Source organism: Pinus tabuliformis, chromosome 5_1, assembly GCF_031772625.1.
Source record: "Pinus tabuliformis cultivar Carrire ecotype Pingquan chromosome 5_1, CPIR1, whole genome shotgun sequence".
NCBI lineage: Eukaryota > Viridiplantae > Streptophyta > Pinopsida > Pinales > Pinaceae > Pinus > Pinus tabuliformis.
In genome coordinates, this window is record NC_142305.1 from 437,494,660 (window position 1) to 437,566,748 (window position 72,089).

The following is a 72,089-nucleotide window of genomic DNA, read 5'->3' on the forward strand; positions in this document are numbered from 1 at the left end:
AGAGAAATTACAATACATGGACTCAATATGAGTTCACCTGAAGCAGATTTTGCTTGGCAGGGTGGTTCTTGGATTCCACAAGGCACTTGGAGTACAAAAACTCTTGTTCTTCCTACCAGCTCTGTGACCCTCGGTCTACAGTGGAAAGAGCCAACTGTGATGCTCAATTCGGATAGATTCCTCTATGGGAAGGCTTGATTCTTCAAGTTTTTTGGTGCTCGATGCTGCCTATGGTCAGCTCGGCCCCCTGTCTCCTCTGCTTGGCTTTACTGCTCTTTATGCTCAGTCCTCCTCTCAGGGTTCACTGTTCACTGTCTCTCTTGGTCGCTTGGACTCTTCGATCTGAATCTCTCTTCTGATCTTCAATCTGAATTCGACTGTCTCCGTTCATGGCTTTAGTCATTCGATCCTCGGCCTGTTCGGTTCCTCTCCCGCCTGCGTCGATTCGCCTGTCGCCTGTGTGCTTGGAATTCCCTGTTCGGCATCAGCATGAACACTCGAGAAGTAGCCACATGTCCTCACTGGAACAGCGCCAGCCTGCTCGTCGATTCGTTCTTTTCTCCACCGTGGCGGTCAACGGATCTCAAATCCCTTAAATCGCGACGTAATTCCCTATCAGTTCCGCTCTGTCTATCGGGCACAATCTCAGCCGTATGATCTGGGCTCCTCCAGATCCAACGTCATTCGCAATTCGAGCGCGATTGACTTGCTCGACTGATAACGTGCAATCGCGGCGGTTTTTCTCTCACCTCCGCTGCCACGCGTCGATTGCTAAGGGTGCTCGCTCCGTTTTCTCCAAAACCGCTTACCATTCAAGGGCACTCCAATCAAACCGCCGATTTCCAGGGTGTGGGTCCCACCTTCGTATGATGGCGCTTTACCTTTTTTCGCCCATGGTCCTCTGGCTCCTAATGTGACCGAGTGCTTAAGCTCTACCATTTCAGCCCTATTTGCTCAGTGATGTGCGTTAGCGCTAACGCGCATCAGAAATCAGCTCCTTTTCCCGATCTGGGGTTCCCAGGGGCTATTTTGACCTCCTGCGCAGTCTCCATGGGCCTCGGTCAGCGCGCTTTGACAAGGTCCTCGTCGTTCCACGCCGGCTGCCATGGCCACTGGTTCAGGGTGTTTTCCACTTCTGGTTTGGATTCTTCAAGGATTTGTTCGACTTGATTTAGCCACCGTTCTATGACAGTCATTTATGGATCCGATTCGGATCAAAGCATTGGCTAGTGTATCGTGGGCATGTGCCTTCTAATGATGAAGGATAATGGGTTTTTATGTGTCTAATTAATTGGTCAAAGAAACACGTGTCTAATTAATGAAGGAAGCCTTGGATTAAATATGCTTTAAAATAATTAAAATTAAATTATATTGAAAAAATAAATTAAAAAATACAATATCGAAATTAACTAAAATGTTATATTGCGTAACATTTTAGTAATCTTTTTAATAAATACAAAAATATTTAAATTCAATGAATTACTTTAATTAATTCTTATTAATCTTAATAAACATTTACTAATTTTGTGTTAGTAAATAATTAATTAGAAGCCTTCTTGATAAAGCAGACTAATTTACTAATTTGATTCGACAATTTATTTTTAATACTATTCAATTTTTTTTGAATTCAATTTGTTTAAATTGTCACGATATCTTATGTCACAATCATTTTAATACCAATGTATGCATTTCACTTTATTTAGAAACATTCACGAGAATTTACGCTTTAAGTCTCAATCTTTCTACCATAGAAGCCCTGGAATTCTCATTTATCATGAGCGTGACAATATTAGTAGAGGAGATGATGATTGGTGGCAAAGTAAGACAAAAACAAATAATTGCGAGCTTTATATCAATGTGGTTTGTACTAGCTTGGTCTTGCATACTATATCTTATAGATAAATAAATTTTACTAGTTTTAAAAATAATTGCTATTTGTTAGGGTAGTAGTCTACGAAGGCAGAGGAATTGTTTGGATGGCCAAAAGCGGTTGGAATTCAGGCAAAATAATTTCAAAAATTCTTGCAGAGGCAGTTTTTGAATCATGTTTTTGATGGTGGAAATGGATTCAACACCATCAAAAACTTCTAGGGCACCTAAAATTATAAAGTTTGACAACTTTTACTTGGATTTACAAAAATCCTACGGATTTTTTCAAAATATGGCCGGAATTTCCATAACTTTCAGGGCAAAAAAGCATAATTGTTAGACTACGACTATGCTAGGTTGCTTGTGCATGCCATATCTTATAGATATGGTAGTAGAAAGTTAAATACTTTTTATTAGCTTTTAAAATAATTGCTATATGTAATATTACGCAATTTTGGATGTACATTTTTGCTATTTATTTTATTATTGTCAATTTTTTTAAAAATTATTATATATTTAAACTAAAGTTTTTTTAATTCTATTGATATTATTATTCTTTTATACGAGGGAGATGTACGTTCATAAATGTGTGTAAATATTTAAATGCCGGTTCAATATGAGAGAAATATAGTATCCATAAAATTAAACATTAGATGAAATAATAATAATAATAATTCGATTCAATTCAATTTGTTATATTGTAATTTTTTTTTTTGTCGGTTGGAAAAACTCTATTAATTCTGCAAAATATTACATTTGATAATCAGAAGGACCCTGACTCTCCTGACCTCAACCTGACCAAATTGGTTGGTCAGGAGAGCAATGCAACATCGAAGGAAAATCTACCATGCTTTGCATAAAGACCATAAACTAACTGACCAAATGGCCCAAAAAATAAACAAAATGAACAGACAACCAACCAACATCACAAAACAAGAAGTACATTTGGTGCTTGACTAGCACCAAGAGCAGTTGAATGATCAAAATCCCGATGTGCGTGAAACTCCACATGGGCTAGGTGCACCTCAAAGTCATCTAGATGGTCGTTTTTGTGCCTATGGCCTAGTCACAAAGAAGCCAAACAATCAAGGATGTCCCATTGATTTTGTTGCAGGTCATTCATAAATGCAATTACTTCATTCCAATCATCATGGCATTGTTGGCACATGTCCTCCAGCATGGCCATATAAGATAAATTTCCGCATCTAGGGATTCCAAAGAAACCAGTTGAATGACATGGCCTAGGGACTGAGCTTGGACATGCTCCAAGTTGTTACCCAAATCAACTCGCCTGACCCCCACAAATTTGTCCACGCCTGCCTGGATGCCCCTTCTCCCTGATGAACCACGAGTTTGCATTCCTTGTTGGGCCCGACCCCTTTGCTGCAACATAACAATCTGAGCACCGGGGCATCCACACTAATGATACTCAATGTTATTTGACCTAGGCTCCACTGCCCAAAGTCCCGATCGAGGGATGACACTGTCTTTTTCAACGCAATGCATAACCACCGCCTTGAACCAACAAAATTTCCCCTGCTCAACAGGGGCACTAGAGCCACACCCAAGCAAAGAATGCCTATTCGAAAGCGGGCCCTCACACTCCTGCAATCCATATAGAGCCGTTTCCCAGCCTCCAAAAACCTAGAGCCAAGATTGTCTTGGCTTGGTGCAAACACAATACCTAGAATTCACCTGAAAACAGATAAATAGAACACAATCAAAATGCACCACCACAGAAAGGGTCGGAAAGAAATAGGTACAAGCAAGGGAGCAAACAATAAAACTTACCAATAACCTTCCAAGCATGACCAAGGGCGTCTAGTTGCTGCTCACCACAGGACATAGGATTGTTTCAAACCCCCTTAGCTCAGAGAACCAACCATCAAGAGAGACTACGAGTGCCTTGTCACCAGGGTCCTAGATGAAGTGGCGAATACCATTGTAGAAGAAACACTAAACTCTCCTACCCCCAACAACAACTACCCAGATTGAGATTCTCAAGCGAGTGAGCATGCACAGGGTGGTAGCTTGTGCATACTCCATGATGTTTGCAATACCCTCCCTATCTCCCATAGTCCGAATGTAAAAACAACAGAAACGGGCAAGGCACCATCCTTTAAAAATCGTTGCAGCCTTCTAGAGGGCTTAGAACCACATTCACCAGCTATCCTAACCTCCTCCCTTGTGTTCACTAATTGTCCTTCCAAAAACATTACTCCTTGCCGGACCGCGCTGCGAAATTCAATGTCATCCACACCCATCGAGGTGTAATTTTGTTTTCTTTAATAAAATTGCAAACAAATTTTTTCCTAAAAAAATTTCATAATATGCATATAAAATTAAAATAAATTAAATAATAATGGATTCATATTCATAACCATAATAATTCAAAAGATATAAAAACTTAATAAATTTAATTGATAAACATATAACAAAAAAATAAAAATAATTCTAAATATAGAAATGTGAAATAAATAGTAGCTATAAATTAAGATCCATTTGCCAATATAATTTAAAATAATGATTTATATTGGTAACTATTATATTTCAAAACTTTATATTTGAATTTAATTAATAGGCATATTAAAATTAATTATATATAATATATATATATATATATATATATATATATATATATATATATCTATTTGTATGTATCATTAATGATATACATATCACATTAAAATGTTAAATTGAAAAATTTATATAACATGTCAAATAAAAATGCCCAATATATATGTACCTATATGTATTATCATGGTTTTAATAATAATAAAAAAAAATATTTTTAATTATATATATATGTATATATGTGTTGATTTATATAAATAAAAATAATATAGCATAGATCCATTTTAATTCGAGATCTATTAAGTGACTAGAGGCATTAAATTTCTCTAGGTTCAAACCTTTCCACAGATTTTGCACTTAAAAAGAGGTTTGCATCTTGAAAGATTTGATCCCTCTCAACACTTGGTGGGACTAGAGTTAAGATGGATCTATGCTGGTGTAACTCTCTCGCCCTTAATTTTATATCTTTGTAGTTCCTATCTTCTAATATTTCTTTAGCTCCATCATGAATAAGTGATGATGTATTTATTTCCCTAATTTTATATCTTTGTAGTTCATATCTTCTAATATTTCTTTAGCTCCATTATGATAAGTGATGATGTATTTATTTCCCCCTTTTTTTTTCCTGATAAATGAAAATATACCAATTTTCATATTTTTATTTCAAAAATTTGTATACGTTAGAAATACATAGATGAACAAAAGAGATACATGAAAACTTTACCATCAACTACTTACAACCCATGGTTAATATATATTTTGTAACACTTTTTCCAAGCAGAGATTGCATGTACATGCTAAATTAACCAAGGTTATCACTCAAGCTAGCTACAATTACCTCTTTTTAATATACATGATAGGCTTATGAAGTTATTGGTTATGGACATGAAGACATGGTCATCTTTCCCTTTCTCCCCTCTTTATTTTGGATATATTTATAGACATATAAAGCATTTATTTTCAGGAAAATAGGGTATTCCATACATAAGGAACACATTTAGTAACCAATTATACAACCAAATCAAAGATCATAACACTAGTATTTTTACATGGTTAAGACCCTCTAAGAGGGAAACAATCCATGGCCTCAACCAACATGACCACTTGAGACAATTTCATTAATGTAAAAGAGAAAGGTTTACATAAGATATTTCTCACGATTAATCATCACTGATGACCCTCCATGCTCTTTAAATAGAGATCATGGAACAATCAAGTGTTAAGAAATAGGTTAATAGCTGTTAGTATCGAGGATAATACGACCCACCAAATCACTTTATGTCTAGAATATATCATGAATATTGGATTACAATGCAAGTAATGCACACTAAAGAAACTCACTTTCACCTAATAGACACATTAGAACAAGTTGAACTTAACTAACTCCTAAGTGTTTAAATATATTAACATCCCTACCTGAAGAACAACTTGGAATAGGATTATGTTAAGTCCTTATAATACTAGTATAACCCCCTTATTGTTATTGTTAGTGTACGCCCCTTACTATGATTGTTGTGCCCATGTAGCCCCTATATTGTTATTGTTGTGCCATGAAAAAACCCACTATTTCATTATTATGTCCTTACATTATTATTGTTATGTAGGCTTTAATTATATTGTGACCCCTTAGAGTCCTATATATACCAAGGAGGCCTTGTCTTTTGTATCATCCAAGAATTTTTCATTTATGTAATGTAAAGGAGTTTTCCCCCTCGAAGAGGCTAATTTTCATGTTGTTAATCTATATTTTTCTTCTTTTTTGTGATATGGTTGCATAACATATGGTGTCAGATCTTTGGATTATAGGGTTTCACTACTTCAAAATGAACATCTTGGAATTTTCGCTATATATGTTTTTCTACGAAGCTTTAAAACTAGAAATTTTGACCAGCTGAAATCTTGAACTTCGTGTAAAAATTTCAGATCTTGTTTCACTATATTTTCTAAGATACGGTCCAAAGAAGTTAGGGTTTTTGCATGCTCTAGAATTCAATCTCAAACATGTGCCATAGGGAAAATTGTCATTAGTTTCTCTACAAGCATCATATTTGAATTTTGTAAAAAGTGATTGAAAGTGCACGGACTGTAATTTGTCATGTATAATTTTTAGAGCCAAAGGTTGAAACAATGACATGTAACATTCCATACAAGTTCACTCTACTAAACAAATCCATAATCAGGTCATTGTGGGAGACTGGGAATAGATTTATCTTGAAGAATCCAATTTCGGTCTGAATTGTGGTGTTGGAAAGAAGACTCAGAGGGCTACCACAAGAAAAAAATTCAAACAAATTACAAAGAGACAATAGTTTCAAGATCAAACACCAAAAAACAAGCAAAATTGTGTGTATATTTTTTTAATTTGCATAACTTTTGTTTGAAAAATTAGTTTAAAGTGATTCAAAGGGCATAGTGAAGCATATATATCATTATTTAGTTCCAATATTCCTTGAAACAAAAAAAATGGACATTCCCAGTAAGCAACCAAAAAGATCTAATATGATGCATGAAGAAGAGGAAGAAATGCAACATGATATATCAAAATTACGAGGCTAAGTGCAACAAATTTCACTCTCAGAAAGAGTAACTAAAAATGAATTGGAAGCGACGATGAATGCTAAGATGGACAATTTAAATTGGAACATGGCTGGTTTAGAATAAAAAATAAAAAGGGAAATGGAAGGTTTGAAGGATGTTTTAAAAGAAGAAATATAAGGTTTTAAGAATGTTTTAAAAGCAGAATGTAAGGTTTAACAAAGTTGCTACAAGAAATGCTTCCTAATGGTGACAAGGTATTTTATGAAACTCATGATGAGAACAAAAAGAATGTGAATAATGATTTTAGAGACTCTAACACTGGGTTGAAGACCAACCACATTCAAAGTATCGATAAGATGAAGTTAGATGGGAAGAATTCGATAACATGGATACTACAGATGGTCCAACAATTCTTTGATCCACATGATGTGCCACACACACAAAAGGTACACATTGCACCTTTATATTTGGAAAAAAATTAGTTTGTTTGGAATATATGACTTTGTTCTCGTAAATCAATTGTCACTTGGACGATTTTTACAAAATAATTGGTAGCACATATGAGGATACAAAGAGAAATACCTTCTTTAGCTAATTGATAAATCTCAAACAAAATGGTTAAATGGCGGAGCACAATGAAGACTTGAAAAGATTGAATATCTGATCTAGGTGGATATTTGTGGCCACCCGCCTATTCCACTTGGACCCCCATCACTCTCTCTTTCAGTTTTTCAGCCTTAATTATAACACAATTTACTATTTTTGGTAGTTTTTCAGTCTTGAACTTCCGGAGCCGTTTTGAGGCCCTAAACGAATTTTTTGGGAAAACCAGGAAAATAAACTTTAAATTGATTTTTTCATTCCAAAAGTTTTATTCCTCGAATAGATCTTTATAACGAGATATTGTGTGTGTAAAACGAAGATCGTATGCCAAAGTTACTACCCTGGAAAGTTTATGTACCAATTTACCCAAGGCCCATATTTTTGGCGCTTCATCTCCCAGGGTTAGGTTTTTGGATGTTTAGGGTTTTCCATTGTTTGTCAATAATAAATAGGCCTTCGAGCCTCATTGTAACATAGTTCAGAGGCATGTAGGTTCCACATCTCTCCTAAGAAATAAGCTACCATTGCTCGAGATAGTTTTATTTCCTTTCTATTTGTAAGCATATTTCAATATTTGACACTAATGAAATGAAATGTCATTTCTGCCTCATATCTGTATTTATGGTTATATCTGTAATTTTTTGCATTCTTGTTTAAGTTCGGATTAGTGGTATTAGATCGATTTTCTCTTTCTCTGTTTTTCTTTGCATGTCCCCAATGAGGTCGGGATATAAGGAGTCAGGGCTCGAATTGGTCGAACCTTTGCAAGACCAGCCTCGCAAATCCTAACGACTTCCCATGACGGAAGAGAATAAAGATGAGGGGGCAAGATATCCTTTCAAAATATTGCTCGAAGAAGCCCTTGAGTGACAAAGGAACATGATGATGGACAACTTTTCCTAGATCCTTCAGGGACTACCCAAAGGCGACGCATCTTCTTCCAGCAGCTACTCTAGAAGTGCCACACCCTTTAAGGTACAATTTAACTTTTAAATCCCCATATTTGAAGGTTAGCCAGATGCAGACACCGTAGATAAATGGTTAAATCTAATAGAAGGATATTTTTTTGTTCATAATTTTTCTAGCCGAGAAAATATTACTTTTGCACTTCTCAAAGCCACCCTCACATCAAGGAATAATGGGAAACCTATTGTGAGAAGAAGGAAGAAAGTACACCCTCACTATTTTCAACACACCCACTTGGAATTCGTTCTGGGACGCCATCAAGGAGTATTACTACCCTATCGGGAGCTATGAGGATAAATACATAAAGTTGACCATGCTACGGCAGGGAAGGGACCAAGATGTGCTAGAGTTTACCAATGTTTTTCATACCCTTCGCATGAAGTTGGGTATCAAGGATTATGAGTGACATTTGGTACTCAAGTACCACGGTTGCCTACATAGGTACATCTAGGACGAGATGAAGTTCTTGGACATCTCCTCGCTCGACACGGTGTACCGATACGTTGTCAAGATTGAGAAGAAGTTTAAAAGGAAGAAGTGATACTTTGGATCTGCAAATCCGAAGCAAGGGAAAGACGCCCCCAAACCGTAGATTAAAGTACAAAGCCAAGGTGGGGTGACCCAGGACAACCCACTGAAGCTGCAAGCAAAGAAAAACACCACAAAGACAAAGAAGGGCATGGGGAAATGATGTAAGTTCCATAAGGGCTCCACTCACAACATGAGTGAGTTTCGGTCCAAGCAGTCATTGATGGCCAAGCTGAAGGCTTTCGAATCAGACATATGTTTTGACTCTAAGTCAAAACCTGACAAGGGGAATGAAAAAAGGAAGTAGATCATTGATGTGGAGCCTAGTGCCACCGTGGCAACCACAAAGATCCAGAATAATGAGCTTGAAGATCCAGAGGAGGGGGGAAGCCTCTTCCACTCATACATGTGGGAGAAGGGTTCTCCGTTGCAGTTCATTGTCGACAATGGGAGCCAAAAGAACCACATTTCAGCAGAGGTCGTGAAGCGACTGGGCCTACTGACTACAACACATCCATAACCATACACCATCAGGTGGCTTCACCAAGGAAGAGATCTCCATGTTAGCCAGTAGTGCCACCTTCCCTATAACATCAAGCCCTTCACAGATGAACTGTGTGATGTTGCCCCTCTTGAAGTTTGTGATGTATTATTAGAACAACCATACTGGTGGAAGTGACATGTTGTATATGAGTCTAGACCTCGCTTTGTGATTATTACTTTGGGCAATAAGTTGTACAGGATATTGGAGGTAGCCTCGCTTATCACCATGTCTTTGATCACTGCAAAGCAATGCCGTAAGATCATTTCACAGACCAAGAAATTTGTTTTCCTTATGATTCACCCTCAGGGAAAGAAGAAGATTGTGGCCATGACTTTTAGACAGGGCTCCTACGCACAACAAAAATAGGCGGACAAGGTCGTGGAGGAGAACAAGGACATTTTGTCCTCACCTATGGGGGTGTCTCTGCATTGTCAGGTCAAGCACTCCATCAATATGACCCCGGGCGCACTGCTACCCCATTAGGGGAATTTTGAGGTCTAAAATGGGCCTCCTAAGAAAAATGTACAACCAAAATAAACTTTATAAGAACCAATAGGATTCAAGATGATGATGTCAACCATGAGGGATGATTCACCATTTTTGGAGTAAAAAAGTTAAAATATTAAAAAATAATAAAATAATAAAATAAAACTACATTTTCAACTTATCTCCCTAAGGTTTTACTCAAATTTTGAGTGGGAGTACTCGTTGGATGAAAAATTTAATTCCTCATCCAAGGAGTACCCATGTTGCATACTTTCGATGGACCCTGCTACACGAAAAATGAGAAATACATGAAAAAACGTGATTGCAATCACGTTTTTCATGCATTTCTAATTTTTCATGTAGTAGGGTCCATCGAAATTATTGAACATGGGTACTCCTTGGATGAGGAATCAAAATTTTCATCCAAAGAGTGTTTCCACTCAAAATTTGAGTAAACCCACAGGGAGATAAGTTGAAAATACGAGTTGAAAAAATAGTTTTTTCTTTTTTTCCCTCTAAAATTTAATGATGTAATATAATCTTGTTTTATTATTTCCACTATTATTTTATAATTTCCTCAGGAGGCCCATTTTAGACCTCAAAATTCCCCGAATGTAATGGAACAATCAATCAACACTTTGTTCTGGAGAATGATGAGATCAAGAGGAAAATTCAGGAGTTGTTGCAAAAAGGGCACATCAGGCCAAGCTCATCACCTTGTGGGAGCCCGATTATATTGGTATAGAAGAAGGATGGGACCTGGAGACTCTGTATTGACTATCGGGCACTGAAAAAGATCACTGTACAAAATAGGTACCCAATCCCAAAAATTGATGACCTTCTGGACCAGTTTAAGGGGGCCAAATATTTCATCAAGATCGATTTGAAGTCCAGATATCACCAGGCGCATATCAAACCCTCCGATGTGTGGAAGATTGCGTTGAAATCCAAGGAGGCCCTTTTTGAATAGTTGTTCATGCCTTTCAGGTTGACGAATGCCCCCACAACCTTCATGAGATTGATGGACGACATCTTGAAACCCTTCACCAATGCATATTATTGGTGGTGTATCTAGATGACATCTTGATATTTAGCTAGAGTTGGGAGGATTACCTCCACCATATTCGATAGGTCCTCCAAACCCTGAGACAGCACAAATTGTGTGCCAATTTGGATAAATGCACTTTTGGCATGACCCAGGTTCAATATCTGGGGTGCATCATTGATGAGCAGGTTGTGCATGTGGACCCAGCCAAGATACAAGTCATTTGGAATTGGCCAACCCCAACCACTCCAACAGAGCTCCGCAATTTTTTGGGTCTTTCCAATTTCTATCGCGGGTTCGTGTTGGGGTTCTCTCATATCACTTGGCCTTTAAGTCAAGTCACCAAGGGCGAAACAAAATAAAATTTATTTTGGTCCGAAACCCAACATAAGGCATCTTCCGAGTTAAAACATCACCTCTGCTTTGTACCAATGCTCACATTACCAGACTTGCAACAACCATTTGAGATTGAGATAGATGCTTCTGACTATGCTATTGGTGTAGTTCTTACTCAACAAGTGTTACACATCATTTTTTTGCATTAGGAAATTGATTATCAAATTGGATCTCTCGCCATCCATACAAGTGTCATGAAGCACTCCCTTGCAAGTCAACAACTTATATACCTTGAATAAAGTGAAAATTCTGGGAAACATGGTCCATAAACCTACTTTTAGTCTCCTGCGCAGTTTTCTAGCCAGTTTCTGCACATGTGCAGTTACTGACATTGATCCCTGCGCATATGTGCGCTTTGTCTGCCACTAAAAAGTGCGCACATGAATCAATAAAAAGTAAAAATAAAAAGTGAGATCTAGAAGCATTGTTGGGCGAATCATTCCCAACAAAAAGCCTCAAACTCATGTTTATTCAAGCCTAACCTCATTTTTGATGGAGCTAATCCCCATTCTTCAAGGATCCCTCATCCCTATTTTAGTGGATCTCATCCTTGGACTAAGGATCTCAAACTACTTCCTTTTGGCCTATTAATCAAGCCATAGGTGGGGGAGTTGAGGGAGGCTGCTGAGAATAAGTTTATGCTGGAGAAATTAGGTTAGAGAGTTTATCATTCTTGGAGAGGATTGGGATTAACGGAAGGAGCTTGACAACACCAAGGAACAGGTTTTGTAGCTCTTTTATGTTTCTGAAATTAATACAAACAAGAATTTCTTCTCACTTCACTGTTTAATGGATTAATTGATGAATTTCATGGATGGCTTATGTTATTTCTATTTGTCCATTGGAATGATGTTTGTTACTAGTCTCCTTGATCACTAGTGTGAATTATTGAATCATTTATGCAGCATATGCCTTTGATCCTTTGTTGCTTCCATGTGTTCAGGTCTGGATTCAAGCATGGAGGAGCTGCACTGAAGCACAAAGGGGGATCTTCATCAAGCATGTCATAATAAGGTATGAATTTATTTTTCTCACCTTATTAGCTTATGATTCAAGAAAAGATAGATTCAAGGAAGGAATTAGCTGGATTGTTTGTTTGTTACTAGGGTTCTTTGAAGTCTATGGAGATTGCTTATGTCCGCACTTGCAATTTGTCCTCATAACAAATTGGCAACTTCACTGGGGACTGTCCTATTCTCTTCCATCTCCTTGTTTTTCGATTCTTAAACCTTTTGATAGCCTTATTTGAGTCTTGACAAGTTAATGATATTTAAGATTTTGTGATTTGTTTGGATATCTTTTTTTCTTTAACTTTTTCAACCTACATGGTTTTTGTTCAGAAACAGAGCACAAATATATGTAGATTACCTTTAGAAACAGTGCTTATATGCAATGTACTATACTTGCTACCTGCGCATACTCTGAGAATTTTTGAAAAAATAGCTTTTCATCGCATTAAAGTCTGAATTTTTATTTTTAAGGTTGCATTACACTTGTATATGCCTGCAGTCAGTCTTCGTGTGTTTGATCGGTTGTTGTGAAGGATTTTTCTTGAAATTTTTTCATTTTCAAGGATTAAAAGGTAGGGTTTCTCAAGAATTAATGTTTTGATGAGATGTGCTTCTTGTGTTTCATTGAAAACAAAAGTTATTTTTATTCTAGTACTGAAGTTTAATCAGGATTACACTTTAAGCGTTGATTTCATAACATTCATTCAAGCATTTTTATTTTAAGGATTTCATTGAGTGTTTTAAATTTGATTTCCTTTGGTCATTGCTCAAAGAGTTGTCTCAATTTCTTAACAATTTTTGCATGTTTTTACTTTGAATTTTGCAAAAAAAAATTTCCCCTTAGTTGCTGCGGGGGGTGTGGGAGGGCTAAATTGTGTCTGAGTGTTAATCGCCTTTGAGTGTCATTATTTTTAATCTTTGGAATTTTCACCCGATTTCCTTTACTTACACATGATTGGTTATTTAGTTGTATTAGTGAAGAGAAATAGTCTTGTTGTTCTTTCACTGCTTTGGAATCATCTTGTGTTTGTTTTGAATTATTCTCTTGCATAGATTACATTTGCATGGTTAGAATTCTCATTTCATGAACGAAAATTGTGCAAGATTACATTTGCATAGTTTTCAAGCAAATTGTCCATAGATTATGTTGACACCTAATCATGGGTATTGGGTGAACACTTGTAAATAATGTAAGTAATAAATAATGGAAAAGGAAGAGTCATCGAGAGGTGAAACCCAAGAGTCACTCCCTCATGTATATAACCATGAAAAATCTTAATGAATAAACACAGTTCATTTGAGGAGTTACCTCCTAGCTTGACATGGTATCAAAGCTAACCCTTTTTTGGCTTCCCTCTCTGCCCCTGTAATTCCTAGTTTGTCATATCTGCCATTATTATATCATCTGTCCTCTGACTGGATTACTAATTTGCCCTTCCATACGTTACACCTGCACCAATGCATTAACTCCTGACTGTTATGTTCCGGTCTTCAAACGCATTGACTCCAATTTGGTTCGGTTCGTATCCCCATAACTTACCACTGCGTGTTACCATCACACCATACCACGTGTTTGAATGCTGCCTGCGGGGTTGACTGTCCTGCAATATCGCCACTCATCCTAGCATTTCTCGACTGTGTAATACCACTACTCCACCCATACGCACAACACTCGGCCTCCATACCACTGTGGTTCCTATATACCAGTGCTCAGCCTCCATACGCACAACACTCAGCCTCCATACTTGTGCAATTTTTGTCTCATTCTTTATTGCTATAGTGCATAGGTTATGGACTCTGTAAGTTTCATAGAATTGAATTTATCTCTATATAACATGGTTATTGAAGTAGGCATTTTGTTGGGTTTGGTTTATGCCTTTTTTGTAGTTATGGGCGATGAATTTTTGATTGGGGTATTGATTTAATGCTTGGAGTGTTCCTTTGGAAGTTAGTATTTTCCAGGGATCAACTGTATGCATTTTTTGTTTGTTTGCACAACTTGCTGTAGATCGTGGATTTTGAAGTGGGTTTAATTAGATTCTGTGATAGCGGTAGAATAGTGCCTTTAGATCTAGTATTTGCCTGTCACGTGAGCCTTTTTCTTCAATAATTATTCCGGATCAATGCCTTGCATCAAATTGTAGGACATGAATTTTGTCTTGGATCTTAACCACACATTAACAATATATAAAATTGGTATATACCTCGCCATACCCTCCTTATATACACCTTCTCTATATACACCCTCCCCCAAATAACACCTCCCTCAAATATACCTCTGCCATATATATATATTAGAATTAGATTTTTACCATCAAGAGTGAAATTTTGCAGCAGAAGTAATTTTTTTTTTTTTTTTACAGTACACAAATTTTACAATGCATTCATTGATATCTATTGTGGGAGTGGTTCTCACCGGGAAGGAGAAATATCCAAAATGGTCACGGAAGATCAAACACACTCTCATTTTTAATGAGCTGTGGAAAGGAGTTTGTGTTGGAGAAGGAGACAATGAACCAACAAAGCCTACCTCAGATAAGGAATTCACCATTTGGGAAAACAAGAACAACAAGGCCTATGCCTTGATTGCAACATTTGTAAATGAAGAGGTGAGTCACCATATTTCACCATTTTCGAATGCTTTTGAAGCCTTACAAAAATTGAAGGAACTCTATGATTCACACTCTGTGCTTGAATTTGTTCAACTCATGATTAAATTGTTCATCCTTGAATTACAAAATGATGATCCTCTTTCTCTTTTTTCCAAAGGAAAAATCATAATCTTTCATTATTTTTGAAAAATTACATATAGTAGATGCTTGGTAGCATATGCCGCATTTGGCCCTTAGCTATTACAGTGTGTACAAGTTAAAAATAAATACATCCATGTCCATTGGACCAATGAATGGTGCTGAGTAATAAGTGTATTCACCACGCAGGGCGAAAGCATAATATATAGTCTGAATATAAAAACATACTGTGATATATATAATGAATAATATTATGACTGGATATGTCCAAAAATATTTAGGGCCCATCTGCCCTATGATATGCCTGATCTATATATGGCTTGTGGTAGTATTGGTACTGGGTAGTACTCCTCTTCTCCTGAATCATCCACTGACTTCTGGGTAGTAGCGTGGCCTCCTTGGAAAGCCTATCAGCAATGTTGTTATGTTCCCTGTACATGTGATGACATGAGATGGAGTTAAACCGAGATTTGAATATGTCCACTTCATCCAAAATATTTCTAAGAGTGTGTGCATGGTAGGAAGTGATGTTATTGAACCAATTTATAATGATTTTTGAGTCTCCATAAATCTGTAGATTGATGCAGTCATGGCCTAGTGAGAAATGCATTAAATGTCGGAGGGTGATTAATTCAGCATAATTGTTTGTCCCTCCTCCAAGTCCCATCTTGACCTTGAAGTGATGATGTTCAGATAGGTACAATAGGAAACCTCCCCCACACCCATGTTCCTGTGCAGCACCATCAAATTATGCCCAGGGGATAGATTTGTCAATGGGATCAGGTGCAATTGGTCGTCGAGGGAGAGGCACTGTGCAGGCAGTTCATGGTAGGCGGAGATGATCTTAGCAAAAATAATTGGCCATATAGCAATAGCTTCCTCAAAAATAATTCTATTTTGGGTCAGCCAGATGGACCAACATATAAGCAAAGGGAGGCAGAGCAGATTTGATCCGTGATGTGCATTATACCAATTTCTCTAGGCTTGATTTATGTTTTCCCCATCCCATCTGCCAGCAAAGTGGATCAATGTAGAGGTGGACTACCAAAGGCTAACCATAGAACCACATATTAGAAAAAGATGTTCAATCGATTCTGAGGCCTTCTTATCGAGGACGCACCAGTGTAGTCCATATATGGTACGATGGGTTAAAGATTCCCCAGTGGGAACTTTTTTACTAAGCACACACCAGAAAAAAAGCCTGGTTCGCAGTGGGGTTTTTAGCTTCCAGATAGCCTGCCACCAATCTTGAGTAACCTTCGGCTGTCTGCTATTAATCAGCCTGAGATAACCAACTTTTGGAGCGTATACTCCATTATCGGCTAGGCACCACATAAGTTCATCAGGTCCCTCCTTAATTCTGATGTGAGATTTAGTCAGTGCAGAAGTGTAATTTTGCCATTTTTGGTGCCATTGGGGTGGGATATTAAGTAAATGATCGGATTTCCATCCCTGTGCAAAGATGGAGGTATTATTCTGATCAGCAATGTGAGCGATAAATTTGATATCTCTTTGATTTAGATGATGGATTACCTCTCTCGGGAGATGGTGTTGGTTGACTCCACCAGTCTAGGGATCCAGGCCGATGCAATCTTTTGATTCATCATTTATCCTCTAGGCCAAATTATTGCGAATGATAGGTAAGGAGTGAAGCAAAGCTTTCTAAATAGAAGATATGCCGATCCTAGATCATCTTGGCAGGCGCACCCAGTCCATGAGCTGTAGAGGCCAAATGCATTTGTGATAAGTAACAGTGGTCCAGAGGTTCTGTCCAGTGAGAAGTGTCCATCCCATTTTAGCAGCAAGAGCTTGAGCAAAAAGATTTAAATCTTTTAATCCCCAACCTTCCCATTTTTGGGCAGAGCAATCTTATTACAACTAACCCAGGCAAAAATCTTCTTATATTGATGACCATTCCATAGATATCTGCTGCATATTTGTTGAAGGTGTTGAAAATGGCAACAAGAAATGCTAAAAATAGAAGTGCTAAAAATAGCACTGCTATAAATAGCAGTTTGGGTACCAGTGTTGGATTAAGCAACAGGGAATGAAAAATGGAAGTGCTAAAAATAGCATTCTATTTTTAGCAATTCAGGATGGATTCCTATTTTAGTCAGTCCCTGGACTAAACATAGGAAGTAAAATTTGAATTTGAACTTAACAGCTGTTTGAAAATAAATTAATTAATTCTCCATGAGTTAATTAGTTGTGAAAAATCAAACATAAAGTCTATGTGAGGACATGCAATAGTTTATCTATTAATTGAGGAATTTATCCATCAGTTAAAGAGATAAGGATGAGTTCTAATTTGAGTAGTAATAAGTTGGCTTATTTAACTGAGTCAAGTCGAGTTATAATTGATTTAAATAGTTTGTTTAAATTAAGTAAGTTCAGTTAGTTAATGCATGCTTGCATATAATTGTTGCACTTCATATAACTGAAGATTCTCTCATGAATAACTCATGCATGTTAGTTTAGATAGAGATCTAGTTGAGATCAGAGAAGGGACAATGTACTATCAGTTGGATGAATATTTTTCCTATAAAGGAAGCTCATCCATGATGAGGATTTATCTCCTTCAGGACTGCGTAGTTGGATCAGAGGTTAGTGAGTGTGTGAAGAGGCCAATTCACACAAGTGGTTGCACTGGACCCCAATCAGAATTGCACAAAGAAATAGGAGGCTTGGAGGGCAGACCATAGGTTAGATAGAGGCCTTTGATTGTCTATGAGCAGTAGAGGTATTGCAGAGAAAGTAGGATAGCTTTTGAGCTGATTCTTTTTGTAATATTGGCTATATTTCCACTTGTATGATAATACAGAGTTGGGGTTTTAGCTGAGGCTTTCCCTGGGTTATATCTTCTGTGTTATGTGTGATTGATTCCTTCTTATTAGTATATGATTTCTTATTGATGTTGCTCTTATTCGATTAAGCTTCCGCTAAATTGTTTGTAGAAGTAGATCAAGTGTTTTGCTTTAGTTACATTGCACTACCAGGTGATCTACAATGGGAATTTCTACAGAAGGCAGACAAGGATGCTTCTAGGTATCCATGCCAAAGCCATCCAGAAAACAAGTGTGGCCTCCAGAACTGATTTGATGAGCACTAGTCTTCCTGCTCTAGATAAGAAACGAGGACACCAATTTGATAGCCTTTTCTCCAACTTAATGACCAACCATGTCCAATCAGCAATTTTTTGACACAGGGGTTTGATCCAGAACCCCAGGTATTTAAAACCCTGATCAAGTGGGAGGATGCAATATGGGAAGTGTTGTTGAGCATATTGAGACTCATGGATGGAAGTGTGGGCTAAAGTAATAGTGGATTTCCCATGGTTAGCCATCATGCCCATAGCTCGAGAGAAAAGGGAGGGTATATTAGCAAAAGAGGCAGAGTCTCGTATGCTACCATCAAGAAAAATGAGGACATCATCAACAAATAGAAGATGAGTGAGGTAACATAGGTCATTTATTTTTAGTCCAAACAGTCGACCATTCCTCTTTGCCTATACAAGGAGCCGACTGAGTCCTTCCATGACAATAAGGAAAATAAGGGGAGATAGGGGGCAACCTTGTTCGAGTCCCCTCTCGGCATGAAAGAAATGTGAAACAGATCCATTGATGAGTACATTGAAGGAGGCAGTGGTGATGCAAGACATGGTCTAGGTGATGAAATCATGGGGGAAGTCCAGGTGAATGGGAAGCATTTTGATGTAAAACCAGCTAACACGGTCAAAGGATTTTGCTAGGTCAATCTTTAAGATGATGCCCTTTAGCTTTTTGGTCCTGATTGTGTGAATGGCCTCCTGAGCAATGCCAATGGCTTCATGAATCTGTCGATTTTCAAGAAAGAAAAAATTTCTCGGATGATATATGTTGAGAGAGGATGGGTCTGATCCTGTTGGCAATAATCTTTGCAATGATTTTGGAGAGACAATTGCAAAGAGAGATGGGGCGGAAGTCGTTGAATGATGATGGAGAATCAGAATTGGGAATAAGGGCAATGAAGATGGAGTTTATGGCATCGTATAATTTTCCAGTGGTCCTACATTCCTCACTACTTTGAGCAAGTATTCTCCTAGGAGTTCATAAAAGGCTAGATAAAATTCAATGGTCCATCCATCCGGCCCTGGAATTTTGTCTTTTTTAAACCATTTCAGGATCCCCTCAAGTTCAGCAGTCGTCATTGGTGAGTTGAGTTCATCCGCCTTATCTTCATCCACAAACCGAGGAAAATGGCTAGCTACTTGAATAATGTATGCTAGATTGGACCCGGGAGGGGTTTTGTAGAGATTCTGAAAATGAGAGGTGCCCTGAAGAGATAGTTTATTTAAGGTTTCTGCTACACCTTCATCAGGTAAGGGAAGATTCCAAATAGTGTTAGACACCTTTCTTCCCTTGGCATAGTTCTGAAAGAATTTAGTGTTATCATCTCTAGCTTGAAGCTAGATGGCCCCGCTCTTGAGTCTCTAGGTTTCCTCTCTCTCCTTCATTATATTATCCTTTTGTTTCTCAAGCTCAATAAGATGGGATTTTTCATTTGCATTTGTAAGCCCCTTGTTTCGATCATACATTAACTCACTCAGTTCTGATTCAATCTGAGATAGGATATGATCATCCCTATGTACTTTCACTTTTACCCAGGTGATAGATAGATGCTTGAGATGAGAAAGATTGTGAAAGAAGCTCTCAGCTAGAGATCTATGTCTCGAAATGGGGTTTGCTTTCCAGTAGTCAGTGACTAGCTTGATGTATCCCGGATCTTGTAGCCACACATGGTTGAATTTAAAGGGGGATTTAGGCTTTGAATGGGAACCAAGGATCTCCAAATATATGGGAGAGTGATCAGATATGCCCCTAGAACCCACCCATTGTCTATATCTATTCAGATGATGTAATAGGGGCACCTTGATCAAGAATCGATCAAGCCTTCTAGCTAGGGTTGCTTCCCCAATCCTTCTGTTCCTCCAAGTAGGAAGGGGATTATTCATGGGGACATCAGTGAGGTTATGTTGCTCCAATAAGTTCATCATATACTCTAATAGGAGATCCACTTGGGCTTGGAAACCCCATGATTCCCCAAATCCCAGTGAGAAATTAAGATCACCCCCAAGGACCAAGTGATCAGATGAAGTTATTGATAGATTCAAGAATCAGTTCTAGAAATCCTCTCGCCGATGATAGGGTCCATATATGTTGATGACCCGAAGATCCATACCAATTTCAGCCGAGAAAATATCCATACCAATAAACCCTAATCCACCCCATCATAATATGACCTTAATGGTTCGAGGGTTGTAACCAATGGCTAACCCCCTAGATCGCCCCATAGCATCAAGAGAATAAAAATGTCAACTAGGTTTTAAGGATGCCAAAGATCTGGTGATCAGATCAGCATCACCAAGGGTTTCCTGCAACATAATGATATCCACAGACTCAACTTCAAATAATCTGTGCAAGGCTATTTTTTTGGAGGCACTAGCCATACCTCTGCAGTTGAAGGAGAGCCACTTCAAGGGGAAAAACGCCCTGGGGTATTCAATGCTCTAAGAACCCTGTCCAAAGTGGATTTTTTGCCCGTAACAACTTCTACCCTAGCCTTTTGTATGGATTTAGAGAGATAGGATTTTCGGCCATGAGACAATTTGGTGAAAGATCCAGGGAGAGTGAGTCCCAGCCCTAAATAGGAGGAAGCATGACCATCAGGGTGTGCGCGAGAGTGCAAATTGTATGAGGCAGTTTAGTCTAGTCCTTTGAGGATGAGGGAGGAATGGACGGTGATGGAGGTATAGATGGAGTGGTGGTAGAAATGATGGGAGGGGGAATGGTAAGAGTGCAGGGTATGGAGGGAGTAATGTTCATATGAGATGAAGTATTATGAAATGCAATGCTAGAATGAGATACAAAGGAGATAGGGTGGGAGGAAAGAGGAGTACTCACTTTTCTCGCAGCCTCAGCAGCAGCCCGGGAGCGCGTCATAGGCGGAGATGGTGTCCTGTGCGAACATTCTGCAGTTGTGGGAGAAGTGACCCGAACAGTGGCCCGGGGGGCTAAAACAAGAGTACAGTTCAGGAGAGAAACTGCTTGACCCTTTGTGGATTTTGGAGCGATAGGAGGATCATGTGATTTTTTAACCAGAGGGCATTCCTTGAAAATATGCCCCACCTTATGACATCTTCTGCATCGAAACAGGACTCCTTCATAGTCCAGAATCTGAACTCGAGTAAAGTGCCTCCACTGTAATGTGATTTTCTCCTCCAAACCCTCGCGAGTATCCAAATGAACCAAAATGTGAGCTAGGGTTCAGTTATTGGATTGAATTTAGGATTTATCATAGTCAAGGTATGTGCCAAGCGTGTTCCCAATCCTAACGAATACATCCTCTGACCAATATTGAAGTGGGAGTCTTGGTAAGCGAACCCAGAGTGGTCCAACCCCAATCTATTCCCTTTCCAAATCGAACAAAGGATTCCAATGCTTAAGGAGGACCGGAGGCATCTCTATATGCTAGTATCGAGCAAGTACCAGATTTGTATATTCCTCCTTTGAAAAATGCAGAGCAAACCACCCGCGAGGGAGGATCTGGACCTCCGGAAGTTCCTTGAGGGTATTGCCCCAAATTTCATGTACCTAGAGGGTCAATCTCTCCGCCGAGTAAGCCCTACCATAGACATACCCAACCAGAATAGAGCTAGCCTTGTTCGAAACTTCACCCATTGATATACCCTCACCGAAATGGATGGCGAAATCCTTTGACGAAGCCTTTATGCACTTAACTTTCCTCTTACCAGTCCAGGGCGTAGATGGATGATCCTGAAGCAGGTAAGAAGAAGTATGTCCATCTTGTTGAAATTGTGATGCCAATTTAACCCTAATCACATGTGTTTCAAAGCATCCAGATGGGGAATTTGCCTTAGAAATTGTCCGGTTGGAGTCGAGATTTGAAGGCCCCCTAGCTATATGATCTGTAGCTTTAGTTCTCGCTTGATCTAGAGGCAGAGGAGAGTTATATAGGTGTAGAAATTCTTTCGGATGGTTTCACTCGAACGAGGGTGAGGGTGGTGTGACCGCGGTGAGAAAGTGGAGCATACCAGGGGAGAGCGGTGGACAATCCAAAGTCGGTGAGTCTATAGAGAGGGTGTCGAAATGAAGAGAGGATGTAGTGAGACCAGGGAGGGTGACCACTGGGGCGGAGCAAGATGGAGCAGATACAGAAAGTGGAGGGGAACCAGAAAACGTCAGGTTAGGGTTAGGGCATCCAAAAATAGACTGTTCAAGAAATGGGTCTGGTGTATAGTCCACCTCCTCGTAGTCCATGTTTTATTCCATGTTCAATAGGGAAAATGACACCGTGACCACTGGCGACAGAAGGCAGCAACGAGGGGAATGGACATAGTCGGATATCCAGCTGGAGGTCTGTGGGGTAAACAACGATCCTGTAGTAAAACTAAGGAGAATTACCCTAAGCCCTTGCTAGGCAGGATAAATGGGAGCTTCGCCATCCCCTCGAGAGATATGTCTCATCCATGATCCTCTTTCTCTTGCGTCAGAAGTAAAATATATTATGCATTATATCAAAGTCACTAATGTTGAACTAGATATTCATCTTATATCTTTTGTTAAGGCACTTTATCCCACTTATTCAAATTATCTTGAGTCATTTCAAGCAAATGGAAACCTCAAAGAAATTACCTTTGAATCCCTTGTGAATAAATTTGCTAAGAGAGAGAAAGATTTTGGGAAAAAGATAACTCCTCAGTCTTATGAAGAATCTGTATGTCTTGCACAAAGAGAGAAGAATCATGCTCAATATTCCTCTAGAGGAAGAGGTGGTCAAAGAGGAAGAGGAAGAAGAAATTTCAGAGGCGGCCGAGGGGGGGGGGGGGGATGGTGGGGTGGGGGGGGCAAACTCTCTCAACGAGAAAAGTCTGATTTGCATTACATACATCGCAATAGAGAGGGATCACATGATGCATCCACATGCAAGTTTCCTTGGGATAGAATTGAGTAGGAAATAAATCAACCCAAAGGTAAAACCAATGACAAAGAGAAAGGTAAAGCACCTGAATCCTCTCACTATGTTGTGGCACATTGTAATATTGGAGTAAATTAAAACTTGTTTAATGCTTCACTTGCTTCTTGGAAAAATGATTGGTTGCTTGATTCAAGAGAAACTTACCACATGACTTTTAGAAGAGATATTTTTGAAGAATTTATAGACAATGTTGATGGAGCAATATACTTTGCAGACAAATCAAACCTCAAGCCATCAGGGCTTGGCACAATCAGGCTCAAATTGTTTGGTCTTCTAGACTTTCTTCTGCATAATGTTTTGTATCTCCCACAACTGAGGAGAAAATTGATGTCCTTGGTCCACATCCACCAGCAAGGACACTCCATTAATATGTTTGATGGAAAGGTTGAGGTGAGAAAAGCATCAAATCACTCACTTGTCATAACGGGGATAGAAGAAGAAAGGCTTCTGAAGTTGCGAGGTACCTCTACTTGTGCACAAAATTTCTCATACAATTCTCATTATGATGAAGATACATTCCCATCAAGTCTATTATGGCATGCTAGATTTGGACACTTGAACTATGAAAAACTTCGATTGTTGAAGAAAAATGGTGCTACTGGTTTGCCTACAATTCTTAGGAAACTTAAGCAATGTGATGCTTACATTCTAGGAAATCATAGCAAACAGTGTTTTCATTATTCACATTCCAGAGCACATAGAAAAATTGAACTCATTCATTCAGATTTATGCGGTCCAATGCCCGTTCCTTCTGCAAATGGAAATAAATATGTGATGACATTTATTGATGACTACACCATAATGTGTTGGGTTTATTTATTGAAGAACAAATATGATGCTTTTCAAACATTCAAGAACTTTCATACATGGATTGAAAATGACGCAAAATCTCATATTGGCTCTATTCGCTCTAATAATGGAAAATAATACACTTCAAATGAATTAGAAAAATATCTTCGCCAACATGGGATCAAACATCAAACAATTGTTCCTTATAATCAGATTCCACATCTTGAACGGGGGATTCCTATACTGGATCAATGTGGAATATTCTTTTGAAGCACTGTCTCCCCCACATGAAAATCCAACCACTAATGAAACTTTGAGTGATGTGATTGATAGAATTGGGAGACTCAATCTTGATTCAGTCCCACCTCAATACACTGAGCAGCCTGGACCATCTCAGAAAGGTCCCCCAAAGTGGTTGACAAAGACACTTGAAAGTGTTCATATCGATGAGGTTGGAAAGATAGGAACAAGAAATTCAACTAGGAAAAATGTAGGTGATGCAGATGATTCTGATTCACCCATTGATATGGATGTTTCTTATGATTGTGAACTGAATTTGTCTACAAATTTTGAACCAACTTCCTTCAAAGAATTCGCTTCTCATGATGAATGGAAAGAAGCAATGCAAAAGGAGTACAATGCATTGATAAAGAATGGCACTTGGAAGCTGGTTGATCCTCCATTGGGAACCAAACCAATTGGCTGCAAGTGGGTCTACAAGAAAAAGTATAAAGCCGATGGCTCACTTGAAAAGCACAAATCTAGGCTTGTGGTAAAAATGTTTTTCACAAAAGGAAGGGGTCGATTATGAGGAGACTTTTGCCCCACATCAAAATGGGCTACCATCCAAACACTCTTTGCCCTAGTAGCTCAGAACGGTTGGAAAGTCCATCAAATGGATGTAAAAACTTCTTTCTTGAATGGAGATCTAAAAGAGAATGTTTTTATGTCCCAGCCTGAAGGATTTGCTATGAAAGGACATGAAAATAAAGTATGCAAACTTGTGAAATCCTTGTATGGCCTCAAGCAAGCACCTTGAGCTTGGTATGAAAAGTTAACTAAGCATCTTATGAAACTCAACTTCAAACATTATGATCTTGATGATGCAACTTTGTTTGTCAACAAAGTTGGAAAAATAGTTGTATATCTTGTGGTATATGTAGATGATATTTTGATGATAGGGAATAATGAAAGCTACATTGCATCCATAAAGAAGGAATTGAGGAAAGGTTTTGAAATGACTGATTTGTGCTATGTTCATTACTATCTTGGTATTGAAGTAACTCAACATCCGAAGTCTATATTCCTTTCTCAAAAGAAGTACATTGGAGATATGTTGAATAGGTTTGACATGGCTGAGTGCAATCCTCTAACTACTCCAATGGAACAAAACTTAAAGCTCACATCCATTGAAGGAAAATAATTTGAGGATGCAACAAAGTATAGACAACTTGTGGGAAGTCTCAACTACCTGACTACTACCAGACCAGACATTTCATTTGCTGTTGGCATCCTCTCTAGGTTTATGCAAAAGCCTTATGAGGGACATTGGTTTGCTGCAAAAGGATCTCTAAAGTACTTGAAGGGAACTCAAGAATTTGGACTCAAGTATACACAGGTGGGTGACTTCGTCTTGATTGGATACTCTGATTCAGACTTCGATGGAGACAAAAAAACTATTGGGTTGTGTTATATTCTTTCCAAGACAAGTCCACGTAGTTAACCGGGGGGTTAGAAGGGGGGCAGAGCCCCCCCTTCGTTGCACTGATTGCGTAGCGGGGGGGGTCACAGGGGGTTTGAGGGGTGAAGGTAACCCCACTCTATGGGGTCCGGGGCAACACCTTAGAAAATTTTGGTTTTGGACCTTATATTAGGTTGGGCGGACCTACCTATGGTTTTGTGCATGTTTTTCACACATGGTTTTGGACGTGATGGTTTTCAGTCCATGGTATTGGATGCTTCGGCATGTATAAATATGTATTGTAACATTGAAAGGAACATAATGAAAAATCAAGCTGGTAGTCCTGGTTTTGGGATCCAGGGGAAAATCTCTGTGTATATGTGTTTTATGTGTTATGCTCTTGCATTGCTTATTTTCTGTGATTTAGAATTCGTATGCAGGTAATTTCTGTATGGGGTTAAAACCTACATTTGGTATCAGAGCTATTATGGCTTCAAGGAGATGCCTTTGCTGTTGAGGGGTTTCGCTCAGGCTTGTGGTAGACCCTGTTCAGTGGGAGATCTGCGGGATCAATTTTGGTGGTGAAAGAAGATGGCGAGCAATGGAAAGATAGAGATCGAGAAATTTAATGGTCAGAGTTTTGAGTTATGGAAACTCAATATGGAGGATCTGTTGGTGGATAAAGATCAGTGGATTGCAGCAGATCTAGGTATTAAACCAACGCGAGTGTCTGATGAAGAATGGAAGAAGTTGGATCGGAAGGCAAAGAGCATAATACATTTGTGTGTCTTAGATTCAATATTGCTGAATGTATCAAGGGAAGCTACAATGAAGTCTTTGTGGGACAAGTTAGGGACTTTATACCAATATAAGTCTCTAGTGAATAAACTGTTCCTACGGAAAAAGCTGTATAACCTAAGGATGAAAGATGGAGACTCAGTGATAGAGCATCTGAACGCAGTTAATACTGTGGTAAGCTAGTTATCATCTGTTGATATTAAAATTTCAGGTGAAGATAAGTGCATCAGTTTGTTGTGTTCTCTACCAGATTCGTGGGATAGTCTGGTTATTGGAATAGGTAGCAATGCAACTGCATTGCAGTTTGATGAAATAGTCTCATCCTTGCTGACGAAGGAAATGAGATGGAAAAATATGGAGAGCCAGAATGGTGATGCCTTGTTTGTACAAGGATGGTCCTAGAACAAAAACAAAAATAAGTCATTGACTGGGAGGTCTAAATCTAGAGGGAGAACTAAATCTCCAGGAAAACCTGTAAAGGTGGTGTGTTGGAAATGCAAAAAGGAAGGGAACTACAAAAGGGACTATAAATATAAAGCTCCTGATAAAGGAAAGGGATCTAATGATGCTCCTTCTGCAGAGGCAAAAACCACCTCAGATGAAGGTGGGGATGTGTAATTGGCTTCTTCAAGAACACATGTAGATCACGAGGCATGGTCGATTGACTCAGGTGCATCCTTTCACTTCACTCCCCATAGACAGTGGTTTTGCGAGTATGAGAAATATGATGGCGGTGATGTCTTCTTGGGGAATGACAGGAAGGCTAGAATCATTGGTCACAGAAAAGTAAAGTTGAAGTTGCAAGGTGGAAGGGTTAGAACACTTTCGAGTGCTCTGCATATTCCTGCATTAGCCAAAAATCTGATTTCTGTAAGCAAGCTAGATGATGTAGGTGTAAAAATAGTGTTGGAGAAAGACACCTGCAAGATGGTTCAGGGGGCACTAGTATTGATGTGGGGAGTTCAGATTGGAACTCTATACAAGCTACAAGTTAGCACTGTTGTTGATGGGTGCAACAGTTTTGTGGTCATTGAAAGTGGAGCAAAAAATCTAGTGGTCTTTGGAGAGAAGACCATGCTGTGGAATCAAAGGCTTGGACATATTGGAGAGAAGGGCCTTTGAATACTGCATAGTAAAGGTATGGTAGAAGGTATGAGTAATAGCTCTCTGGATTTTGATTTCTGTGAAAATTTTGTATATGGGTAGCAGAATCAGGTGAGTTTCCCTTTGGTGGTAAGAGGTCGAAACAGATATTAGAGCTTGTGCACAGTGATGTGTTTGGACCTATGAAGGTTCCATCACTGGGTAAGTCTGTGTACTATGTATCCTTTATAGATGACTTCTCAAAGAATACATGGATATATTTCCTTAAGAAGAAATCTGAAGTCTTTGACAGGTTTAAAGAATTTAAGGCTCTGGTGGAAAACCAAACAGAGAAGAAGATAAAGGTGCTAAGGACAGATAATGGTGGAGAGTTTTGCAGTAAGGAATTTGAAGAAATCTGTAAGAAGTGTGGTATAGCATGGTAGAAGACTACTCCATACACACCTGAGAAAAATGGAGTTGTAGAAAGAATGAACAAGACTGTTGAGTGTTGGAAAGGGTATGTATTTACCATTTATTTCTTTATCTTTTCCTTTGAATCATAACTCCTCTACATTCTAAGATGGTAATATGTTAAAGAATTATGATAGAATTCAAGAGATTTGTGATTGATACAAAATAATTAATTATTGTCTTTTTCTATAAAGAAAGTGAAGGAAATAGAAAATCACTATTCGGGAGGAAAAGACAAAGCAGAAGCAACTACTGTCCCTTTGATAGGAAGCCGTATCCAGATAAGGAGATCAAGATCAGAGCGCATGGACCAGGAAAAGGAAGAGAAAATGTGGCATCAACGGAAGAAGACAAAACGATAAACTGGAGATCAAAGATATAGCGAATCCCTCATGATCCTTTGATCCTGAGGGATCACTACTTCAAGACCTATCTATATTCTTGACACTTCTACCTAGCCATTATAAAAAGGGGCAGCACTGGTAGCCCGGGGGGCGGATATTATTTGTCAATTTGTAGAACTTACTGTTGTAATCTTAACTTTGATCATAGACTCTCTTTGAAGAGCGATAGCTGTAACTTTGCCATTTATGATTAATATATAACTCAGTTGCTATTCCATTATCTGATCCTGGAGTAAACATAGCAGTGCTTCCTTGGTGGCTAAGGGCCCGGCCCTAGTGGATCCACTTGCTTCTTGTATCATTATTTTATAATTACAGTCGTGTGTGGTTTGATTTCCTTTGCATTTCTTTAATTTGCTTTATTCAGTAATCTTCTGTTTCTGAACATTTCACTGAATTTCTTTGTTATATTGAAATCGTAATTGGATAGCAAGATTATTATTCACAACTTAAAATGTCATGTTGTTCATTCTAAAATAATATTGCACTGTCTAATTCGAATTCTGTTGTTCATTTATAGTTGCGATTGCTGTTAATTTAACTACGGTTCACTTACAATTGCAATTGCTGTTCATTTAACTGCCGTTCAATTACAATTGCAATTTCCGTTCCTTTATACCTATAGTTAATGTCCATTATGCTAGGATAATATTACTGAGTCAATTTAGTTTACAGTCGCTGTGTATTTACACTTAATTAGGTTTGCTGTTCCTTTCTTAGTTAAAGATTGATGTTCAATTCCTTTATTAGTTAAAGATTGCTATTCAATTCATTTCGGTTAAGATTGCTGCTTAATTCATTTTTGTAGATCAAGCTTTGTTGTTTTACCTTTTCAATAGATTTAAGTTGTTGTTCCTTTTCTGCTAATCAAATTGTTATTTCCAGTATTTGCTTTAGTGTGGATAGAAAGATCTACAACTATAACGAACATTGACTACTGCTGTCTAAGTTCTCAGATTGGAGATCTTGTCTGTGATTGGTTTTCATTCACATTATTTTACAGGGGAAAGAGTTATCATTACTGCATCCTTGACTGATGATTGTTGTAGTTTCTTGAGTGAATGATTTAGTTACAGAGCATTTAAGTTTCTTGCCATTACAATTAGATTTTGTTTCTAGCATTCATTTACCTTTCTAAGCACTATACTGCAAACATTACTCTTGAACAAGTGACTGCCTTAGACTAAGTACACTCTTGAGATAAAAAATTGTGCCTGGATTGATAATTAATGTAGGGTAAATAGGGGTTAAAAGACACCTTTTTACATTATGGCACCATTTCCAGAGAGAGTGTAGCCATTTGTTTCTTTTTCAAAGAGAGTAGTGTGAGTACCTGCTAGGAGAGAGTTGGGTTTTAAAAACGGAAGGTAAGAACTTGCGTACGAAGCATGTAACAGCCCTGCTCCCCCGCTCGCTTTCCTGCAGATTTGTTGATTATTTTGGGTAGAAATAAGTATTTGATTTGTGTGCATGACTAAGCAGAAAAAGCCTGAAAAGAATCTAAAACCACTACCCAAACCTGATAAAGCTAAGGGATTGGTGACCCTTGGCCGATCGACCTTTATAGACGATATCATTAAAAAAGAAAAATCTTAGCCGTCATTAGGTCCTAGAAAAGTTGCTTCTAGAAAACCTACTAGTTCCCTTCGGGCCACAGAATCACCATCTGTAGCCTTTGTTGAGGTGCACAACCAGACAGAGGAGCAAGATTTTCAAGAAATTGAGAATTCTAGCCCAAAATTGTTACAAGAAGAGAACCTTAGTAATCTTTGCGAAGGTGGAGGAGAAACAGGGGAAACCGAAGAACCAAGATCTCCTCTTGGAATAGTTCATCCACTAAGTAGCCTAGATAAGGGAGGTGCTGTCAAAATCATCCAGAAAAAAGCTGAAGAACTTGAAGAGCTAAGATCCCCCCAGATATTAGTGCAACAAGGAACTCTCATCATCCCAGACAAAGGAAGTGCTGTCAAGGCCATTCCTACTCCTAGCCAGCCTAGGAATACCCCCCTAGAAATCCCAGAAGGATATTGGCACATATTTGACCAAATGGCCCAGAACCAGCAAACACCCCAAACCTCCACACTACAATATCCCATTGTAGATACTGCAGTTAATGCACCTATGAAGGCCATTCCTCTCCAGCATATTCCTACATTCCATGGCCTAACATCGGAAGATCTAGATGCATTTTTGTTTGAATTCGATGTATTATGCCGGGGGTATGACTATACCACCGATCCCCAAAAGCTAAAATTATTTCCCTCCACATTAAAAGGAGCAGCTTTATGATGGTTTATGGGGTTAGGTGGAGGTGTTATAAATGACTAGGATCAGATGAAAGGTGCTTTTCTAAAGAAATATCAGGATTATTGTAGGTCTAGAGAATTAAAGGATGAAATATTTCAGATGGTAGCCAGACCTAATGAGACACTAGAAGAGTATGTTGAACGTTTTCAGTATAATCTTTAGAGATCTCCTTATGCATCATTACCCTTACCTGACAATGTATTAAAAACGACATTAATTAAAGGGATGAAGGAACAATGGGTTGAAACACTAAATATTATGGGAAAAGGTGACATTTATCAAGAAAATTTTGCTGACATTATTGATTTGTGCATCAGGAGTTCACGAGGCAGTACAAGGCTAAAACCAGCGGAACGTGACATGCTCACAAGGGACAACAAGATCTTTGGTGGAGGAGTAACTCGCGCAGAAATCGGGAATTTACTGGAGAATTTCAAAACTGATATATTGGGGACTCTGACAACGCAACTCAATATTATGCAAGCTAAACAGAAACAAGCAGAAACAGAGCAAAACCTGGCAATATTCTGCCCTAGATGTAGAAAGAAACACAACCATAAAGAGTACCCACTGGATGCAGTTCAAGTCTGTGCTATTTGTACAAAAGATCACTCCACATAGAACTGCCCCTCACTTCCGAGTTTGAAAGTAGTTTACAAAGAAGCGAAAGAAGAATCAGAACCAATGTACCTACTCAATCAACGTTGTCAATGGCAGCCACGACAACCAGGTATGTCCTCCAATCCATCTTCTTCTTTCCAACCTCCACAATATCTTGTTCAGCAATATAATACAATGTGGCAAAATCAGCCACCCCTTTCAAACTGGTCACAACAACCATTTCCTTCATCACCATGGGCAAATCAAACAAGCCAAACTAATTGGCCAAATTTTCCCCACTCTCCACCATATTGGAAAAATAATGCATATCGAACACAATCATCCCCTCCCACTTCGTAGAGTCAAGCCTAGCAGTCAAACTGGAAAAGACCGATGAATCAGCCAGCTGGAACCATTCCTCTCCCTCAACCCACATTGCCAACGCCATATACACTACAACAAAATGCCTAGTCCAACATAAGACTGCAACTCTTAGCCCAACCCAACCCAAACCCTGTAGGTTTTAACCCTGTACAGAAATTACCTGCATACGAATCCTAAAACACAGAAAAATAAACAATGCAAGAGCATACCACATAAAACACATATACACAGAGATTTTTCCACTGGATCCCAAAACCAGGTCTACCAGCTTGATTTTTCATTATGTTCCTTTCAATGTTACAATACATATTTATAGATGCCAAAGCATCCAATACCATGGATTGAAAACCATCGCGTCTAATACCATGGATGAAAACCATTGCGTCCAATACCATGGATCGAAAACCATCATGTCCAAAAAACATGTGCGAAAATCATGCACAAAACCATAGGTGGGTCTGCCCAACCTAACATAGGGTCCAAAACCAAAATTTTCTGGGGCGCTGTCCCGGACCCCATAAAGTGGGGTTATTGATGCCCTTCAAACCCCCTGTTAACCACGTGGAAAGAATATAACACAACCCAACATTCTCCCACTTGTTGTTTTCTTTCCACAGGGGGCCACAAGAGAGCTTAGTCATTTTCACAGCCATGAAATGCCTATTGTCTCTCTACACCAAGAGAACTTCTCAGAGCTCACAGATTTTGTCAATGCATTTGCAGTATTCTTCAAAGTGTCCACCTTTACCAGCAACACCTTTTTGTCTTCTATCATATCCCTCACAAAGTGATACTGAACATCAATGTGCTTTGTCTTTGAATGATATGCAGGGTTCTTTGCTAAGAAAATTGCACTTTGGCTGTCACAGTCTATCCTTATAGCTTCCTGTACTAACCCCATACTTGAACACAATCTCTGCAACCAAACTACTTCCTTGCTTGCATGAATGGCTGCCATGTATTCTGCCTCTGTAGTTGATAGTGCCATTACAGATTGTTTCTTACTCATCCAAATGATTGCACCTCCAAATAGGTTAAACACATACCCACTTGTAAATCTTCTCTGATCCAGATCTCTAGCCCAGTCTGCATCAACAAAGCCACGAATATCCAACACTCTGTCCAATCCTGGTCTTCCTTGGTAGCACAAACCATAATCACTAGTGCCACACAAATACCTGAAAACCCGCTTCACTGCTGTCCAATGCTCCTTTCCTGGTTTTGACATAAACGTGCTCAATACTCCCACTGCATGTGCAATGTTTGGTATAGTACAATAGACCATCACATACATCAAGCTACCGACTGCACTTGCATATGGAACACGGGACATATCCTCTTCCTCTTCTTGTGTCTTAGGACACTGTTCAACAGATAACTTTACACCTACAGGAATAGGAACCTTCATCGATTTAATATCCTGCATATTAAACCTATGCAATATTGTCTCAACATACTTCCTCAGGTTTAACCAAAGCTTCCTCTTTGCCCAATCCCTTTTAATTTCCATGCCCAAAATATAGTTTGCAGCACCAAGATATTTCATATTGAATTTGGAGGACAATTGGGTCTTCAAATCTTGGATAATTTCTTTGTCATTTCCAACCAACAACATATCATCCACATACAAGACTAGATACATAACACGGTCACCAATTAATTTAAAATACACACAGTGATCTACTTTGCTTCTGGTGAAGCCAAGTCCTCGTATAAATGTATCAAATTTATGATACCACATCCTTGGTGACTGTTTTAACCCATACAAAGACTTCTTTAACTTGCATACTAGTTCTTTCTTACCCTTCACTGCAAAGCCTTCAAGTTGCTTCATGTAGATTTCCTCTTCTAGATCCTCGTGAAGAAATGTTGTCTTCACATCCATCTGTTCTACCTCAAAATCAAAAGCAGCAACAACAGATAAAAGTAATCTAATAGAAGTTACCTTGGCAACAGGAGAAAAAATATCACCAAAATCAATTCCTGGCACCTAGGAATAACCTTTTGCTACCAACTAAGCTTTGTATTTCTCCATTTTTCCTTATTCATTTGTCTTCTTTTTGAACACCCATTTGCTGCCAATGGGTTTCCTTCCGGTCGGCAACTCCACTAGATCCCAAGCCTCATTTTTGTGCAAAGATGCCATTTCATCAACCATGACCTCTTTCCAGAGTTTTCCATCCTCTGAATCCACTGCTTCCTTCACAGTTCTCGGATCATCATCAGTAACAGAAAAAGAAAAATTGGAACAGAATGCAAATGGACTATACCTTTCTGGCTACCTTCTTTCTCGAACTGATCTTCTCACAGCTGGAGTTTGTGGCTCTTCATCTTCTGATTCCTCCTCTGCTGTAGAGTCTGATTCTTCCTCCTTTAGCTCAAACTCTATCTTCTCAGGTTCCTTTGGTTGGACTTCATGTTTAATAACATCTTTCACCTCTCTGAACACCACATCTCGGCTGTACATAACCTTCCTTGTTACTGGGTTCCAAAGCTTATAACCCTTTAAACCATCCTTATACCCAATAAAGATGCACTTTTCAGATTTAATATCCAACTTTGTTCTTTTCTCCTTTGGAACATGTACATATGCATCACATCCAAATACCCTCAGATGTGAAAGAGAGGGTTTCTTACCAGTCCATACCTCTTGTGGAGTCTTATCCTCCAACGCTGATGAAGGTGACCTGTTGACTAGGTAACATGCAGTATCCACCGCCTCTGCCCAGAATTCCTGTCCTAACCTGGCACCACTGAGCATGCTTCTTTCCCTTTCCATCAACGTCTTGTTCATTCTTTCTACAACTCTAGCTTTCTAAGGTGTATATGGAGTAGTCTTCTGTCGTGCTATACCACACTTCTTACAGAATTCTTCAAATTCCTTACTGCAAAACTCTCCACCGTTATTTGTCCTCAGCGCCTTTATCTTCTTCTCTGTCTGGTTTTCCATGAGAGCCTTAAATTCTTTAAACCTGTCAAAGACTTCAGATTTCTTCTTAAGGAAATATATGTAGAAATTTTGAATAATAAACACTTATTCAACAGAGATTATCCCGATTATACACTATTGTGGAATACATGCATAATACATAACCTCTTCTACGTTGATCATCAATTTAGCAGCATCAAAAACAATGAAACATCAATCGCATGCACACATTAACACAATATGTAACCCGGGGAAAGCTTATAGCTGAAAAGCCCACACTATCTGTATATTAATGATTGAGAACATGTAACAATAAATAGTACAATACTCCTCTCAAGTATCCAACACTATCTCCAACTGTTACACACAAAACTAGATCAGATCCGAACAAGTCACAGGTTCAAATCTCCTCCGCTGCTTTGCCTGCCTCTATTGCACAATACCATGTGAAAATCACTCACACTGAAAATCACGTGAGCACAGGCTATAATACTGGGCATATACTATGCAATCCTCATGGGCATACTCAATACATTGATTGTGCAAGATCTCATGCACAACTATAGTCACAACTGATAGCAATCTCAACCTCTAACACCTGTCTCCATTGAACTTTACATGCACTGAGTTAACTGATGTATTCTTCAGTTGCATTATGAGTTAATAATTAGTGAATTAATTTAATCAATTAATTCACATCACTCATCACTAGTCTATTTGCAGTTAGACTAATTACAACTAGTTTAACCAAGTCAAACTGAACACAACTCCATCAACTCCACATCCAACTCCACAGAACTCACATGCATGAGTTCTAACTGATGTCCTGCATGCAATAGCTCAAATGACTCATAAGAAAAGCGTATTTCCTTCTGACAGCTGCATGTGCCACATCTGTAGCTCAAACTGAAGTTCTCCAAGAGGATAAGATAAAGTTTATAGTCTAAATATTATTATGAGACAATAATATTTGACTTTTCTATTTTTGACTAGCAGTCTAAAAATAGACTCCGATCACTCCTGCTATGATCCAAAAATAGAAGTCCATATATTTTTCCCAACATGACCAATCATCCATAAACAACATACTGCAACTCATAGACCATGATCCATATGTCTAAAAATAGACATAGTCTAAAAATAGACTTTGCGCCATAATTTGCCTGCGGGCCCACTTAGTGAAGGCGACTCCTTTCCACTAAGCTCCATCATCTTGTTGCATTCTCAACAATATATCCATGTGTTCCTTGAGAAGCCATCTATAAATGATAAATAGTACACAGACTTACCCAGTGATGGAACCTTCACAGGTCCAAACACATCACTGTGCACAAGTTCTAATATCTGTTTCTCCTTCTTACTACCAGAGGAGAAACTCACTCGATTCTGCTTCCCATATACACAATTTTCACAGAAATCAAAATCTAGAGAGATATTACTCATACCTTCTACCATACCTTTACCATGAAGTATTTGAAGGCCCTTTTCTCCAGTATGTCCAAGCCTTTGATGCCACAACATGGTCTTCTCTCTAGAGACCACTAGATTTTCTGCTTCACTTTTAGGAACCATAGAACTATTGCACCCATCAATAACAGTGCTACCTTACAGCTTGTACAGAGTTCCAATTCGAACTCCCCACATCAATACTAGTGCTCCCCGAACCATCTTGTAGGTATCCTTCTCGAACACTGTTTTTACACCTACATCATCCAGCTTGCTAACAGAAATCAGATTTCTCACTAATGCAGGAATATGCAGAACAACCGGAAGTGTTCTAACCCTTCCACCCTACAGCTTCAAATTTACTTTTTCACGACCAATGATTCTAGCCTTCCTATCATCCCCTAAGAAGACATCACCACCATCATATTTCTCATACTGACAGAACCACTCTCTATAGGGAGTGAAGTGAAAGGATGCACCTAAGTCAGTCAACCATGCCTCATGATCTACATGTGTACTTGAAGAAACCAAGTACACATCCCCACCTTCATCTGAGGTGGTTTTCGCCTGTGTAGAAAGAGCCTCATCAGATCCCTTTCCTTTGTCAGGAGCTTTAGATTTACAGTCCCTTTTGAAGTGGCCTTCCTTTCCGCATTTCCAGCACACCACATTTACAGGTTTTCCTGGAGATTTAGATCTCCCTCTAGATTTATATCTCCCACTCGATGACATATTTTTGTTTCTGTTCTGGGACCATCCTCGTACAGACAAGGCATCACCATTTTGACTCTCCATATTTTTCTGTCTCATCTCCTTCGTCAACAAGGTTGAGACTATTTCATCAAACTGCAAGGCAGTTCCATTGCTACCTATTGCAATAACCAGACTATCCCATGAATCTGGTAGAGAACACAACAAACTGATGCACTTATCTTCATCTGAAATTTTAATATCAACAGATGTTAACTGACTTACCATAATATTAAATGCGTTCAGATGCTCTGTCACCGAGTCTCCATCTTTCATCCTTAGGTTATACAACTTTTTCCGCAGGAAAAGTTTATTCACCAGAGAGTTAGATTGGTACAAAGTCCCAAACTCGTCCCACAAAGCCTTTGCTGTAGCTTCCCCTGATACATTCAACAATACTGAATCTAAGACACACAATCGTATTGTGCTCTTTGCCTTCCGATCCAACTTCCTCCATTCTTCATTGGACACTCCTGTTGGTTTAGTACCTGGATCTACACGATTCACTGATCTTTATCCACCATCAAATCCTCCATCTTGAGTTTCCACAACTCAAAACTCTGACCATTAAATTTCTCGATCTCTATCTTTCCACTACTCACCATCTTCTTTCACCACTAGAATCGATCTCACAGATCTCCCATTGAACAGGGTCTACCATAGGCCCGAGCGAAACCCCTTAGCAACAAAGGTGTCCCCTTGAATCCAAAACTGCTCTGATACCAAATGTAGGTTTTAACCCTGTACAGAAATTACCTGCATACGAATTCTAAAACACAGAAAAATAAATAATGCGAGAGCATAACACAAAAAACACATATACATAGAGATTTTCCCACTGGATCCCAAAACCGGGACTACCAACTTGATTTTTTCATTATGTTCCTTTCAATGTTAGAATACATATTTATACATGCCGAAGCATCCAATACCATGGACCGAAAACCATCGCCTCCAATACCATGGACAGAAAACCATCGCGTCCAAAAAACATGTGCGAAAATCATGCACAAAACCATAGGTGGGTCCGCCCAACCTAACATAGGGTCCAAAACCAAAATTTTCAGGGGCACTGCCTCGGACCCCATAAAGTGGGGTTACGAGTGCCCTTCAAACCCCTTGTTAACTACGTGGAAAGAATATAACACAACCCAACAAACCATAATAATGGACTGGTTCAATCTGTTCAAATAATCGAAACACCAGAACTAGAAACCAATGTAAGGGAGTGCAACGACCTTCAATTAAGGTCTGGGCGCATAATAGAAACTGAGGGAGATAAAAATGCTTAAGTTCAAAATCAGTTACCCGTAGAACAACCACTACAAGAAAAGGATGTGGTCAGACAACAAACCCACAACCAAGCAACCGCATCTTCTCCCCCATTCCCAGAACGATTAATCATACCACGCCCTATAGAACATCCTGACTTTGATCTTCTGGGAGATCTTAGAAATTTGTGTATAAAAATCCCACTCCTCCAAGCTATCCAAGAAATCCCAATATATGCAAAAACCATCAAAGAGTTATGTATAAGAAAGCCAAAGAGGAGAATAAAAACTAACCCAACTGTCCAAGTAGTTGGCATCCTATTTGATCTGTTATCAGGAAGAGAAGCACTTGTCAAATATGAAGACCCAGGGAATCCTATAGTGATGGTGAAAATCAATGGACAAGACTTTTCAAATGCCCTAGTTGATTTATCAAAAAGACTTTAACCTGTATCTGGCCTCGGAAAATATGACCATCGCAATGGTTTTAGTTCAAGAAGACAATGGAATCGAACATCTTGCCTATTATTTAAGTCGAAACTTAAATGATACAGAAAGAAAGTACTCCTATGTTGAAAAGCTGGCTCTCGCAGCTGTTCAAGCAGTACAGAGATTTCGACACTATATCCTCTTTCGTAAAACTACCATTTTGTCAGATTGCAACCCCATGACTTACATCTTGTCACGACAGTTGCTTGGGGGCAAATATTTGAAATGGATAGCAATTTTGCAAGATTTTGATCTGGAATTCGTAAAATCCAAATCAAATAAATCTCTAGTTTTTGCGGAGTTACTATGCGACTTCCCATCGTGGTCCAACGATTCAACATCCAAAGAAACAATCGTGGATGAATCTTTGTTTCTGATATCTTCAAGCGATTTGTGGTATGGAGATATAATCATTTATCTCCAAACCCAAACATATAGGCCTAATACCTCTCACTCAGAACAACGACGTACTCAATACTAAGCAAAAGACTACATGATTTTCGGTGAAACACTTTACCGTCGTGGTATCGATATAGTTCTGCGAAGGTGCCTCACCCATGAGGAGGCCGAAAAAGGCCTGAACGATTGTCATTCAGGTGCATGTGGGGGGCATCAATCTGGTTATGCCACGGCACAAAAGATCTTACAGGTAGGCTACTTCGGGCAACAATGTCCAAAGATTGCATAACTGCAGTCAGAAGTTGCCATGGTTGTCAAATCTTCAACCGCAAAACCAGAATGCCACCCGCACCTCTACATCCAGTAGTTGCTGTTGGGCCATTCACCAAATGGAGCATATATTTCATGACATGTAACCCCACCTCAGCCAGGGGGCATGGGTATATCACAGTCGCAGCTAACTATTTCACGAAATGGGCCGAGGTGATGCCTACATTCAACAAGAACGACGAAATGGCTGCTCTTTTCTTTTCCAATCATGTAGTCTCCAGATTCAGTGTTCCACAAGTGATAGTCATAGATCACGGATCACATTTCTGCAATCACATGATGGTAGAATTGGCTGCCAAATTAGGACTGTCCCACAATAGCTCTACTCTGTATTATCCGCAAGCTAACGGAAAAGTTGAAGAAATCAAAAAAGTCCTGAAGCGCATGCTGCAAAGGATGATGGGAGTCCATAAACGGAGTTGGCACCTGATCCTGTACTCGGCCCTGTGGGCATACTGAACATCAGTAAGAAATGCAACCGAATTTACACCCTTTCAGCTGGTGTATGGTCTGGAAGCGATATTACCAGTTCAGTGCGAAATTTCATCTCTCAAGCTTGCAGTCGACCTTCTCCCTGGAACTTTAGAGGAAGAGGCTCGTTTCTTGGAATTAATCCAACTGGATGAAACCCGTCGTGACGCCACCTTGGCTAACGAAGTGCATAAGAAACAAGTCAAGGCGCAATTTGACAAAAATGTCAAACCCCGTGTCTTCTAAGAAGGTGACCTGGTATTGCTTTACGATCAGGAATCCAATAAATTGGGAGCATGTAAGTTCTAGTCTTTGTCTATGGGTCCCTATATTGTTAAATGTGTATTAGCAAAAGGATCCTACGAGCTAGTAGATTACGATGGGATTCCACTATCACAACCCCAAAACGGGTTGTACCTTAAGCGTTACTATGCTTGACTAAGTGTAGTAACCGCTTCATATGCTTTTGTTACATTTTGTTTTTGTTAAGAGTGATTGTTTTGGTTAGGTAATCCAATTTTTCATTTGTTGCAGATGTCGAACCTATTGGAATCATTTGTTGGATACGCCGATGGAGCGAGTCGTAGTACGCGGAACCTATCTTCTGCAGCCTGGGCCATCTTTCATCCAAGCGGCGAGTTAGTGAGTTTTAGAGGGGTATGTATTGGTCGGTCAATGAACAACATCGCTGAATACAGTGCATTGATAGAGCTCCTCTCTGATGCCATCGCATATGGCATACACTGACTTGTCGTCAGGCTAGACTCACAGCTCGTCATTCTACAACTTATCGGCATCTATTCCGTTCGGAATCCAGCAATCTATCGTATGTTCCTAAGGGTCAAGATTTTGGAAAGGTAGTTTGATTCTATGCAATATCAACACATTTCCATAAACTTAAACACATTAACTGATTCATTAGCAAATTATGTGTTAGATAGACATTTGCGACATTTATAAAAGAAAAGAATTTCATCAATATTTGCATCATGATCATATAACTTAAACCAAAATGAAGCTCCGAAAATAAAAAATATATATAACTATTTATAGTTTGTACATGGTGTTTTGTGTCCAGGAAAAAATTGGTTATACGACCCAAAAACTCAAAAACGCAAGGGGGCACCCTAGACTAATGGTTCTGGTGATAACAAGTCACAGCCTGTGCAATCATATGTAAGAACCTAGTCCATCGGCTCGACACACTAGTGGTATGGTGCTGTAATATCAGAGGCAACTCGTCGGTCCTCACATCCTCATCGATCCTCACATCCTGAATACCAAGGGTGAGACCCTTGATCTGATCCTGCAATACTGCAAGGGTCTCGGCTACGTCCAGATCGCGAAGGACAACCCTCCCTACACCCTCTCTCACTGGAACGACAGTTGCTACTCTCGAGCACACTGCTGGTCGCACTAGTTCGATATTTGCATGCACATGGGTTTTGATTAGTCTTGATAATATAAAAGGAAAAGCACAAGAACATTATAAAAGCAATAAACAAAGATATGGTCAGATATTTTTACCAATGACACCCCACTGCTCGCCAGCCGGCAGCACAAAATCTAGGTCACCCCAGAAATCCATCTCGGCATATGGATACTTGGCATAAACCATCTGCTGACGGTTGAACCACTCGATGTAGGCATCAGAGAATGAAACTTGTGATTGACCAGCATGCCTGGCCTTAAGGTCAACTCATCTCTGCATCCCTGGCTCAGTCGGTAGTGGTAGGCCAAGGGAAATGTACTGTGGCTGCATCAGTGGGATCTTCTCCAAGGCGAAAGCGGTCAGAATAGAACCATAACCAAAGTTCTTGGATCTTTCGTTATTCACCTTGGTAAGCTATTCTTTTATCACTGGAAGTACTGCATCACACCAGTTGAATACCTTTGGTTCAAGGCATTCTAAGGTGTATTGCATATAGGACCTGTTGGCTAAGTGAAGGGCCGCGCTACCAGCCAATCTAGAAAAGGTGAATAATATAGTCCTCAAGGACCGGTCAGTGACATCTCGGATACTAATCTTACCATCCTTGCTCGGCTGAGATCCATCTCTACAGTATCGGCGAATATAATCCCTCATGGATTCGCCCCCACGGGCGGAACCTGATAGTGAGAGAGGGGCACCACGCCTCGATAAACCGGTCAAAAAGTAGATGTCCTCAACAGTCAAAGGGATGGATTTGCCTCTAATTTGGAACACTTGGTTGGTAGGATCCCATGCATCAAGGAAATATTGCAACAAGTTGATTTGTTGCCTCATGCTAGATATGCGGAAGAACTTGAGCAAGCCACAGTTCCGCAATGCAGTTACTGTACCCGGATCATGTAAGGAAACCATGTCCTCTTCTTCATGCTCACGTTCACACCATGTAATAACCATTTTGCTCCAATGAATCTCTAAAAAACAATCAAGAGAAGAATTAGGATCCTGATTTGGCAAAAAACAAGAAAAATTTACACGAAAAATCAATGCAAAAACTTTCCTCCTTGCGCCCATTGCACCCTAGCTGTGTACTGGGTGGGATGCATACTAACTGGCCAATGGCCAGCCTAGTATGCATCGCACCTTTCGATGTATACTAGGTGCGATGGGGACAAAATGAAATGTTCAAACCCCAGAGGCTCAGAAAAGCAGGAAAACATGCTGAGAATTCAGAAAGGAAAGAAAGCAATTGAAGAGCTCAGGTTTAGCTCCTACCTGGTCCAGACGGCACCGAAAATCATCCGCAGAATCTCCTGGAATCAACTGATGAAAATCGAGGGGGAAAAGCACCTCCAAAGCTCCAACAATCCCAAATTCAAATGAAATGGTAAAATGAAGGGTAAAAACCACTTTTAAGTTACTTTTCACGTAATTCGAGTAAAGTATTAGTTTTTTAACTCATTTTTCAAGCATGTATTCTCATTTCTAATCAGTTTGATGGAGCAATTGAACAGGTAGTACGACTGTCAAGGGAACATAGTGTTAACGGTGAATCGAACGTCTCTGACAATTATCACAAGCAGTTTTACACGAAGTTCAAGCTCACTAAAAATGAACCTAGCAATGAGCATATGTTCCACCAGAGTTTAAGCTCATTAAAAAATGAACCCACCTTCAGTAAATAACCATTGCACTCGATTTTGTTGGTCTGATCAACCCATCATCAAATCAAAAAACATATATTCTAGTTGCAACAGAGTATGTTACCAAATGGGTTGAAGCAGAGGCACTTCCAAAAGCTAAAGAGGACTCTGTGATTCATTTCTTGTTCCAAATATTTGTGCGATATGCCCTCCCAAGGGACATAATCACGGACAGAGGGCCGCAGTTTGTAGGTAATAAAATTGCTCCAACATTAAAAAATTATCACATTCAACACAAAATTACCACTCCATATCACCCACAGGCAAATGGCCAAGTAGAGAGCACGAATAAGGTGATAGAGGAAATATTGACAAAAAGCGTTGCATCACACAGGCGTGATTGGGCTTCAAGATTACTTGAATCCTTGTGGGCATATCGAACAACGTGGAGAAACACCACCGACTATTCACCATATCAGCTAGTATTTGGGAAAGAACCCATCTTTCCAATAGAGTTCGAAATACAAACATTAAGAACAACACAGGAGATCGGTCTGAATTTAAATGAGGCCCATACTAATAGATTACAACAAATTAACAAGCTAGATGAAATTAGGCTCTCGGCTCTTCAACACACTGCATTAATTAAACATTAGAGAGCAAAATGGCACGATGCCTTGATAAAAAAGAAAATCTTCCACGAAGGAGATTGGGCACTCCTATATGACACCAGGTTTCAGGATTTTCAGGGAAAACTTCAGACTCGATGGCTTGGACCGTATGAAATACAGAAAGTGCATGACAATGGCACCATTACTTTGATTACTATTAACGGATCTGGATATACCTTTAAAGAAAATGTCCACCGAGTGCAACTGTACCATAAACCGCTTACTTGGGAATCCTTTTACTAGCAGCTCCGAGAAGATTCTGATATACAGATTCTTGCTGAGGAAAATAATCCTTCCTCGGAATTGGTTCACTAAATAATTCCATTGTTCTTAAATTTTGTACATAAGTTTTTCTTTTCTGCTTGTATAAACTCCTTTCTATACATACTTTTGTGTTTCTGCATTCTTTTTGTTTTTTTTGCTGTTCCTTTTTGAAGGAACAACATTTTCACATTTTGTTGTTCCTTTTGAAGGAACAACATTTTCACATTTTGTTGTTCCTTTTCGAAGGAACAACATTTCCCCATTTTTGCTATTCCTTTCTTAAGGAACAACAATTCCACATTTTTGCTGTTCCTTTCCGAAGGAACAACATTTCCGCATTTTTGCTATTCATTTTCGAAGGAACAACACTTTCGCATTTTGCTACTCCTTTATGAAGGAACAACATTTCCACATTTTTGTTGTTCCTTTCCGAAGGAACAACACTTCTGTTTTTTGATGTTCCTTTCCAAAGGAACAACATTTCTGCATTTTTGTTGTTCCTTTTTGAAGGAACAACACTTTCATTTTTTGCTGTTTCTTTCCGAAGGAACAACATTTATGCATTTTTGCTATTCCTTTCTAAATTAACAACACTTTCACATTTTGTTGTTCCTTTCTAAAGGAACAACATTTCTGCATTTTTGTTGTTCCTTTCCGAAGGAGCAACACTTTCGCATTTTGCAATTCCTTTCCGAAGGAACAACATTTCCGCATTTTTGTTGTTCCTTTCCGAAGGAACAACACTTTCGCATTTTGTTGTTCCTTTCTGAAGGAACAACATTCATGCATTTTTTTTTTTCTGTTCCTTTCCGAAGGAACAACACTTCTGCCAGATTGTTTTGTCGTTCCTTTCCTAAGGAACAACACTTCCGCTAGATTGTTTTGCCGTTCCTTTTAAAGGAACAACCCTCCTTCGTATTTTTTCTTTCTGCTGTTCTTTCCGAAGGAACAACAATTTTGATTTCGGACGATCTTAGGCTGTCCTGCCAAAGGATCGGTATTTTATTTCGCGCTTGCTTTATTTGCTGTTCTGTTTAAGGAACAACTGCCATTCCTCTTAAGGAACAGTTGCTGTTCCGCTTAAGGAACAACAGTTTCGAGTGTAATTTTTTCTTTTTTGGCTGTTCGTCTAAAAGGAACCATGGTTTTTGCGTAGAGATGGTCTTTTTGTTGTCCCTCTTAAGGAACAACAACTGTTCCATCTAAGGAACAACACTTTTTGATTGCATTTTTTTTCGTGTGCGTGTGTTTCATCATTTAGAGGATTTTTGTGAATGATGGTTCACTGTTTATGATCCCTTTAAGGCACAGGTATACATTTATGCAAGAATACAAAAACTAGAGGATACTGAAATCAGAAAATCAAAGAAAAATCATTATCTTTAGAGAAATTTCTTTGTATCGATAAGAAAAAAAGAGAGGAAAGGACACAACTATTTATACCACTTTCCTGTCTTTATTTTCACTAAAACCAATTTGATTGATTATTTTTATCATGTTGGTTCTTTCTTAATCTTCATAATTCTCTTTGATCATTATTATTGAATAAGAATAAGGGCATATTTTTCTCTATTGAGATGTTCAGACTTCTTCCACCATCCCTACTCTTAAGGAGTGTTGAGCCATCCTCTATATATAAATAGGAAAGTGCTATATAAAAGAAAATAAAAAAAGAGAAAAATATATATCTATATGATTACTAACATGATTTGTCAGATGAAGTATAGGGGGTCTCATCAAGATACAACCTACCATGATCATAAGGAAGCAGTGAAGTGGCATTCCCACTATGGCCACCACACCAGGGATATGATCCAAGAGGCATATCAGAAAAATAATAAAAAATTCCTTGGAACAGGAGGTCTCATCACGAGCTGGCTTGCCCACCTTTCACTCCTTCCTGGTGAATGGCATTGTGATTCATCTGGTTACCAAGCCAGCACAATGGCCTCCATTCTGACATCACATGGCACTTTCCTAGGCATACATAAAGGATTATGGTTCCAAGGGTGAAACAAGTAACTTTGTCAAGGTTATGAACACCTGTGGGCAATAGAGCTCTGCTGATGGTATTAAAGTCATACTTTCATACACCAATAATCATTATAAACCCTTTTCTTATATCTCTATCTTGATTTCAAATGAGATTATGTTATATAACCCTTTTGAACCTCTTACACATGAAAAATCGTTTATAAATCAATCATAATGGTTAAAGTGGATAATGACCACATAAGCACTTTTACTTACGTCAACTGTCCTCTCCTCTATTTTTCGCATCATTTCATAGCATTTCCATATCTATTCGTGATTTCCATCATAAGCCTCGATTTCAGTAATCTGCTGCTTTTTGTAATCATGTCATGGATATATACGTCGTTCCTTTATTTTACTGTACGACTGTAGTCCAGCATGCTGCTCCTTCATTTGCCGGTCGAGGACGACCTATCACATTTCAGGGGGGCACGGGTGACCTCCATAATACACTGGCATACGTGTCAACTCCTTATTTGGAGGTACTATGACTCCATCAGAACCCGGGAATAGCAAGTTTAATGGTATTAATATTTCCTAATATGCACAGCTTGTTCCATCGTCATTTCTGTGTTTTTTCTTTGTAAAAATTAACAGTGTGCTAAGCTTGAACAACTTACTATTCCATTGTCATTTCTATGTTTTTCTGTAAAAATTAACAGTGTGCTAAGCTTGAACAAAATGGGAGGTAGATCAATACGTAGTGAACCGCAGGTGTTAATAATCTTCGACGTTGCATGCGAAATTTTAGTGAGAACAGGACAGATTTCCTACCTTAACCAACTACAACAGTCTCATGAAACGGTGGCCATTGAATTTATGTAGAATTTGCAGGAAGATTGTTCCATGGTGAGGGGGAGGAAAATAACAGTAACAGATGTGATAATTGCTGAAGTATCGGGACTGCCAGCTGTTGGACCAGTATGGACCCAGAAAAAAGTGAGACTTCAAGATGCCATAACCATCTTCCGGGATGAAGGACAGAGCCTTACTGTCAAAGGAAAAGGAGTCCTACCTGCAACCCTAGGAGAACCATGGGCAGAATTAGCCAGAATTGTGCAAAGCTACATCACATGCGATGGGAGAAAAGACGTGGTAAGACCACGCCATCTCAAATTGTTAGCAGTATTAAAACAAAAATGTGCTGTAAATTTGCCCGCATATTTAAATTTTTTATTACATGATGCTGCTCGGAGCATAAGGAAATATCATCATATAGAGATGGTAGTAAGTCATCACGGCTTAATTCGGCTAATAGTCAGTTATAGTCTCGCTCAACAGTAGATTAGTTGGGAAGAATTGGTATTCTCAATAGATGGGGGATTGGCCTTACCAGCCCCGAAATGAAAAAGAACTGCTAGCACATCAATTAGACCGCAAAAACGCAGACAGTCCACCAGATTGGGGAGAAGCAGGGGAATGTTGGGAAGTCCCCAAGATAACAGTAGCCAACCCCTAGAGATATATGACTCAGAGGATGAGCAACCCCCACAACTTGAAGGAGGGGAAAATGAAGAAGAAGAATTAGAAGAAAATGTAGAAGAGGAGCTGGAAGAGGAAACTGAGCACTCTGACGAGGAAGAAGGGGAGGAAGTAGAGCCATCCAACGAAATCGCATTACAAAACCCTCTACAAGTAGACAAATTGGCCCAAATTTTGGCCAATATGGGTCAGTATATCTAGCCCCACAACCCACTCAACCTCGATATTGAGGCAGGACCATCATAGGAACACTCTACACACAGTAAGAGAGCATCTGAGGAGATGAATGATGAGGAAGAAGAAGAAAGGCAATCACAGGAACACTCTGCTCATAGCAAGAGTGCATCTGAGGAGATGAATGACGAAGAAGAAGTAGAAGCAGAAACCACCCAGGAAATAGCAGATCAAACCAGGGTTACCTCCCCTAAGAAACCTAATCAGGAGGACGAGAACACTGAAGAAGTGTTCCAAATAGAGGACATGGAAATAAGCCAGGGTGAGGGTACAATCCATGAATAAAAAAGCCCAAGCCCAAGAAAAGAAACAGCTGTTCCTTCGAAGAAGAAGACGAATGAAATCAAAAGGCTGCGAAAGGAACAAAAAAGGCTACTAAATGTAGTAAAACAACTCAAACAACAAATAAGGGTCCTAAAAATGTGGAGAATCTCAAAAAGAACCCTAGGAACAAAGGATATAGCCACCCAGACGAAACCCCATAAAATAAAGGCCAAGGGGACTCAAACCAAACCTATTATCATTCAGGACTGCAAGGAACAACATGCGGTTGTTACAAACGCAGAGGCCCAAACAGAAAGCCCACCCGTGTGCGACAAAGACATTCAGACAGAGGCATTGTCCTCTAGCATCACGACTGACTAGACAGTTCATGAAAAAGAAACACAGACTATAGGAACCAGATGTCGTAATAAGGAGATCCAAGTAGATCTCCAGCCCAAAAATGTTTTGATGGACAATGATCCTAGGGTAGTAAAACTTCAAGAGGATCTAGCACAGGCCCAAAAAACTATAGAAAATCTCACAGAAGAAACTGTTCCTCAGGAGAAATATCAAAAGTTACAGCAGCAAATAAAGAACATCAATGCATCAGAGAATGAGGCCTTCGATAGATGTCGGAGGGCAGAGGAAAAAGTTAAAAAGGTAACGAATAGACTAGACACAGTTATGAGTCAAATGGATATTCGCTGTTCTCTATATACTGATGTTCTAGCATCTAGGGCACCTGCCAAAAATTATGCTTTGTTTTTTATGGAAAGGTACTTACAATTAAAAATTAAGCTGTCAAGGTAGGGGTGCCTATAGAGTTAAAAACTATTGATGATTTTATAAACTACTGTACACATTATGGGGTGAAAGTCTAGTGATTGCTATATGGGTTTTATTTGCACAATTTTGTGCTGGAGGATGAAACGGAAGAGAAACCTAGTCCTTTTGTGGGTGATATCCATCTTCAGGCATTCATTTCTTTTGCTGTTAACCAGATAAAGTGGCTTAAAGCCCATAAAACCTTTCAGAGACAAGAGAACGGGTTAGATCTTTGGGTAAGGGGTGAGCCAAGAAACCCATTACAACTGTGGGATAAGCATAGAAGCTTAATGAGAAAGAAGGATGTGATCCAGACATTGGGACCCATTCACACAATAGTTGTCCAGCAAGGGGTAGAATACTTCCTATCCATCAAAGACCTTGCCATAGCAGTAGCTAAACTCCGATGGAAGACTTCCAATTGGAATGTTCAGGACAGAGAGCCATTCAATTACGAAAATTTTAAGTTAGTTGCTGGTCGCCTGGTCACCTATAGTAACCTCATCTTGAGAGAAGGCCCATATTGGCTAGGTTGTAGGTTTCGAAGTCCAATTATTTGGTATCCTGCAGCAGGGTATAAGGCCCTATATGAATTTCCTGAAGGCTAGACAGGGCATATTTTTGAAGTTTTAGCTACACATCATGGTTTTAGACCACTGCATGAAAATCCCTCTCCAGCCTATTCCCTAACTTCCTTGCATGTAAATTACAATGTTTTCATGAGGGCATGAAAAAGGGTAAGTAGGGGGGTGTGTTGAGCATTGGAAAAGGTATGTATTTACCATTTATTTTTTTTATCTTTTCATTTGAATCATAACTCCTTTACATTCTAAAATGGTAATATGTTAAAGAATTATGACAAAATTAAAGAGATTTGTGATTGATACAAAATAACTAATTATTGTCTTTTTCTATACAGAAAGTGAAGGAAATAGAAAATCACTATTCGGGAGGAAAAGACAAAGCAGAAGAAATTGTTGTCCCTTTGATAGGAAGCTGTATCTAGACAATGAGATCAAGATCGAAGCGCATGGACCAGGAAAAGGAAGAGAAAACGTGGCATCAGAACAAGAAGACAAAACGATAAACTGGAGATCAAATATATAGCAAATCAGATCACTGGTTCAAGACCCATCTGTATTCTTGATACTTCTGCCTGGCCATTATAAAAAGGGATAGTTTTGGTAGCCTAGGGGGCGGATATTATTTATCAATTTGTAGAACTTACTGTCGTAATATTAACTTTGATCATCGACTCTCTTTGAAGAGCGATAGTAGTAACTCTGCCATTTATGATTGATATATAACTCAGTTGCTGTTCCATTATCTGATCCTGGAGTAAACACAACAGTGCTTCCTTGGTGGCTAAGGGCCTGGCCCTAGTGGATCCACTTGCTTCTTGTATCATTATTTTATAATTACAGTTGTGTGTGGTTTGATTTCCTTTGCATTTCTTTAATTTTCTTTATTCAGTAATCTTCTGTTTCTAAACATTTCATTGAATTGCTATGTTATATTGAAATCGTAATTGGATAGCAAGATTATTATTCACAACTTAAAATGTCATGCTGTTCATTCTGAAACAATATTGCACTGTCTAATTTGGATTTTTCTGTTCATTTACAGTTGCAATTGCTGTTCATTTAACTACGGTTCACTTACAATTGCGATTGCTGTTCATTTAACTGCCGTTCAATTACAGTTGCAATTTCCGTTCCTTTATACCTGTAGTTAATGTCCATTATGCTAGGATAAGATTACTGAGTCGATTTAGTTTACAGTCACTGTGTATTTACACTTAATTAGGTTTGCTGTTTCTTTCTTAGTTAAAGATTGTTGTTCAATTCCTTTATTAGTTAAAGGTTGTTGTTCAATTCATTTCGGTTAAGATTGCTGCTTAATTCATTTCTGTAGATCACGCTTTGTTGTTTGACCTTTTCAATAGATTTAAGTTGCTGTTCCTTTTCTGCTAATCAAATTGTTATTTCTAGTATTTGTTTTAGTGTGGATAGAAAGATCTACAACTGTAACGAACATTGACTACGGCTGTCTAAGTTCTCAGATTGGAGATCTTGTTTGTGATTGGTTTTCATTCACATCAGTTTACAGGGGAAAGAGTTATCATTACTACATCCTTGACTGATGATTGTTGTAGTTTCTTGAGTCAATGATTTAGTTACAGAGCATTTAAGTTTCTTGCCATTACAATTATATTTTGTTTCTAGCATTCATTTACCTTTGTAAGCACTACACTGCAAACATTACTCTTGAACAAGTGACCGCCTCATACTGAGTACACTCTTGAGATAAAAAATCGTGCCTGGATTGATAATTAATGAAGGGTAAATAGGGGTTAAAAGACACCTTTTTATCACTCAACATTTTGGCGCCGTTGCCGAGGAGAGTGTAGCCATTTGTTTCTTTTGAAAAGAGAGTAGTGTGAGTACCTACTAGGAGACAGTTGGGTTTTAAAAACGGAAGGTAAGAACCTGCTTACGGAGCATGTAATAGCCGTGCTCCCCCACCCGCTTTCCTGTAGATTTGTTGATTATTTTGGGTAGAAATAAGTATTTGATTTGTGTGCATGACTAAGCGGAAAAAGCATGAAAAGAATCTAAAACCACTACCCAAACCTGATAAAGCTAAGGGACCGGTGACCCTTGGCTGATCGACCTTTATAGACGATATCATTAAAAAAGTAGAATCTCAACCGTCAACAGGTCCTAGAAAAGTTGCTTCTAGACAACCTACTAGTTCCCTTCGGGCCACAGAATCACCATTTGTAGCTTTTTTTGAGGCGCACAGCCAAACAAAGGAGCAAGATTTTCAAGAAATTGAGAATTCTAGCCCAAAATCGTTACAAGAAGGGAACCTTAGTAATCTCTGCAAAGGAGGAGGAGAAATAGGGGAAACCAAAGAACCAATATCTCCTCTTGGAATAGTTCAGCCACTAAGCAACCCAGATAAGGGAAGTGCTGTCAAAATCATCTAGAACAAAGCTGAAGAACCTAAAGAACTAAGATCCCCCCAGATATTAGTTCGGCAAGGAACTCTCATCATCCCAGACAAAGGAAGTGCTGTCAAGTCCATTCCTGCTCCTTCTAGCCATCCTAGGAATACCCCCCTAGAAATCCCAGAAGGATATTGGCACATATTTGACCAAATGGCCCAGAACCAGCAAAAACCCCAAACCTCCACACTGCAATATCCCATTGTAGATACTACAGTTAATGCACCTATGAAGGCTATTCCTCTCCAGCATATTCCTACATTCCATGGCCTACCATCGAAAGATCCAGATGCATTTTTGTTTAAATTCGATGTATTATGCCGAGGGTATGACTATACCACTGATCCCGAAAAGCTAAAATTATTTCCCTCCACACTAAAAGGAGCAGCTTTACGATGGTTTATGGGGTTAGGTGGAGGAGTTATAAATGACTAGGATCAGATGAAAGGTGCTTTTCTAAAGAAATATCAAGATTATTGTAGGTTTAGAGAATTAAAGGATGAAATATTTTAGATGGTAGCTAGACCTAATGAGACACTAGAAGAGTATGTTGAACGTTTTCAATATAATCTTCAGAGATCTCCTTATACCTCATTACCCTTACTTGAAAATGCATTAAAAATGACATTAATTAAAGGGATGAAGGAACAATGGGTTGAAACACTGAATATTATGGGAAAAGGTGACATCTATCAAGAAAATTTTGCTGACATTATTGATTTGTGCATTAGGAGTTCACGAGGCAGTACGAGGCTAAAACCAGCGGAACGTGACATGCTCGCAAGGGACAATAAGATCTCCGGTGGAGGAGTAACCCATGCAGAAATCGGGAATTTACTGGAGAATTTCAAAACTGATATATTGGGGACTTTGACAACGCAGTTCAATATTATGCAAGCTAAATAGAAACAAGTATAAGCAGAGAAAAACTTGGCAATATTCTTCCCTAGATGCAGAAAGAAACACAGCCATAAAGAGTGCCCACTGGATGCAGTTCAAGTCAGCGCTATTTGTACAAAAGATCACTCCACAAAGAACTGCCCCTCACTTCCGGGTTTGAAAGTAGTGTACAAAGAAGCGGAAGAAGAATCAGAACCAGTGTACCTACTCAATCAGCGTTGTCAATGGCCGCCATGACAACCAGGTATGCCCTCCAATCCATCTTCTTCTTTCCAACCTCCACAATATCATGCTCAACAATATAATACAATGTGGGAGAATGTTGGGTTGCATTATATTCTTTCCACGACAAGCCCACTTAGTTAACTGGGGGGTCAGAAGGGGGCAGAGCCCCCACTTCGTTGCTTCGATTGCGTAGCGGGGGGAGTCATAGGGGGTTTGAGGGGTGCAGGTAACCCCACTCTATGGGGTTTGGGTTAGCGCCCCAGAAAATTTTGGTTTTGGACCCTATATTAGGTTGGGTGGACCTACCTATGGTTTTGTACATGTTTTTCGCACATGGTTTTGAACGCGATGGTTTTTGGTCCATGGTATTGGATGCTTCGGAATGTATACATATGTATTGTAACATTGAAAGGAAAATAATGAAAAATCAAGTTGGTAGTCCTAGTTTTTGGATCCAGGGGAAAATCTATGTTTATATGTGTTTTATGTGTTATGCTTTCACATTGTTTATTTTCTATGTTTTATAATTCATATGTAGGTAATTTCTATACGAGGTTAAAACCTACAGAAACTAGGGTATCTACTTCCAGTTATGCTATGAGTATTGGATAAGGAGCTGTCTCCTGGAGATCATGCAAACAATCAGTTCCAGCAGATTCCACAACAGTGGTAGAATATATGGCAACAGCTGAGGCAACAAAAGAAATTGTGTGGCTCAGGAAAATTTTGGAAGATTTGCAGGTAAAACAAGTACATTCAACTCCACTCATGATTGAAAACACCTCTGCAATAAAGTTGGCCAAGAACTCAAGTTCCATGATCGAACGAAGCACATCAATAGAAAATACCATCTGATTCGACATCATGTTGAGGCCAAGAAAATCCTTCTAAGCCATTGTTCCACTAATGAGAAGACTGCAGACATCTTCACCAAAGGGCTTGGAAGAGAAAAGCTTGAAAGATTCAGAATGATTCTTGGACTCACCAACATCCCTTCAGATTAAGGGGGGGAATGTTGACACCTAATCATGGGGATTGGGTGAACACTTGTAAATAATGTAAATAATAAATAATGGAAAAGGAAGAGTCATCTGGAGGTGAAAACCAAGAGTCACTCCCTCATGTATATAACCATGAAAATTTTTAATGAATAAACACAGTTCATTTGTGGAGTTACCTCCTGGCATGACATATTACATTGCCTAGTTTTCAACTTAAATCTTTGAATTGCATAGAAAAAAGAAGTGGTACATTCTGGAGTTAATATTTTAAAGAAGAACCTATTTACTTACTCTAGCTAGAATTCATCAAAATGAAGAGATTACAAATTTCATATTTGATGCATTAGAGTTTTGAGTCAAGTCATAATACCAAAGTTTCATTTCCATTTACCCTTTGAGTAAATAACAACTTAATAACACAACGTTAATAAAATTCATCTGGAATTTTTATTATTTTTAGGGACATTTTCCACCTACAATATATTAGGTTGTAGGGCTTTGGAATAGGAAAGTGAGTAAACTTTCCAAAGATGTAAACAAACACTAAAATCTTGTGATAGGGATATAAATCAAGTTATTCCAATTTTGTTATGGGAAGATCCCCTTAAAAAGGAGTCAAGCACAAGAACATATTGTTGAAAATTGCAACAAGAAATGCTAAATATAGAAGTGCTAAAAATAGCATTTCTATAAATAGCATTTCGGGATACATTCCAATTTTATTTTGTCCCTGAACTAAAATTGAGAATTAAAATTTGAATTTGATCTTAGCAGCTTTTTGAAAAATAATTAATTAATTCATCTTGAGTTAATTGGTTGGAGAAAATCAAACATGAAGTCTATGTGAAGACATGCAACCATTTTCCCTTTGATTGAGGAAGTTATCCCTTAATTAAAGTGACCAGGATGAGTTGTACTTTGAGTTGTAATTAGTTAGCTCAGTTAACTGAGTTAAGTCTAGTTAGATTAGTTCCAACAGTTTGTGGAACTGATTGTGAGTTTAGTTAGTTAATGCATGCATGCATGTAACTACTGCACTTCAGATAACTGAATATTCTCTCATAAATAACTCATGCATGTCAGTTTAGTCAGAGACCCAGTTGAGATCAGATGATGGGACAATGTATTATCAGTTGCAGGAATATTCCATTGAGGATATCTTTTTCATGCAGAAGGAATTCATTCCTTGGAGATTGCGCAGTTACTTCTGTGTTTGATGAGTTGTGCGAGAGGTGATTTCACACAGGTGGCAGCCAGAGGACCCAGGAGAAACTGTGCAAGGAAATAGGAGGGTTGGAGGACTGAGGGAAGGCATATGTTGTGTCTATTCAGTTTATGAGCAACCTTGAGGGATTGTACTGAGAGCTGGATAGCTTGTGAGATAAAGCTTTGTGTAATCTGGAGATATTTCCACTTGTATGATAATACAGATATCGGGTTTTTAGCTGAGGCTTTCCCCAGATTATTCTTTTGTGTTCATTTGTGATTGATTTCTCATTCTCTATTATATGTGTTCTATTTGATCTTGCTCAAAATCGATTAAGCTTCCACAAGTTTTTTTGTAGAAGTAGATCAAGTATTTTGTTTTAGTATATTGTATTATCAGGTGATCTACAGTGGGAAATTTCTACTTGGTATTAGAGAAAAGGTGATCAAAGCAAAGAACAGTATACAAAGAAGGGAGAAGTTCGAAGTTTGAAGTTCCTAATTATAGAATTCAAATTCTTATCACATCTCAAATTTCACCAATGGCATTCAATGGTTTGAGACTTGTGTATGCCCTTGACGGTAGCTCAAATTATATAGCCTAGAAGGATTACATGGAAGCGGTATTAAAGGACAACGGTTTGAAGGACTTCATTGATCAAGAAGTCCCCAAGCCGGCAGCTGCTAATGCCTAAGAATTGGCAGAATGGAAGAAATGTGTGGCTAGAGCAAGGAGGATTCTTCTGGAGGGAGTTCGAGAACACATAGTCTCGAGTCTCCATGGGACGGAGACACCGTTTTCAATGTGGAAAACATTGAAGGATCTATATCAGAATAGTAGTGATCAGAGGAAGCTAGCACTAAAAGACAAGCTTCGGAAAATCACGTGCGAAAAGGGCGACACGATCTCTACATATCTGAACAAGCTCACCACCTGTAGGGATGAGCTTGGAAGTGTAGGGATCACGATAGCCGATGATGACATGGTGAGTCTTTCTCTCCTCGGTCTTCCTAAGAGCTAGCATAGCTACCAAGACTCAGTAAATGGAAGAGAGAAATTCCCAGATTGGGAGACTTTGGTTAGATCTGATGCAGGAGGAGATAAGGAGAAGCACCAGAGATGGATCTTCATCAAAGCAAGATGATGAAGAAAATCTAGCCTTAGCGAGTAAGGTGAGGAAATGGAAAGGAAGGCATCCCATTCCAAATCGAGTGATTCCCATGGTGGGAAGAAGATTGACAAATCAAAAGTGAGATGCTTTCATTGTCATGAGGTGGGCCATTATGCTACGAACTGTCCACAGAAGAAATCCAAGAAGGGATCCTCGAAGGGATCAGATGGTGAGGCACTGGCCTCACAATTCGAATTGGATTTCACCCTCATCGAATGCATGGTTTCATTGATGGTGGGGTGCGTTTGGTACCTGGAAAGTGGAGCTCCATTCCACATGACCAGCGACAAGAGTCTTTTCAGTACCTTGGAGGAGAAGGACCTCCATATGCGCATCGAGATGGGCGATGATGGAAAGTACCGTGTTTCAGGTGAAGGTACGATTGTGTTTCAGAGGGAGCATGGAGCTCCTCTCACCCTAACTGATGTAAAGTATGTGCCTGGTCTGAAGAAGAATATTGTATCCGTCGCTATGTTGGAAGACAAAGGCTATGATGTAGTTTTTAGTAAACGAAAGGCATTCCTGAGGCATATCAGCACTATACAGACCAAGATGATTGAGATTCGATTAAAGAATCTCAACAAGCTGGAGGTAGATGACTGTGCTGCATTGAGTTCCAAACCAGAGTTGGTGCAAAGCCAAGATGTTGGGGAGCTATGCCATAGAATATTGGGCCACTTGCACCATGGGGCCTTGAATATCATGCAACAGATTTCTACCAGACTTCCCAAGGGAAAACTAGAGCAAGTGGATACATGCAAAGGTTGTACCTTGGGTAAGTACGCAAAATATTCCTTTCAGGATCGAGACAGTAGAGCTGGAGCAATCTTGGAGCGAGTTCATACAGATGTGTGTGGACCATTCTCTACAGCCTCCATCACTAAACAAAGGTACTATGTTATTTTTATTAACGATTTTTCTCGTAGATGTTGGATCTACTTTATGCAGAAGAAGGATCAAACCTTCTCAAGGTTTTTTGAGTTCAAAACCTTGGCAGAGAAAGAATCTGGAAAGAAAATAAGGGTCTTTCGAAGTGACAATGGTGGAGAGTATGTCTCCTAATAGTTTAAGGACTTCTGTGCAGCATAAAGAATTAAACAGGAGTTGACGGCACCCCATAACCCACAACAGAATGGGGTGGCTGAAAGGAAGAATAGATCGATTGTGGGAGGAACTCAGGCGATGTTGCATGACCAAAGCCTACCACTTCATTTGTGGGCTGAGGCATGCAATACAACAATATACTTGCAGAATAGAAGCCCGCATAGTATACTGGGGATGAATACACCAGTGGAGGCCTTTTCCGGGAAGAGACCAGATGTGAGTCACTTCAAGATCTTTGGATCATCAGTTTATTGCCATGTGACCAAAGATGCCTGGAAGAAGCTAGAGCCAAGAACTGAGTTGGGGATACTTGTGGGGTACACTGATACACCCCACAATTATCGGGTGTTCTTTCCTACCAGTCAGAGGACAATGGTACACAAATATTTGAAGTTCGATGAGCAAAAATCCATGCGAGTGTCCCTTGAGAGGGAGCTCAAGTTGCATGTAGAGGAGGAAATTTTGGTCCCTAAGGAGGAGCAGCCTCAGACTGATGTAGAGCAGCCGCATGTAGAGGATCTAGGAGTGGATACATCCAATCATGTAGAGTCTTCCAGAGATGGGCGGAAATGCTCAAGGGAAGCTGACAGATTGATGGTGGATGCGAGAGAGAATGTGGGAAAGTGATCTTCTTAACGCAGATAGAGGAGGTCACCCAAGCGGTACACTAGTTACATGGCCCTAGTTGGGGAGTGTGTAGAGACCGGACCTTCTTCATTCGAGGAAGTAGTGCAACAACCAATCTGGGTTGATGCAATGGTGGAGGAGTATGACTCCATCATTTGGAAAAATGTTTAGGATGTTGTCCCAAGACCAGAGGACAAGTCAATAGTGAGTTCCTGATGGCTTTACAAGGTAAAGCAAGCAGCTGATGGGAGTGTTGAGAAACATAAGGCAAGGTTTGTTGCCCGTGGTTTGTCATAGGTCTAGGGGATCGAATATGATGAGACTTTTGCTCCTGTAGCAAGGTACTCATCTATCAGATCGATGTTGGCACTATCAGCTTAGATGGGTTGGAAGATCCATCAGATGGATGTGAAGACTATGTTCCTCAATGGCAAGATTGAGGAAGAGATGTACATAGAGCAGTTGGAAGGATTTGAGACCTTTGATCGTAAGTCACATGTGTGTCGACTCAAGAGAGATTTGTACGGGCTGAAGCAAGCATCTCGTTCTTGGTACACCAAGATCGACAGTTATTTCACCGGGTTAGGCTTCACCAAGAGTGAAGCAGATGCGAACCTTTACCACATCATGGTAGAAGGTAAGCCATTGATCATTGTTCTTTATGTTGATGATCTGATATTGACAGGTGATGATCAGTTGATCAAGTATTGCAAGGAGGACCTTGCAAGAGAGTTCGAGATGAAAGACACGGGTCTTATGCACTACTTTCTAGGCATGGAAGTGTGGAAGAAGGATGGGGAAGTGTTTGTGTCTCAAGGCAAGTATGCTAATGAGATACTCAGGTGATTCCACATGGAGAAGTGCAAGCCCATGCAGACTCCTCTATCTGGTAACTGGAGGAAGGAGGATGCTACTTTAGGTGAGGTAGTAGCTGCTACTATTTATTGACAGCTTGTGGGTTCATTGATGTATTTAGTGAACACACGACCAGATTTGTGCTTTGCAGTGAACCAACTGAGTCAAGCTATGGTTCATCCTACCAAGCTATTTTGGAAGGCACCGAAGCATGTGCTGAGATACCTCAGAGGCACATATCAGTATGAAATGTGTTACAGATGGACAGAGGGAGTGAAGCTTCAGGGCTTCACAGATGCAGATTGGGCAGGGAGTCCATCAGACCAAAAGAGCACTTCAGGAGGAATTTTCAACCTTGGTTCAGCTGCAATTTCTTGGTACAAAAGGAAACATAGGTTAGTTGCACTTAGCTCAGCAGAGGCTGAATACATGGCTACCAGTCAGGCAACATGTGAGGCCATTTTGATGTGGAAAATTCTAGTTGGATTGTTTGGTCAGAGGATGGATCCAACTGTGATCTATTGCGATAATTAGAGTTGTATCAAAATCTCTGAGAATCCAGTATTTCATGACAGGCCCAAGCACATTGATATCCGGTATCATCATCTTCGAGATTGTGTGGTGAAGAGGATCATGTTGTTGCCGTATATTTCAATCGAGGAACATGATGCATATATTTTAACTAAGGCATTGTCAAAATGCAAGTTTGAGTTCCACAAAGACAGGATTGGGGTGACATATAATCCATTTCTTGTTGAGAGGGAGTGTTGAAAATAGCAACAAGAAATGCTAAATATAGAAGTGCTAAAAATAGCATTGCTATAAATATCATTTCAGGATACATTCCAATTTTAGTTAGTCGTTGAACTAAAATTGAGAATTAAAACTCAAATTTGATCTTAGCAGCCATTTGAAAAATAATTAATTAACTCATCTTGAGTTAATTAGTTGGATAAAATCAAACATGAAGTCTATGTGAAGACATGCAACAATTTTCCCTTTAATTGAGGAAGTTATCCCTTAATTAAAGTGATCAGGATGAGTTGTAATTAGTTAGCCCAGTTAACTAAGTTAAGTCTAGTTAGATTAGTTCCAACAGTTTGTGGAACTGATTGTGAGTTCAATTAGTTAATGCATGCATGCATGTAACTATTGCACTTCAGATAATTGAATATTCTCTCATAAATAACTCATGCATGTCAGTTCAGTCAGAGGCCCAGTTGAGATTAGATGATGGGACAGTGTACTATCAGTTGTAGGAATATTCCATTGAGGATATCTCTTGCATGCAGAAGGAATTCATTCCTTAGAGATTGCGCAGTTACTTCTGAGTTTGGTGAATTGTGTGAGAGGTGATTTCACACAGGTGGTAGCCAGAGGACCTGGGAGAAATTGGGCAAGGAAATAGGAGGCTTAGAGGACTGAGGGAAGGCATATGTTGTGTCTATTCAGTCTATGAGCAACATTGAGGGATTGTACTGAGAGCTGGATAGCTTATGAGCTAAAGCTTTGTGTAATCCGGAGATATTTCCACTTGTATGATAATACAGATATCGAGGTTTTTAGCTGAGGCTTTCCCCAGAGTATTCTTCTGTGTTCATGTGTGATTGATTTCTCATTCTCTGTTATATGTGTTCTATTTGATCTTGCTCAAAATTGATTAAGCTTTCGCAAGTTTGTTTGTAGAAGTAGATCAAGTATTTTGATTTAGTATATTGCATTATCAGGTGATCTACAATGGGAAATTTCTACACATATCAGACCTAGTGAAGTGATTGTACCCACTTCATTGGCTATGGTATAGTGATTTACACATATTACAATGGTTCCAAAAGGTACTCGAGGTCACTTGAAAGTAAACCTCCAATTAACCATGTTGAGGAGCTTTCAAGGGGATTGAGATTCGTTACTTTGCCCTTGTGTGTACGTCAGATCTGCGACTATCCTCCCAGGTATAATTTTTGTAGTTGGTAACCTTAGTGACCATAATCCTAGGTTATTACCCAAGGTGACAATAGATGGAAGCTCCTGCTGTACCTAGAACAAACATTGACTAGACTCACTTGGAATTTTTGGAGAGTAATCTTTGCTCAAGATGGAATAAGTGAAGTTATTTGCGCCAGATTGTTTCATTAAGTAGGTTATCATGGTAACTGATTCCACTCGCTCACATCTACAACCAATTTTCACTTTAATTTATGTGGCGTTGGATTTCTACCAACTAGTGATTTTACTTTGAAAATCTTGTTTGCATGGTTTGAATCCTTAGATTTTTTAGCGTGTGTTAATTGTTTGTTTTTACTTTTAGTGACTTTAGGTGTGGATTGTGATTTTTGAATTATTAATATTGACAGTAAATTTATATAAGTTGAATCTAATGGAAACAATGTCGGAGGTTACCGATAAATACCTTCCTTTTAACGAGAATCCTAATCCTTTCCCTATTTTTTCAAATCTTAGTCCTCCTTATATGGCTACATTGTCACTTCCTGGATTCAAGATAGGTTAACCTGTATGGTTGTTCTCAACTTCCTTAATTCCAAATACTCCAATTGTACTAGCTCAACCGAGTTTTTAACCTCAATCGAGTTCACCATCTCAACATCATTAACCTACTGTTCACCCTTTACCTTCTTCACCCAACATGCCCTCGTCCCTTTCTTCTTCTTTGCTTTGTAAGAGTCTTGATGCTAGTAAATAGGTGACTAAAAATAAGAAGAAAGGGAAGAAGAATCAAGATAAGAAAGAAGTCAACCAAACAACCGTGGCTGTAAGTATTGGTAATGTTGAGGAAACTTCCAGAATGCATCGTAATACAAAATACCCTTGCAAGATTTGTAAAGGTGACCACTTTCTTATCAATTGTCCTGCTATTCCTAAGGTCTTGGAAGTATGGTTCAATAATTCTTATCAACTTACTGCTGATCCATCAACCAATGATTCTTAGATTCCATGGAAAAATATTAAGGTCAGGTTTCCTTGTAGGTTATGCAAAGGGACTCATCATAGTCACCTTTTCCCTCACATGGATGAAGCATCAAAATTGTTTGAAAAAATTATTGTTTGACAACTTCCAACTTCCAACTAATTACGTAAACTTTCTCCCCATCTACCATTATTTGATGAAGTGATTGATCTAAATCGAAGTAAAATCAATCCCACTCTTCCATTAGACGGTGAAACATGTATCACTAATATTGATGGATTATTTGTTGATCTTGTGGTCGAATCGATTCCATCTTCGGTCGATCCACTCTCCATTTAGAGAGTGAACTTCATACCACTCAGGTTCTTCATGTCACCTCAGATTCTTTTACACATGGAGTCACTTCATCTATTTCTTTTGAACCCCATCCAAGTAATGAGGTTATTTCTTTTGATTGGAGTAGACTGACAGAACCTCATGTTTCTTCTTCCACCCCTTTACAAATTATTGTGAAGGCTTATGGTAAGAATTTGCGATGCACGAATGTAGACGAAGGTGCTTCTGTCAGTATTTTATCCTCATCTTCTTGGCAAGCTTTGGGTTCTCCTTAGCTTGTGCCTGTTACACAAAATCTGTTAGCTTTTAATAGAACTGTTAGTGAACCTTCAGGAATCCTTCCTAAGTTACCTATTACCTTGGAAGGTAACACTATTTGCATTGATATTATGGTAGTCCAAGGTCCCTTAGATTTCAATTTTCTCCTTTGGCGAGACTATGCCTATGCCATGAAAGTTGTCGTATCGACACTCTTTCATGTGGTGTCCTTCCCTCACAATGGAAACATTATGATAGTTGATCTAATTTCATACGTTGATATTTCTTTGACTACCAATCATTCGACACCCATGAATGTTCCTTATATGGAAGTGGTACCTACCCCATCACAAGTTAATTATGTGGAAACCTGTCCCATGTTTTCAGTGACCGATGCAAGCTAACCTCTCATTGTTTGCTCGACTTCTTTTAACTTAGATCTGGTAATTGATGTGGTTGAAACTTCAATGGGGGCATTTGAATATGATTTTATTATCGCTATTTATCCCCTTGACATGTGTTCCTTCCATAGAATTATTCTTCCATCTGATGAAGACCTTTTGGAAGCCATGATCAAGGGGTGTCCCTTGACATGTGTTTCTTCCATTTGGAAGCCATGAAACAAGTCTTTTTGAGGATAGTTATTTTACTGTGTCAACCTCGTTAAAAAATGAAACAACTCTTTATGAGGATGGTTCTTTTCCTGTGTCAACCTCATTAGAAAATGAAACAGTTTATATGGAGCATAGTTATTTTCCTGTTTCAAGCTTGTTAAAAAATGAAATAGATCCTTATGAGCATAGTTCTTTTACTGTGTCAACCTCATTAAAAAATGAAATAGGTTCTATGAGGATCGTTCTTTTATTGTGTCAACCTTGTTAAAAAATGAAACAGGTCATTGTGATCATAATTCTTTTCCTGTGTCAAGCTCGTTAAAAAATGAAACAAATCCTCCCCTATTTGAGTTGAGTCTTTAAATAGATCTCGTAAATGTTAAATCAAGTCTTTCATCTAATCTCGTAAACAAGCCTTCATTACATCCACCTATTAGTAACATGTAGTCTAATTAGGTGGATGAAATTAATTTTGGGGGGCATGTGCCCTTGCAGTCATGCTAGGGGCATGAAAACGTATCCCAAGCATAGTTTTCTCTGTTTCAAGCTTGTGTACAAATGAAACCACTTTCAAGCAAAATTTTCTCTGTTTCAATCTTGTTTAAAAATGAAACCACCCTCAAACACAATTTTACTTTGTTTCAAGCTTGTGTAAAAATGAAAATTATCTCAAGTCTATTTCAGTTATTATTTTCAAGACTCGTTAAACTCATGAAAGTCCCGAACTTCTTTTGCTATCTTTTCATGCTCGTAAAATGCACATGAAAATGCTGAGTTCTTTCCATCATTTCCTCCCCGTTAATTAAAATTGAAAGTCAATGATTTGAGTATATTTTTTTATCACTTTTTCAAACTTGTTAAAACTTATGAAAAAGCGAAACCATGGAGTTCTCTTTATGCCCTTTTCAGACTCCTTAAAAATGCAAAGATTTCCGAGTACTTGATTGTTCAAACTCTTAAAATTAAATGAACAACTACCTATTCAGTGTAATTTTACCCCTTTTACCGACTGAACTGGACTCTTTATGAAAAAGGTATATGTTGACTAATCATGGTCAATAGAGTTCTCTCCTACATTATTTTATCCTTTTTCGAGCTTGAGGGACTAAATTTATGAAAAAGAACATTGTGGAGTTTACTTACATTTTTATCTTGACTCCCTAAAATTGAAAAACACCGAGCTTTACTTTCTCTGGGCTCATTAAAATTTTATGGTAAAAGAACTGAATGATTTTCCTTTTTGTGTCTTTTAAAACTCTTTAAATATGAAAATGACATCGAGTTACCCCTTTATTGGACTCGTAAAAATAAAACAGTACAAGACTCGTTAAGCGTGACAAGACCGAACCACTCCTTCTTAGGGTTTGTTAAAAATACTTTGGAGGTCTTGTTCGAAGGATGAGCTTACAGGACAAACATATGTTATCCTCCTCACGCTTGTAAAAAATAAAGAGGTACTTGCCACTAATGGTGCGGGAAATGTGAGAAATAATCTTTATTTTGTATTGTAAAAGGTAGTATGTTTCTCTTGAACATGACACTTCATCACTTTCATGTCTGGGTTGGGAAATCCATTTGTTACTCAGTTGACCATACCTCATTGAAAGTATTTAGTTGGTTTGGGTTTTATTTTTTGAGACAAATGCTACCAATTCATTTTTTCATGTTGCCAATATGTTGAAGAGAAGTATAAATCTCAGTTTAAAGTAACTTGCAATTTGTAGTGTTCAATCACGTCAGTAATCCCTGAATCAGTCCTTGCAAACTATTCTTCTAAACTTGACATTGTGTTTCGTGTCGTATGCCCTCCTGCAACAGGTCACTTCCTATCCACTTCAATTTATTATCTAGGAAGTTTATCTAGAAACCATTTTCAGTACCTTGGAGCGTAATTCCTTAATAGTAGGTTTCTTACCTTCGACGATAGTTTCTCATCATTGATCTTTGATCAAATGATTCTATGAGTGTTCGACATCAACACATCGATTCGCACTTCATAGATTGTACTGGATGTACCTTGAGAGCCATTTTCATTATTGGTGGTTCCTCTCACACTTGTTAATGACTCACATCATTGACCCATAATCAAGTGGTTTCTACCATGTTCAACTTCAAGACGTCTATTTGCATGGTTAGATTCATGCTATGGATTGAGAGATGGAGATCAAGACCCTGGATCTAGTTTCATCCATCAAAGATGCAGGGAATTTTGTATTAATGATTATATAGAGAGTTTTATGTTTGATGGCTACATCCATCCTATATCTACTTTAACATGATGTATTTCCCTACTAATTCATCAAGTTATCTTTACTCTGAGTATGAGAATTCCTACCTTAGTGATGATTATTAAAATCCTTGATTGATTGTCGCAGGTTTCCAACCATGATCTTTGATCCAATCCTTGATATGATAAATTACTTCAGTCCTCCAACTTTTTTGACTTTTCACTTTAGGGGGTAATATATTACACGTCATTTTATTGCATTAGGCAAATGATAATAAAATTGGATCTCTCTCCATCCATACAAGTGTCATGAAGCACTCCCTTGCAAGTCAACAACTTATATACCTTGAATAAAGTGAAAATTATGGGAAACATGGTCCATAAACCTACTTTTAGTCTCCTGCGTAGTTTTCTAGCCAGTTTCTTGATCCAGGTGGATATTGGTGGCCACCTGCCAAGTCCACCTGGACCCCCACCATTGTCTTTCTTAGCATTTTCAGTTTCCTTAATTGTAGCACAACTTACTATTTTTAGCAGTTTTTCGGGTCTTGAACTTCCGGAGCCGTTTTGAGGCCCTAAACGACGTTTTTTTGGGAATCCGGGGGCAACACGAGTCCATGGAATGGACTGGTGTTGCCCGTTCCAACAATGATAGTGCTTGGATAGATCTTTCTAGTGAGCTATTGTACGCGTCAAACGGAGATCATATGCCAAAGTTACGACCCCGGGAAGTTGATGTACCAACTTACCCCCAAACGGGGCCCACAGTTTGGCGTTTCATCTCCTAGGGTTAGGTTTTGGAATGTTAAGGGTTTTTCCATTGTTTCTCAACAATAAATAGGCCTTCGAGCCTCATTGTAACACAGTTCAGAGGCATGTAGCCATCACATCTCTTCTCAGAGATAAGCTACCATCGCCCTAGCTAGTTTATTTCCATTTCTGTTTGTAACCATATTTCAGTATTTTCCATTAATGAAATGAAGTATTATTTCCGCTGCATCTTTGTGTATATGGTTATCTCTGTAATTTGTTGCGTTCCTGTTTAAATCCGGATCAGTGGTATCAGAGCGGTCTGCTTTTTCTCTGTTTTTCTTTGCATGTCCCCAACAAGGTCGGGATATAAGGAGTTAGGGCTTGAACTGGTTGAACCTTTGCAAGACCAGCCTCGCAAATCCCGACGGCCTCCCATGGCGGACGAGAAGAAAGACGAGGGGGCAGGAGATCCCATCAAAATCTTGCTCGAAGAAGCGCTCGAGCGACAACGGAACGCGATGATGGACAGCTTTGCGCAGATCCTTCAGCGGCTACCCAGAAGCGGCGCATCGGCTTCCAGCAGCTCCTCTAGAAACGCCACACCCTTTAAGGTACAAGTTAATTTTGAAATCCCCATATTCGAGGGTCAGATAGACGCCGATGCCGTAGATAAATGGTTAAATCTGCTAGAGGGTTATTTTTCTGTTCATGAATTTTCGAGTCGGGAAAAGATTGTTTTTGCTCTTCTCAAAGCAGCCCCCCACGTCAAGGATTGGTGGGAAACCTACTGCGAGCAGAAGGATGAAAGTACTGGCTCACTATTTTTAGCCGCACCCACCTGGGATTCGTTCCGGGATGCCATCAAGGAGCAGTACTACCCTGTCGGAAGCTATGAGGATGAATACATAAAGTGGACCACGCTGCGGTAGGGAAGGGACCAAGACGTGCCGGAGTTCACCAATCTTTTCCATACCCTTCGCACAAAGTTGGGTATCAAGGATTCGGAGCAACATTTGATACTCAAATACCGTGGCTGCCTGCACAAGTACATCCAGGAAGAAATACAGTTCCTAAACATCCCCTCGCTCGGCGCAGCATACCGGTATGCCGTCAAGGTCGAGCAGAAGTTTAAACAAAAGAAGCGAGACTTTGGATCTGCGAATCCAAAGCAGGGGAAAGGTGCCCCTAAACCACAGAACAAAGGACAAAGCCAAGGCGGGACAGCCCAAGACAACCAGCCGAAGCTGCAAGCAAAGAGCAATGCCGCGAAGCCGAGAAAGGACACTGGAAAATGGTGCGAGTTCCATAAGAGCTCCACTCACAACACAAGTGAGTGTCGGGCCAAGCAGTCACTGGTGGCTGAGCTAAAGGTTTCAGAATCAGATGCATGTTCCGACTCTGAGTCAGAACCCGATAAGGGGTATGAAAAAGGGAAGCAGATCATTGATGCGGATCCTAGCGCCACTGTTGCTACCGCAAAGATCCAGAAAAATGAACCCGAAGATCCAGAGGAGGAGGAGCGTCTCTTCCACTCCCAGATGTGGGTAAAGGGCTCCCCGATACAGTTCATTGTTGATAGCGGGAGTCAAAAGAACCTCATTTCGGCAGAGGTCGTGAAGCGGTTGGGCTTACCGACCACAGCACATCCACAACCATACACCATTGGGTGGCTTCACCAAGGGCGAGATCTTCGCGTGAGCCAGCAGTGTCGCCTTCCATACAACATCAAGCCCTTCACGGATGAGGTATTGTGTGACATTGCTCCCCTTGAAGTTTGTGATGTATTAATAGGACAACCATACTTGTGGAAGCGACATGCTGTGTATGAATCAAGGCCCCGTGCTGTTATTATTACATTGGGAAATAAGTTGTTCAGGATACCAGAGGTAGCACCACCTGCCGCCATCTCTTTGATTACTGCAAAACAATGCAGTAAGATCATTTCCAAAACCAGGAAATTTGTTTTCCTGATGATACGCCCTCAAGGGAAGAAGAAGACAGTGGCCGCGGCCTCCAAACGGGGTCCCTCTGCACGGCAGCTACAGATGGACAAGATTGTGGAGGAGTACGAAGACATCTTCACCTCCCCGGCAGGGGTTCCTCTGCACTGTCAAGTCAAGCACTCCATCGATCTGACCCCAGGTGCGCCGCTACCCAATGGACCAATTTATCGGCGCTCCGTTCTGGAGAACAATGAAATCAAGAGGCAGATTCAGGAGCTCCTGCAGAAAGGTCACATCCGTCCGAGTTCTTCGCCCTGTGGGAGCCCGATAGTGTTGGTACAGAAGAAGGATGTGACGTGGAGACTCTGTATTGACTATCGGGCGCTGAACAAGATCACTGTCCGTAATAGGTACCCGATCCCGCGGATTGATGACCTCCTAGACCAACTAAAGGGGGCGAAATATTTCAGCAAGATCGATCTGAAGTCAGGATATCACCAGGTACCAATTGAACCCTCAGATGTGTGGAAGACTGCCTTCAAATCCAAGGAGGGCCTCTTCGAATGGTTGGTCATGCCTTTTGGATTGACGAATGCTCCTGCAACCTTTATGAGGCTAATGGATGACATCTTGCGGCCATTCACCAACTCCTTTGTAGTAGTATACTTGGATGACATTCTGATCTTCAGCCAGAGTTGGGAAGAGCACCTCCACCACATCCGACAGGTTCTCCAAACACTGCGGCAACACAAGCTATGTGCCAATTTGGAGAAATGCACTTTTGGCATGACCGAGGTTCAGTATCTGGGATACATCATTGATGAACAGGGGGTGCATGTCGATCCAGCCAAGGTCCAAGTCATTCGGGATTGGCCCTCTCCAACCACTCTAACAGAGCTCCGCAGCTTTCTAGGTCTTGCCAACTTCTACCGCAGGTTTGTGTTGGGATTTTCTCATATTTCTTGGCCCTTGAGTCAAGTCACCAAGGGCGGGGCGAAAGCAAAATTCTTTTGGTCTGAATCTCAACAGAAGGCATTCAGGAAGTTGAAGGATCGCCTCTGCGTGGCACCAGTGCTCGCGTTACCAGATTTACAACAACCATTTGAGGTCGAGACAGATGCCTCTGACTATGCTATTGGGGCAGTCCTTACTCAACATGGACATCCAGTGGCATATCACAGTGAAACACTTTCAGACACAGTCCGGAAGTACCCCACTTATGATAAAGAGATGTATTCCATTGTACAGGCCTGCCGACAATGGAAGCATTACATTTTGGGGAAGGAAACGGTCATCCACACAGACCACCGACCTCTGCAGTTCATACAGACCCAAGGGAAATTGCAGAATGATCGCCATCAGAAGTGGTCTACATACCTGCAACAATTTCACTTGAATATCAAGTATAAAAAGGGCAGCACCAATAATGTTGCAGATTGCCTCAGTCGACCACCGATCATGGCGCTAACCACCGTGCTCAACTCTTGCGGGCACGAGACTTCTGATTGGCCACTTCTCTACAAAAGCGACCCAGAATTCGGCCACACATACCAGACACTCTTGGAGGGTCGGCAGGTTGCAGATTTTCACCTCCAGGATGCCCTATTATGCCACCTCAGTCACCTTTGTGTTCCTTCAAGCGAGCGTGCCAAGATGATTTGGGAAGCACACTACAGTCGGGCTGCTGGGCATTTCAGGGTCGAGAAAACAGTGGCAGTACTGCAAAACTATTTCTATTGGCCGAATCTTCGACAGGATGTTGGGAAGTACATCCGATCATGTACTGCCTGTGCCATTGCCAAACCGACCATTAAGAAGCAAGGCCTCTATACCCTGTTGCCTACCCCTAGTCGACCTTGGGAATCCATCTCCATGGAATACATGTCAGGCCTTCCTTCCACTAAGCATGGAAATGACTGTGTTTTTGTGGTCGTCGACAGGTTCTCAAAGATGGCCATTATGATGGCCTGCAAGAAGAATATCACAGCAGAAGCCACTGCTAAACTCTTCTTTGAACGAGTGTGGGTGCACTTTGGGATCCCACAGTCTATCATCTCAGATCGGGACAGTCGGTTTCTCAGCTCCTTTTGGTCCAGTCTCTGGTCAATGCTGGACACCAAACTCACGAAGTCCACAACCTTCCATCCTCAAACTGATGGCCAGACAGAGGTTGTCAATAGGATGATTGTGCACATTCTGCGCATGTATAACTCAAAGCATCCACGCACATGGGACGAGAGCCTCCCCTACGTTCAGCACAGCTACAACCGAGCTCTTCACAGCTCCACTGGCCATAGCCCTTTTCAGGTGGGTTTGGGATTCCAGCCACTATGCCCCATCGATGTGGCCATGCCACTTGCAGCTACTCACATGAATTCAGCTCATGTCCAGTCCGAAACAGATAAGGCCACCAGCTTCATTGAGCGCATCCAACATATTTGCCAACAGGTCCATGACATTCTTGAGAAATCAAATGCCAAGTACAAGCAGCGACATGATCAACATCGGGTGCCACACAAGTTTCAGGTGGGTGACAAAGTCTGGTTGCATTTGCAAAAGGAACGCCTTACTGGAGCCTATCGGAAATTGAGACCACTCCGATATGGTCCTTACACCATTACTAAGGCTATGGGAGACAATGCATTTGAGCTCAGCATTCCCCCATTCCTTGGCCTGCACCCAGTATTCAATGTGGACCGCCTTCGGCCATACTTTCCACCATTGCTAGACACATCCGACATTGCAGAACAGCTCAAACCCACAAAATTAAATCCAGATTGCATGGAACAAGCTGCAACTGATCAGATCATGGACACACAGATCAAGAACACTCGCCAACAGAATATCCAATTGTATCGAGTTGTCAAAGCGGGCCAACTCCTTCAGCAGGGCAAGTGGCTCACCAGGGAACAAGTTCAGCAGAAGTTTCCTCATCTCATGGAGGAGCTCAATGCAATGGGGACCATTGCTTCCTGAGGGGGGAGGAATGATCTAGGTGGATATTGGTGGCCACCTGCCAAGTCCACCTGGACCCCCACCATTGTCTTTCCCAGCATTTTCAGTTTCCTTAATTGTAGCACAACTTACTATTTTTAGCAGTTTTTCGGGTCCTGAACTTCCGGAGCCGTTTTGAGGCCCTAAACGACGTTTTTTTGGGAATCCGGGGGCAACACGAGCTTGTGTTGCCCATTCCAACAATGATAGTGCTCGGATAGATCTTTCTAATGAGCTATTGTACGCGTCAAACAGAGATCATATGCCAAAGTTACGACCCCGGGAAGTTGATGTACCAACTTACCCCCAAACGGGGCCCACAGTTTGGCGTTTCATCTCCTAGGGTTAGGTTTTGGAATGTTAAGGGTTTTTCCATTGTTTCTCAACAATAAATAGGCCTTCGAGCCTCATTGTAACACAGTTCAGAGGCATGTAGCCATCACATCTCTTCTCAGAGATAAGCTACCATCGCCCTAGCTAGTTTATTTCCATTTCTGTTTGTAAGCATATTTCAGTATTTTCCATTAATGAAATGAAGTATTATTTCCGCTGCATCTTTGTGTATATGGTTATCTCTGTAATTTGTTGCGTTCTTGTTTAAATCCGGATCATTTCTACACATGTGCAGTTACTAACATTGATCCCTTCACATATGTGCATTCTATCTACCACTAAAAGGTGCACATATGACTAAAAAGAAATTAAAAATAAAAATTGATATCTAGAAGCATTGTTAGGAGAATCATTCCCAACAGAAAGCCTCAAACTCATGTTTATTCGAGCCTAACCTCATTTTTGATGGAGCTAATCCCCATCCTTCAAGGATCCCTCATCCCTCTTTTAGTGGATCTCATCCTTGGACAAAGGATCTAAAACTACTTCCTTTTGGCCTATTAATCAAGCCATAAGTGGGGGAGTTGAGGGAGGCTATTGAGAATAAGTTTATAATCGAGAAATTAAGTTGGAGATTTTATCATTCTTGGAGAGGATTAAGATCAATGGGAGGAGCTTCACAACATCAAGGCACAATTTTTTGATCTCTTTTATGTTTTTGAAAATAATACAAACAAACGTTTCTTCTCACGACATTGTTTAATGGATGAATTTCATGGATGGTTTATGTTATTTCTACTTTTCCATTGGA